Here is a 60,948-nt window from a genome sequence, read left to right as displayed (position 1 = left end):
TAAACGTAAAAAAAAAAGGATGTCCTTCATTCTTGTGTATGGACCATTAAACTTCAAAGAGTGGGGTTATGGTGTTTCCTAAAAAAAAAATTAAAAAAAATCTACTCGCTAATTTGATGAAAACAAAAAGGCCAAACAGATGACACAAAAAAATATATTCTGAATCCAGATTTCCCATTACCTTATAGTGTTAGATATTGAAGAAAACATATTCAACTAATTGAAATAATTTGATTGATAACGACATCGAAAAACTTTTAAAAAAAAACCTAACAACAAAAAAAACAAAAAAAAACATACTACCCCCCCCCCCCCTTTAGGAAGTTTAATGGTTTCTCCATAACTTATTGAAGATTGGTTTTGTAGAAAACTCCCTTTTCTTGTGGGGTTCGTAGTACGTGTACTTGTCAGATAAAGGACCGAGCTAGTCAATTGCGATTCACCTTATCACTGAGTTTCAGTGAGACCATAATTGGGCGCATTTCATTTGCGCCAATTTTTAAAAAATCAAACCTTTCATTTGCGCCACAAGGTTAAATATCATTTGCGCCAAAAAAAAACTTCATTTGCGCCATTTTACAGGTATGACAGGTGATATAACGGAAAAGTTAAATATTATTTACGATTTATTTTGTTTTTTTTTGTTTGTACATAACTCCCCCTGGATACATGTGTGAGTTCATACTCATTTTCTAATACTAGTATTTGAAATAGTGTTTGTGGATGGTACCTTTAAATGCTGTTCAAGATATTTTTTCTAATGTACACACTGCATGGATGTAAAGATGGTAACTATGTGCCGCTAGTATATGCATTGCTTCCTGGAAAAAGTGAAGAATGCTACACAAACATGTGGAACTTTATATTTCAACTTTGTGAACAGAGAAATCTTGTACTAATACCACAGTCTATTCATATAGACTTTGAACAAGCCATGCATAATGTTATTTTGCGAATGTTGCCAGGATCGAAAATCGATTGCTGAAGATTTTCACCTTGGCCAAAATTGGTGGCGGAAAATTCAAGATCTTGGATTAAGTACCGAGTATAAGGAAAAGACCTGCGAAATTGGTAAATGGTTATCATCAATTTTTGGGTTACCATACCTACCGCCTGATCAAATTGAAGACTTCTTCGTAGAGGACATTATGACTGAATCTCCAACTGATAGCAGATGCATAAAAGTTGCTGACTATGTTTTGGAAACTTATATAAGCTCGGAATCTAGATATCCACCGTCATTTTGGGCTGCTATACCCACTGCTAATTTCAAACGAACCAACAATGGACCAAAGTCATTCCATGCACATTTTAATGAACAATTTTATTCAAAACATCAACACGTTTATTTATGTTGACGTTGTAAAGAAGATTCAGGCTACAACATACATCAAAATGAGATATATGGACACACCGGCTGCAGTTCGACGATGGGAGAAAGGGAAAACTGATTATCTTATGGAGAAACATGGCATGCACCTAACATTTTCCTAAGAGAGGAAATTTCAAGGCATGACTACATCAAGACCGTTGCTTATAAATTTTGTGCCAGAACAGACTTGTAACTTTACTATAGTGCTAACAAATGTCTCAATAATGTACTCCAGTGTATAGTGCTTTCTTTTCTGTTTTTATCAATGTTTTAACATTACTTTCATGATTTTACAAAGGTTTTATTCAGGTTTTAACATTACTTATATGATTTTAGCATTACTTGTATGATTTTATCGAGGTTTTAGCATAACTTGTATGATTTTATGATAAGTTGAGTCAACTGATTTCTGAGAAATATGTTTCTTCATTTTTAAAAGACTTTTTGAAAATTTTTATATTTTATACTATTTTACCTGTATTTACCTGTACTTACCTGTAATATTGGCGCAAATGAAAGATTTAGTTTTTGGCGCAAATGAAATATGGTTTGTGGCGCAAATGAAAGATTTTTTTGGCGCAAATGAAATGCCAATTGGCGCAAATGAAAAGCACCGACCATAATTATTATTTTTTCGACAAAACGAAACAAAAATATGAGATTACTTATTTTCTTTATAGAATCAAATTGTGTGCCTAAAACAAACTATCTATTTATAATTAATAATTCAATATTATAGTATTTTCAAATTTGATTGAATATACAAGTGACAAAAAATAATAAAACTGTTATTATTGTTCGTTTTTTTTATTTTTTGGTGAAATTTTAATTCACCTTGTAAACAATTCCCGCGAAAATAAAAAAAAGAGTAAGAAACCGTCAGATAATATATATCCAAAAATGTTTTAAGAATATACTATTTAAAGGTTTGACGTTGTATGTAGTAACTGACCAATTCTATATTTTCCCATAAAAATACATTTAAACACAGATGATGTGTGATTTTGTCCAGACTTGTAGTCCGAGATTACACTGACGTCCGACGGCTGTTTTGCCAGACAAACTGGGGCCGTGGGACAAAACAGCCATCGGACGTCAGAGTAATCTCGGACTACCAGACTTGATGCTGACCTCCCTGCAAATAATTTGAAATTTATAGAATTTTTAGTTTGATCGTTGATGAGCCCTTGTCCTTTGCGAAGCCCAAAATGGATTTTGCCATTTTGGAGACGAAATTATAGAAGCAATTATTTTTATCTCAATACTCGTACTTTGACACCTTCAATCTTGGAATTTTTTCCCCAGGGAGTCGTTTGACACCTTCAATCTTGATATATGATAATCCAAAGAAAGACTATTTTATATATTTTTACTTTGACGTCTGTTGTATGTGTTATATATCAGTATGTATGGTCAGATTATGTTTCTGTATGTGAGAGGGAGTTATTCCCCATTTGTCAGTATTTTGTATTTATGTTTGTGACGTCATCTTTGTCTGATTAAAATGTAGAAATGGAAGCTGATGTGTTTTTATGTGTCCGTATATAATCGCCTCCATCCATGCTACCAGAGCTATTCCCCTAGTCTGTAATATGGTGGAGTGACCTACATGTAAACGATCGTGAATAATGATTTATACATATTTTGGATTTTGTTTTTTAATGGATTTTGGATATTTTTACTTGTGAAATTGACCGACTGTTCCTGATGGATCCTGCCATTGCCGCCATGAAGCTGAAGACTTTTATTGATTTTAAATTTTTATACCCGAACTTTTATTATAATTCCAACATTTAAGTTTATTTTTGGAAAGTAGAACAGACCATGTCTCGTCTTGTATACGTACTGTCTTTGTGATTTGTGATGAATGTCAACTACCTGAGTGTATCCCGTTTTAACCTGAAGCACGTGAGATTTATCTCGTTGCATCATGCATTTTATTTCTGTAACATTTGGATCCTGTTTATACATTTATTATATGCTATTTTCATTTGACATTATTTAAATAATTTGTATCGGTGATAATTGTATCGCCATGCATACTCAAGTTCCGATTTCACCAGAAGCGCCAGTTTTACTGTTTATTGATGTTGACCCAGATTAACCCGTTGAACTACACGTGTGATGTGTATTGCTTAATGTTGACTGTATTGCTGTTGTGTCCATTCCGCCGTTACCTATATTAACTGTTATATTTACCGTATTTTGGTGATAACTGTATCGCCATTGTTTTGAAGAGTTCCAAGAAGACCTATTTTAAAGAAACCCTGATGAATTTATTCTGTACAAGAACATTTTATTTTTAACTATGTTGATTTTATGAATCCAGATACTTTTCATGCTAATTTTGTTTACTTTGAATTTAAGCTGATGTGAATGGGTTTATCATTTAGCGGTGTGATATTTATTATAAATAAAACCTTTTTAAATTTAAGAGTTTAAGGTCTCTGATGATATTATCAAATGAGTATTCAGCTATTTATAATGATATCAGTTTGTCTAGTAGGAAATGCCATTAATATGTGTGTGTGTATGACTGTAATTGTTTGTGTGAGAGTAATGCGTGCATAAGGTCATCCGAGGGAGGAGTCCGAGATGCCAGACTTTCGGTTTTGCAGCGTTGATACGTTTGTTTTAAAATGGTTACTAGAGTGTATAAGATTAACTTTATTGATGTAAACTTTCAATTTTGAAATGATTATAAATTGCATTTTTTTAACACATAAACATATTGACCATTGTAAAAATTTAGTAAATTTTTGTATTGGGGGGCGGGATGTTATATATCAGTATGTATGGTCAGATTATGTTTCTGTATGTGAGAGAGAGTTATTCCGCTTTTGTCAGTATTTTGTATTTATGTTTGTGACGTCATCTTTGTCTGATTAAAATGTAGAAATGGAAGCTGATGTGTTTTTATGTGTCCGTATATAATCGCCTCCATCCATGCTACCAGAGCTATTCCCCTAGTCTGTAATATATGTCTCAGTTGATAATACTAAAAAAAAAGAAACATACATCAAAGGCTATTGCCTCTTGACTCAAGACAAGTTCAGTGTTATTATACCGGCAATCATACCTGCCAACCTTTGAAAACTTTGAGATCACTTCCTCAGCAATGACAGCTGTGTTGGAGATTTTGCGCAAACGACATTTTCAAGTGAAATACATGTACATGTATATGACCTTTTTTTTTTTGTCATTTTTCATTCAGCACCAATAAAGTCCAAATTTTTCTCCCATAAACTCAATGTAAAAATAATTTGTAAAATATAAAAATTCCCTACATGGGTATCCTATTTTTTCAAAGATGTAATAGAAAATAGTTATCAAAGGTACATTGTACCAGGATTATAATTTAGTACGCCAGACGCGCGTTTCGTCTACATAAAACTCATCAGTGATGCTCATATCAAAATATTTATAAAGCCAAACGAGTAAAAGGTTGAAGAGCATTGAGGATTCAAAATTCAAAAAAGTTATGCAAAATATGGCTAAGGTAATCTATGCCTGGGATAAGAAAATCCTTAGTTTGTCGAAAAATTCAATGTTTTGTAAACTGGAAATTTATAAAAATGACCACATTATTGATATTCATGTCAACACCGAAGTGTTGACTGCTGGGCTGGTGATACCCTCGGGGACGAAACGTCCACCAGCAGTGGCAACGACCCAGTGGTGTAAATAGTTATCAAAGGTACCAGGATTATAATTTAGTACGCCAGACACTTTGGGGAAAAAAATACCAGTTTTTTCTGTTTTTATTTGATTATATTAAAAAAAAGATTCAAAATGGAATTAAAATTATAAACAAAAGTGTGACAATAGGAGCAGGTATTATAAAGTGAATAGTACACTGTAAAAAAATTCCTTCAGTTGAAAAAATTACAAATATTTTACATTTCTTCAACATCATTGACCATGTACACCAAAATATATTGTACAAGTTTTTGATTATTGATACCGTACATATTTGTACTTCATATAATTGTGAATAGAAATGGGGAATGTAACAACCTGACTATACAGAAGACAACATCCGGAACTAAAGGCCACCAATGGGTCTTCAGTGCAGCAAGAAACTCCTGCACCTGGAAGCGTCCATCATCTGGCCCATAAACAAATATGTATGCTAGTTAAGTAATAATTTGGACATCATACTAAACTCTGAATTACACACAAGAAACTAAAATTAAAAATCATACAAGAATAACAAAGGCCAGAGGCTCCTGACTTGGGACAGGTGCAAAAATATGGTGGGTTAAACATGTGTTTTGAGATCACAAGTTCTCAACCCTCCCCCTATACCTCATTGCAGTAATTTTTTGACAAGTCAATGTGAGATTTGAAATTATTCATGTCATTTGGCCTGCCCTTTCAATGATATTTATAATATTACAACTTTCTAGGTTACATGTATTAAAAATGATACCATTCAACCCATTAACAACTTATAATGTCTCTATAAAAAATGGAATAAAATATACCATGTGCATTCAGTTACATTGTGTAACTAGGTTTATCTGTATAGTGTATATATATCACAATAATCAATCTCTTTCTTTACTGTGATTGATTATCTACTAAATGAGTATAGAACTCTATTGTGAAAAATTCTTTATTTTCAGGTTCATAATGGTTATGCATGTAGAATTACAGGCTACATGTAGCTCTCTGGGATATATTGAAGGGAACAAGTATGTCAAGGAACCAGACTGCCTAGGTATGAGTTGTACTTTATGGTTACATATGATTGTTTGAAACATTTAGAAATATGATTTGGTATTACCAATGAGACAACTCTCTATAAGGACCAAATTGCACAGAAATTAGCTAATAAAGGTCACCATATGGCCTTCAACAATGAGCAAAGCCTACTTCAGTTTTGTAGTATAGTATTCTTCAAATTTGATTGGACATGTTGAAAAGTACATTTTTGTACATTCAAAGTGAACAATTTTCTAATAAAAAGAATTTCACTTTTTATCAAAGACATTCAGGTTACCAGGTTTCACAGCAAACAGTTTGTCATTAAAGATTACAAGAAATTCAATCTATCTTATTTATGGTTATGTTCTGGAAAATTGCAACTTATGTTTTTCAGCTTACTATACAGTATTAAGTTTGCACATTTGAAGGTTGTAGGGTGACCTTTTGTTGCTATTATCCATGTCCTTTAATAGGTCTCTAGTTGACAAATTGTCTGATAGGTAATCATAAATGTACATCATCTCCTTCCATTTTTGTCTCGCCTTGAAGGAGTCAAAAAGCGAGACATAGGTATGCTGTTTCCGGCGACGGCGATGGCGTCAACAATGTATTAGTTTGTGATTAGCTCAGTTTTATGGGGAACCACTAGTGGTATGTCAATGATAATTGGTATGCAGATGTATTACCATTGCCACATCTCATTGCCATGGAGATTATTTGACTCCGCCCCCTCAGTCATGGTCTATTGACTTTGAATGGTTTTCTTACTTTACATGTATTAGTTTGTGATTAGGTCAGTTTATGGAGATCCACTTGTGGTACGTCAATGATAATTGGTATGCAGATGTATTACCATTGCCACATCTCATTGCAATGAAGATTTTTTGGCTCCGCCCCCTCAGTCATGGTCTATTGACTTTGAATGGTTTGCTTACTTTACATGTATTAGTTTGTGATTAGGTCAGTTTATGGAGATCCACTTGTGGTACGTCAATGATAATTGGTATGCAGATGTATTACCATTGCCACATCTCATTGCCATGGAGATTATTTGACTCCGCCCCCTCAGTCATGGTCTATTGACTTTGAATGGTTTTCTTACTTTACATGTATTAGTTTGTGATTAGGTCAGTTTATGGAGATCCACTTGTGGTACGTCAATGATAATTGGTATGCAGATGTATTACCATTGCCACATCTCATTGCAATGGAGATTTTTTGGCTCCGCCCCCTCAGTCATGGTCTATTGACTTTGAATGGTTTGCTTACTTTACATGTATTACTTTGTGATAAGGTCAGTTTATGGAGATCCACTTGTGGTACTTCAATGATAATTGGTATGCAGATGTATTAGCATTGTCACATCTCATTGCCATGGAGATTATTTGGCTCCGCCGCCTCAGTCATGGTCTATTGACTTTAATTGGTTTGCTTACATTACATGTATTAGTTTGTGATTAAAATTACAAAAAGGCGAGACATATCTCTGTGATAACAGTTTATTTATGCTAGACCTGGTCTGTCCATCTGTCTGTCCCGCTTCAGGTTAAAGTTTTTGGTCAAGGTAGTTTTTGATGAATTTGAAGTCCAATCAACTTGAAACTTAGTACACATGTTCCCTATGATATGCCCTTTTAATTTTTAAAAGTTTTTACCCCAATTTCGAAGTCCACTGATGAACACAGAAAATGATAGTATGAGTTGGTCATCCATATAAACTACAGACACATCAAAATATTCTTGTTAAAATCACGTACATGTAATACATATTTTTCAGAGGCTATCAAGGATCTTATCAGATTTCTGAAACGTGAAGATGATTCATTTGAGATTCGTAGAGAGTTAGGGAATGCTCAGATTGTACAGAATGATTTACTTCATATCATTAAATGGTATTCACATGACGAAAAACTGTTTGATGCTGTTATAAGGTTAGATGCTCTACTGAACAAGAACCAGTTATAGTGCATGTAGTGGGTGATCATTCAAATTAAGGGAAGGCAGTAGATCTAGATTTATAAACAAGGCGATACTATATTACCAATGAGACATCATTCTAACAATAACAAAACATGGACAAGGTCAACTAGCATGAACTATAGTTTTATGGAGCAATATCTAATTTTGGTTTACCTTTTATTTGTTAAAACAGCATTTCTAATGAGACTTTCTATATCTACAAGAACAATTCACATTCTAAGAGGATTTGATATCTACCAGAACTGTTTGGAAACACATGATCATATTTTTCATTACTGTTATCACTGCATTCTTTACACATGATAGCAGTTGGCTATATAAATTATGTTTTTTGTATGTTTTCATGAACTCGTGAAAATTTTAACATTGTAAATCATTTCTTCTTTTTCAGACTTCTTGTTAACTTAACACAACCAGCTATTTTGTGTTTTAACAATACAGTTCCTACTGAGAAAACCATTAGAAATATTTACATAGAAATTGAATCCATTTTACAGAGTTACAAAGAGGTTTGCTTAACAGAGTTTTCAGTGTGAAACAATTTCCATTTTATTTTATTAGATGTATAACAAAAGAAGAAGTGGTATGATTGCCAATGAGACAACTCTCCACAAGAGACCAACATGACACAGAAATTTAAAACTTCAGGTCACTGTACGGCTTTCAATCTTTAAAGTTTTAAAGACAATTTTGTGAAAGAAAGTGTATTTTTTTGTGTGGTTGGGAGTACCCAATTTATTTCTGCAACTCTTCCTAAGCCCTTATTAGAATTTATTGAATTTTCTCAGAATCTTAATCATGGAATGCTATTATTTTCTGTTTTATCAACATTATTTTTGGTAATTTATCAAGCAGATCATCAACTGCCATTGCTTTATTAACTACAACATGTGCATTTTGATTTTATACAGTTTTATAAAGTGATGTATTTTTAATACTTTGTAGGCCTTTGTTGATGAAGAATTGTTTAATGCTTTAACTCAGAAACTTGGAGATTTACTTAAACTGGTAAGTATTAAAAACAGAGAATTGAAATTGGGAATATGTCAAGGAGACAACAATGTGACCAAACAACCCAAGGCCACCAATGGGTCTCCAACACAGTGAGAAAATACTTAATCCAGAGGCTGGCCCTTAATAATAATGTGTACTAGTTCAGTGAAAGTGGACGTCATACTTAACTCCAAACATATAGATGAACTAAATTTTAAAAAACCACCAAAGCTAACAAACTCCAGAGATGACATGATTTATTCATATTTGACCATTAACCTGGGTCAATTTTCTTCTCTGTATGATTGAAATTACGTAACTTCCGTGTCCATTTATTGTTAGAAAAACATAGAAAATATTGGATTTTAGCAAACACACATAGTGGGCATGGCTTAAAATGCATGTTTTGTCCATTACCTTGAAAACCGCTATAGATGGCAAATCTTACCAATGTTTATCACTTTTTAAAGATATAAGAGAGAAAAAAAACTTTCAATATAAAAATCATTTGCACATGGCCCCGGCATGATGTCATACATAATTTTATATTTGTTATATTATAGGATTGGGAATACAGACACTGCTGTATGATGTCATACATATTTTTATAGTTGTCATATTATAGAATTGGGAACACAGACACTGCTGTATGATGTCATACATAGTTTTATATTTGTTATATTATAGGATTGGGAACACAGACACTGCGGTATGATGTCATACATAATTTTATATTTGTTATATTATAGGATTGGGAACACAGACAGGAAGAGGATCGACTTCTTATTGAAAGAATTTTGATATTGATTAGAAATGTACTTCATGTTCCTCCTAATGAAGATCGAGAGCAGGTAGATATTATTGTCAAACTTGAAGAGCCTGTTAGATATGAATATAATACTAAAAAAAACGAGAACAGAAATTGGGAACATGCCAAAAGACACAAAAACCTGAACAAAGAGCAGATAACAGTAGAAGGCCACCAATGGGTCTTCAATGATGCAGCTAGAAAATTCTTTTTTTGTCCTGTTACAGATAAGGGGGCATTTAAAGTGTCTGTACTTCAAAAAATAAGTTACCTTTCTCTAACTTCAGTTTGACTCAACCAAATTTTTTGAAACTTAATCTTTTATTATTCAGAGAACAGATGATGATGCTACTGTTCACGACCAGGTTATATGGGCAATACATTGTACAGGACTGGAAGATCTCTTGTTGTATATAGCCAGTTCTGAAGATGAAAGGAATTTCTCCATGCATATTTTAGAAATTGTCTCATTAATGTTCAGGGAACAGGTAAATTAATGACTATATTTGTATAAAATTTGTAATCATTTTCAATAATACCCTAAATTTTCACACATATTTTTCTAGTCAAACTAGAATTATTCTAACGCAATGCATATGTTTTTAATAAAAGCTCCATATTAAGGATTTTTAGCTCACCTTGCCTATTATAGATAGAGTTAAACTGTAAACAGCAATGATGTTCAGCAAAAAGACCTAAAAATAAGTCAACATGATCAAAATGGTCAACTGACCCCCTAAGGAGTTATTGGTGAGCGACACAGGCTCTTTAGAGCCTCTAGTTAATTAAAGCCGTTAATATTTGATAAGATTTGTCAGACACTAGGCAAATTCATAAATCAAGTTAAAATTCACTAAATCAGATTACATATCAGTAAATGAGATAATTTTTCATATTTCTCTGACACTAAAATATAAGAATGCTTTCATGAATAATAAAGAACTATTTCACTTAATTTTTTTCTTTCAATAATGTGTATGAAATCTACATTCAATGTCCATTTTCAAAGTGTTAGTAGAGAATGAGTGCCAATGAAACAACTCTCCATGTGCCAATGAAACAACTCTCCATCCAAGTCACAATTTCTAAAAGTACGTTTTTCAACACACATCCTTGGCTCAAACCGAACAGCAAAATTTCTAGGGCCCCAAAAATTACTAGTGTAAAACCATTCAAACGGGTAAACCAACTGTCTAATCTATATAAAAAAAAGGAAACAAATAACACTTATGAACCACATCAACAAACGACAACTACTGAACATCATCTATTACAAGGTGAGTATTAAAATTCATGTCTCATAATGTAATACTGTCCTAATAATAGGACACTAATATTTGCTGTAGGCCAATATTTAATTAATTTGTCATAGTATAGATACTGAATGTTCTGCCATGTGGTTAGAACATTCATGGATGGAAGTCAATTGTGTACCTCTTTTAATGTTTCTTACGCTTTTTTATTATAGAACCCAGAAATCTTAGCCAGCGCTGGTGTACAGAGGTCAATGACAGAGAAAGAGAAAGATGAAAGGTAAATAAATGTTATATGTAACGTGCAATCTTTCAATTTATATAGGTACTACATTGCAATTTAAAAAACAGTTTGTTGTACACCAACACTAGACCTAGTTATATACTAAGCAAGTTAGTGCTAGTGCTTAAACTGTAGTTTGTCTTATAAAAGTGGAAAAGGCAAATGTGTTATCACAGTTAAAAGTGCAATTAGTTTTGAATGATAATTTGCATTGGACTTTCACAAATACTTTGGAGGGTTAGATTTTACGTTCTTCCAGTCCATAACTAAGGAAAGCCACTTTCAATATAAAAAAATTAAACATAAAATACAAATTTGTATCTCAAAATCTTAATGTGGCATTAGAATGGAGAACACTGTATTGTATTTTAGGTTTGATCTCTGTATCTGAGATTTTACTGTTATAAATTTAGTTATTCTAGCCACATGTAGCAGAGCAAGGTAAACAGATATCTTTGACAGTAAAATCATGTTTTACAAGGGTCAATTTATAAAACAACACAGTAATCTTTCCATTCTAATGTTACACATAAAAATAAATCCCCTTTTAGTAAACATGTTGACCTCAAAACGACATTGATCAATGAAAAAAAAAATGCAGTCTTCCAAACTCATGGTGTTCTTAATAATTCAACTTGACTTCTACTTTTTGAAGTCCACATTTGAACAACAAGTCAACAAGTTGCACACACATTTTCAGGTGTACAAAAACAGATCTTGACTGTATTTTAAAGTTTGATGTATATTTAACTGGGTTTGATACCTTTAATATTGAATATATGTCAATCTTTTTGAAACTAGTCAAAATTACAACTGTTCTAGTTGAGAATTGTTTGATGACTATTGTATGAATGACCTTGACCTAATCATTTTTGTAAGAATACAAAGTAGATATGTTTTAATTCAATTTAGATATGACGATATTTATAAACTTATATTTATTATATTTTAGAGAGTTAGAGATGGTTAGAGAGCAGGAAAAACTGCAAAAACTAGCAAATGTGAAGAGATTTAGTACAAGGTAGAAATTATATGTAAAATTGAGAATGGTAATAGACAATGTGTCAAAGAGACAACAAGCCGACCAAAGAGCAGAAAACAGCCAAAGGCCAACAATGGGTCGATATCACTGCAAGAAAATCATGCACCTGGAGGCTAGCCATAGCTGGGCTTAAACAAAAATGTGTACTTGTTCAGTGAACAATGGACCTTCTACTAACTCCAAAACATATAAATGAACTAAAATTAAAAAAAATAAAGAATAACAAAGGCCAGAGGCTCATGACTTGGGATAGGCAAAAATTGTAATGGGGTTAAACTTGTTTAGTTAGATCGACCCCTATACCTCTAGCCAATTTAGAAAAAACAAACACACAGCAATACACAATGTAAAATTCAGTTTTAAAGAAGTCTGAGTCTGCTGTCAGGAAAGGTAACAGTAAAGATATTCTGTTTATAAATAGTCTACATAAGCCTTATTTTTGGCATATCATGCACACTAAGAAATAACAGAAGTCTGTTCACAAAGTTAAAGATATATATAGGATACATTGAATAAAATCAGCTTAACCAGACAAGAGAATATGATTAGAAAGTTCATGAAATCAAACCTTCAATAAAATTTTAAAAAAACAAATACAAATCTTATAATAACATTTTTTATCATGTTTCAAATAATTTTTATAGACATTCTCGATTTGGTGGAACCTTTGTTGTACACAACATGAAGTCTATCAGTGACAGGGAAGTTATTTATCACAAACCACTGAAAGATGTAAATGAAATGACATTTGACAGCACTAAAAAACCAAAGAAGAAACCTAAAAATAGACAACCAATCAAAGGACAGGAGGTTAGCAGGAGATCAACATTGAGTATACGTCTTGGATTGAAGGAGTTTTGTGCACAGTTTCTAGACAATTGCTACAACCCTTTGATGTATGCAGTTAAGGTAATCATTATGATTATTTCTTGTAAATACAGATGTTATAAAGATATAAGAAGATGTGGTATGAGTGCCAATGAGACAACTCTCCATCCAAGTCACAATTTATAAATGGTAAACCATAATAGGTCAAAGTACAGCCTTCAACACATAGCTTTTACTTTACTCACTGTTAGATATATGGTAGAAATAGTAGGTTTACGAACATCTTAACTATTACAAGTATAGTGTAACAAATACTACTAAACAGAATTACTTCATATTTTGTCAGCACCTGAAAAGGGGTTAGGTGTTAGACCCCTATTTCCTGTTTACTGTCACTTAGAATTTTGAGTGAGGGTATGCATAAAAACACATTCATTTTTATCACAACTTTTTTTCCATTGATTTCTTTTGAAACCATTATATAAAGTCAGTAGATATATTATCTTCGTCTCTTATGACATCATTAAGTCTTTTTTTTCAGGACATATTAGCAAGAGAGAAAACCCAGGACCATGATGAAACTTATTACCTCTGGGCCATGAGATTCTTTATGGAGTTTTGTCGCCATCATAGTAAACAAGTAGATTTAGTGAGGCAAGTTACTAGAGTTAAAAACTTAAAGCCAATGAGCTAGAATAAGTGTGGAACCCTGAAAAGCCAATGAGCTAGACTAAGTGTGGAACCCTGAAAAGCCAATGCACTAGACTAGACAGGAAATATTAAGATGTTTGTAATCTCATGGGTTTGGACTATTTAAAAGTCCTGGTACCAAGGTTTTGAAAACATATTTTATAAAGGAATACACTAAAGCTAACATTGACTTTTTACTTTCACTTTATAAAAATATGAGTACAATATTTATGTCAATGTTTTATATTGTAAGATACTTTATACTGATATTATTTTAAGACATGTACAGTATCCTCATTATATATATATGAAATGGTTCATTACTTAGGCACAAATCTCTTTATTCAATGGCTAACATTAACTTACAATGTATGTTGCATTGTGGACAATCAGTAACCTCATAATTTCAAAGACATTAACATCCTTGTATTAACTATTTTTCATGATACAATAAATTGAAAGATTTTGTATGTAATAGAAGATGTTATATTTTACCACTACTAACTAAAATTTGAATGTACTGTATTTTCGATTTTCAGTGAGACAATGTCAGTACAGACTTTCCACTACATTCAAGTCCAGTTGTTCCAGTATTATGAGATGATTATGATGGAGAAGAAAGAGGCAGTTATTTGGGCCAAGAGGTGGGATAAATTTATATTTGAATACTATTTGGGTCAAAAGCTGGGATAAAAAGTATATTTGAATACTATTTGTTAAAAGAAGTTATGAGAAATTTCTTTCTATTAATGATTAAATCTCATAAATGAGATTCTTATGGTAGTTTATGCATTATGTAGCCATGATGCACATCTAAAGAATGTTATGTGTTTGGTTTATGATATTTTTTAAATTCTAAATTCAAGAGGCTATAAAAATGGCCTTATCATCATACCTTTCCCACTGTCGTAAAAAAATGTTGTGGCTGTGCCTTGCCAAGGCAAAGGGGGCATTAAGTATGACCTTTGTCTGTAAGTCCGTTCATACATCCTAAAATAGTTGCTATTACTTAATTGTTTGCTCAGCCAAATGATATGAAAATTTTACACAATGTTAAATAACAAAAGACATAGATCCCAGTTCAAATTTTGGTAGTGTCACTTTTACTGTTCTTGAGTCATTTCTTCTTATAACATTATATGCAAGTGGAGCATCATCTGTGTCCCATGTACAAAATCTCTATTTATTTCATAATTTATTGCACTTTAAATTCAGTTTTCAGAATACTTAAAGCTAAATTATCATTGATGAGAATTTTACCGTTATAAAGAAATATGTTACTTCATCACATATATAATGTCAAAAAACAAATTTTTATAAACAGGGTACATTTGGCACTAAAAGCATACCAAGAACTGCTGCATTATTTGGATATGATGGACAGATCTAAAAATACACAATTAATGGAGAGCTCAAAGGTCATTAAAGGTAATTATTACATTGGTTGCAATGAATTACATTGATTTCCCAGTTGAATAAAAACCGATAATTTCACATGTGAAATAATCGTGGTTATTTCACTCTCTGACGTCATACAACAATAGGCGTTGTCAAGACGTCGATAACGTCGGAGCAAAACAAATTGTGAATGCGTAGGAAAATAATATAGTTCCTTACATTTTCTACATTAATTTCATAAAAAAAAAGCCATTAGCCAATGTAATAAAAAGTATAACTAATTGACGTATTTGAATATCAAAAATAAGACAACTTGTGACCGAACGCCGCTATGGATTAAACTCGTGCTGCGCACTCGTTTAATCATGTTAATCCATGCGTCGTTCGGTCACGCGTTGTCTTATTTTAGATATTCAAATACGGCGATTAGTTATACTATAAATATTTTGAAAAATTAAAGGATAGGAATTTTATTTGCAAACTACAAAATATTTTAGACTAAACAAAAAAGCCTAGGATAATAACAACTTTTTCAGGCAAAAAGTATGAGTTTTGTATATTATTGGACATGACATATCTATTTGAACTTAGGAAATGATTGATGACCTAAAGAATTGCCAACAGAATTTTTGCATTACTGTTTGATTTCTGGATAAACTAATCTAATTAAAGTATATATTTTGTATCTTTTATTTGTTAAAGACGCCATTGAAAGAGCCATATATCTCTTCATCTAAGAAAAATATCAGCAGGCCACAGCTTTGAGAAATATTTAATTTAATTTTAAAAGCATTTTTTTTCTCAAGACTAGATTCAATAAGTTGTAGCCAGAGGGATGATTTAGTTCAAACTAATAAATTTATTTGAATTTTTCTTATTTTAGGCAATATATTTTACATGATGGAGTTCCGAGATATATTTCTGACTTTATTGAAGAAATTTGATCAGAGTAAACAGTCCAGGTATTTGTTGGTTTTAGTAGTGTCTTTATTTGTTATAAAAAAAGTAAGCTAACATGGAAGAAGACCTAAAATAATATTTAAGAAACATGAATGCAAATTCAATTTTTCGTTTATATCCATAGATGCCAACCATTACGATTTTTCCATAATTTGTCTGATTTTGCGATCAAAACTACGCTATTGCGGTCAAAGTTGAATTGTTATGGATTCCCAGTCATCGCGGTTCAACTTTTTAAAACACAGATTTTTATCATTGTCTTTTTGGCTTGGTTCGCTATTTAGAAAACACCTTGGTAATGCTTCTGGTTTCTCAGGAGTTATCGACCTATTTTTTGGTAACTAACTGACTTCTGAAGAGGCAATCTTGCATTTGATGAAGTAGCTTTTCCCCTTTCTCTACTTCTCATTGACAAACGAAAATTACGAGTCAAGAACATCTGAACTATTAATGAATGGAAAAATTACTACAGATAACATGTTTAACAAAACATGTTAGTGCACATCACTTTGCAACCACACGTCAGTAATTTCTTTGGTAAATGCACGTTTTTGAATGATTACTGAAAACTTTTCAAAATTACGGAAAATTTGATAGATTGTTACTGATTGGGTCAAAAAGGGGTTGGCATCTTTGTATATCTATACCATAAAATAACGACAACAAATAAAAAAAATCAAATTTATTACTCACTTATAAAGGACAATGGTGTCAATTAAACAATACATGATTCAAAGCCCTTTTTTCCACACATAATCAATATTTTGAAAAATTAATAAGTTCTGGGTCAATCTGATACAGATACCTAAAGTATATGTCACATGTGTTCCCCCTTGAAGTAAGATATGCAGGACAAGTTCAAACTAAAAGATATTTAAAGCAAATAAAATTTAGAATGGAAATGGGGAATTTGTCAAAGAGACAACAACCCGACCAAATAAAAAACAACAGCAGAAGGTCACCAACAGGTCTTCAATGTAGCAAGAAATTCCCCCACCTGGAGGCGTCCTTCAGCTGGCCCCTAAACAAATATATACTAGTCCAGTGATAATGAACGCCATACTAATTTCCAAATTGTACACAAGAAACTAAAATTAAAATAATACAAGACTAACAAAGGCCAGAGGCTCCTGACTTGGGACAGGCGCAAAAATGCGGCGGGCTTAAACATGTTTGTGAGATCTCAACCCTCCCCCTATACCTCTAACCAATGTAGAAAAGTAAACGCATCTCAATACGCACATTAAAATTCAGTTCAAGTTAAGTCCGAGTCTGATGTCAGAAGATGTAACCAAAGAAAATAAACAAAATGACAATAATACAAAATAACAACAGACTACTAGCAGTTAACTGACATGCCAGCTCCAGACTTCAATTAAACTGACTGAAAGATTATGATTTCATCATATGAACATCAGGCACAATCCTTCCCGTTAGGGGTTTAGTATCATACATCATAACATATATGAGAAGAACATAACCCGTGTCATGCCAACAACTGTTTTTAGAATAAATGTGTTTAGTTCTGATGCAAAGACCTTATCAGTGACTCAATATTAACGCCAAAATATGCAATCTTTAATGACTTGACAACAGTATTGTAATTATATCCCTTCTTAATAAGTCTATTCAAAGGTTTTGTAAGTTTCTGAGGTGAATACTGACACCTTTGTGCTTTATAAAGAATATTTCCATAAAAAATTGGATGTGAAATACCTGAAGGTATTAGAAGTCTGCATGTTGAGCTATATTTACAAATGATGTCTTTATACTGATGATAAAATTTAGTAAATGTTTTGACTAGTTTGTGATATCGAAAAACCCTGGTGTAATAATTTTTCAGTAATACATAAATTTCTCTCGTTAAAATCTAAAACATTGTTACATTTAGAGCGAATCGTACAAATTGAGATATATAAACACTGTAAGATGGTGACAAGGGAACGTCACCATCTAAAAACGGATAATTAACGATAGGAAATGAAAAATCATCCCTTTTATCATAAATTTTAGTATTCAGCTTTCCGTTAGTGATATAGAAAAGAGCAGTGATCATTGTTAGTATTTGCTTTATTTAAAGTAAGTTAACAGGATACTTTACACCTTATAACCCCTATGACTTCTTCCGATGACAAAAAGAATACCAAAAACTCTGACTAGAAATAAGGTGTATGTTATTTTAATTCAGTCACGGACCAGTGATATTGCAGGTGTGTTCTAATACTTTGATTTCATTTATTTTCTTTGGGCCTCAATTTTTGTGGATAGAGGAAAACTTTCTTTTTGTGGATATTTGATTTCATGGTACTGCCATACAAAGCCTATAGAAAATTTGTAATTGGTTGAACATTTGAATTTGGGGATCACCTGTATCCACAAAATCCATGAAAGTTGGTATCCAACGAGTAATAATGAATCTACAGTATATATGAATAAAAGGAGACAGCAATCATACCTATCATACAATAAAAAGACCTTTTTACATGAACTTTCTGGTTCATCTGCACTGCTACAACATTGAAAATTTGTTATTGTTTTTTTTTTAATTTTTATTCTAAGTTTGTCTATAGTAATTAATGTTCAATTCTTATAATCAATTACTTGATATCACTTATTCATTTTGAACAATAATACTTTCCAGGGCATTTTTGAAAGACTTGATTGAAACAACACACTTATTTTTGAAAATGTTAGAAAATGCCACAAAGACAAATTCCCATCTTGTTGTACAGAAGAAAAAGACAAAGAAAGGAAAGAAAAAGAAGAAACCAACAGCACAAGGTTCTTTAATCATAATTTTATTATACAACTGATATACTTACTATTTCATTGTATTTGCAGGTATGCATCAAAGATAATCCCATCAAAGATTAGTTCTATAATGCTCTATTTTGGTAGTGAGTTCCTAGATAGTCTATTAGCTGTTATAAAATGTGATGGATTTTGGCAGGATTTATGAGACTTTGACTATTTTTACCATGTTGAAGTGTAATAACCCCTTGTGAATGCTACTATCTCACGATCTTGATTTGAAAATTTGGGATATAGTTATAGAACTTTTTTTGGCTTATTAAGGTGTAGTAATTCTGAATCTGTTATACTTTCTGCCCACAAGCATTCAAATTGGAAGAATCTTTGCTCATGATCTGTAATTAACCATACTTTACATACATATATAGACATCCATAACATACTTCCATACAACTCAATATATATACCCTTGCTAAATACTTTTATTCTTATGCCAAACATTTAAACATTTAGACAAATATTCTAGTGAGCATTACATGCTCTTATGAGCCTCTGAATGACAAGTTTTGGTTTATTTGTATCCAAATAATTTCTATGAAGTGTAACTTAATCCTAGATTGAAATTTTACATGTTGTTGCTAATGTACCACATTTAGATCTATCATAACCAGCAATTACTTACTACCAGCACCTTACATCTGTCTTGTTTATCTGTTGTATTGAGAAAATAAATAGTTTTATGATTATTTACACTCCATCTAACATTAATTAGTGTTTGTCTCTATTATATGCCAGTAGAATATTTATGTAAAAGTAAAACCAGAGGAATATCTCTTTTACTTGTGTAAAGCAAAGCGAATGTCCTTGGTGCTTCTCTTGAAGAAAAGTATCAGCTATAAATCTACATATAAAAGAAAAAACCTAGCATAATCTAAACACAGGTCAAAAAGGCTCACTGGAATATATTTTGTATTTAAAGTGTATACTCATGTTAGTCTTTTCTTTAATTCTGCAGCATCAGAACCTGTTTCTGACCTTACTCAGACAGAACTTGATGACAAATGGGATGAAGTATCAGAAGAGTTGTCTGCCTTGTTCCAAGGGAGAGGAGAAATTCCTACTGATATATCACCATTTGATGCTGCTTCTGAAGTTCAGGAAGATCAACAAAGGTAAGAATTATGTAACAATCAATACAAGACTGAAGTACCATGAATGTGATAGGGTCCTCCTTTCTAAGGAGCACTCTATAATGGTAGTTGTCCCCTATGCCTTGAAAATAGAATATGGAAATACTGGGCATCCCTCCAGTCTTGTATGTGCTCTCACTTCTATAATTCTTCCCAGCTTTTTTGGAAATTGAAATCATAGGTTTATATTTGTGATGTCTCTTGACAAGTTCCAAATCAGTGAGAATCTACTATTTTTAAATAGTTATGCCCCTTGGAAATATAAATTCTTTTAGAAATTGCATATTTAAGAGTTCTCAGGCCTTCATTTCTTGAAGGATTGTTATGAAACTAATATTGAATGTTTCTAAAGCAAATCTGGGATGAGTTGGAAAAATCATTGCTGATCAATTATTTTTTCAGGAGTTTATTATGTCCCTTAGACATGTTAATTCTATAGAAATTGCATTGTAAGAGCTGTCAATTGTAGAATTAATGATATTTTGTCAAACATTCATATCATCAATGTCTTCATCAAGTTTACAATTTTTAATGTCCAAATCTTGATCCTGAACTAAATTCATGATACAGTGATCTTCAAATCAATAATTTTGCCATCAAAGGAGGGTTTATGTGGGTTTTTTTTGCCCTTTGAATATTTTTTTTAATAAGACTACTGGAAACCAATGATTTGATGTGTAGGAAAGGATTTGGAAACCAAAACTTATTTGAATAAATAAAAATATAGAATATATGCCGTGTATCAGTGGGTTGATAATGTAACAGCATACTAATATAGAATATATTATTTGAATAAATAGTTTAATTTGATTTAAGGAATATTTCTATTACAGAATTGATGCAATGATTAAGATTCAGGATGCATTAAGAGAGAACAAACCAGGGGAAGCTATTGCTCTTATTAGATCTGCCAGGTAAGAATTTAAAAAAAAATGAAGGCAACCCTATTGCTCTTATTAGATCTGCCAGGTAAGAATTAAAAAATGAAGGCAACCCCAGTGCTCTTATTTACTCTGCCAGTTAGGAAATGAAGGCAACCCTATTGCTCTTTACAATAGATCTACCAAGTAAGATTTGAAAAATTCAGGCAACCCTTTTGCTCTTATTATTATCATTGGCTAAGTAAGAACAATAATCAAGGGGAGGCTGTTGCTATATATCATTATAGTTACTAGTGATATTAAAAACAATAATAAAAAAAATGTTAAACTTGAAATCAACACTGTTAGTTTGATCATTACTTCAACTAGATATGAAGTATTTAATGCTTAATATTTTTACAACCCATATTTTGAACCATTTTGTTGCCTTCAGTTCAGGATTTATACACCCCACTGCTGTGGGTGCAAATACTAACAGTCATTTTCATAATGCTGTGAGTTGACTGTGGATCCTTCATGGGGGGTCTCAATGGAAGGGTTCTGATCCTGGATCTTGCTTACTGTTTTGTCAGATTCCTATATCCCCCTTACAATATGTACCTATTAAAGCAATTCTTATTTTTTTGTAATTTCCCGTGTCCCGCTAGGCTTCATTTTCCGTTTTCATGGCACGATAATTTTACTTTCACGTGTCCGACTTAAAAAATATCAGCAATCCCTCATCACCCTTAAACCCCAATGAGACCCATTTCATGCTGCTGGAAGTTTGTGTCTTGTAACATTTAAATCTTCTGATGGTATTATATCAGAATTATGTTTGATGACAGCAAACTATTATTCTTCAGACACATTTCTTCATAATGTGTCTTATTTCGAGTAATTTATGGAAGCCAGGTGAGTGATACAACTTCTACAAAACCTAAATGTAGATGTAAATTCAAAACCAACATCAATGCTATGGAAATTACATCAGCTGTATAGCCATTGTTGGCACACTATCATTAACAAAACTATTATTCATGCTTTTACAGGGTTGTCCAGATTCTATAGATTTATAACTTTGTATCTGCTTGTATTATGAGCAACATGGCAGTTTGCCACTAAAGGAGCAGTATCTGCATTACCTTCTATGGCGCATGATATCAACCCTAGTCTTTGATGGGGTTGATGTTGCTCTAAATAGTTTTCTCTATAGTGATTTCAGAGTGTTGATCTTGTTTTGTTTTTTTGCCATAGTGTTTTAAGTTTGTCTTCATCTTATTAGTTTTGAATATCTCTTTTGTATCATCTAACTCATGTGTATGTGAATATATGTATATTACAGGGAGATTTGGCCTGAACGTGATGATTTTGGATCAGAAGATATATCACCAGAAGAAGAGTTCATGGCACTGAGGGAAATATTCATGGCAAATCTACCAAGTAAGTGTCACTGATAATCAATTTGACATATATATATGTAACACTCCCAAACGTGTCCTTCCCCCCAAACGTGTCCAATTCCCCCAAACGTGTCATTTCTCCCTAAACGTGTCCGAAATGTACAATATTCCCCAAACGTGTCCGAATTCATAACCCCCAAACGTGTCCGATAAATGTTATCCGCCAAAACGTGTCCAATATTTAAGGCCAGAACGTCTCATGTCTTTTAGCGTTAATAAATGTATCTCCTAAAAAAAATTGCTGATAACGTTTATGGCAACTTTATGATGGGGACACAGGTGACAAACTTTCATTTATTACTAGCTTTAGTTAATTAAGTGTAGGTTTTTAATGAATATCATAATTCAAAATTCAATCTGTAATTGTTAATTATTTTTTTACAAAAATTGCTAATTGTGCAGTTGCAAGTATTTCAAACTCATTTAGAGCGAACCTGCACATAACTATAGAGTTGAATTAATCGGTGACTTTGTAAATTATTTTTTACTTATAAACTCAGATGATGCTTTTTTTTTTTATATATTTGTGCTAATATTGCCTGGCGGGCGTTAAACAGCATCTTTTTTTAAAACTTTTGTTATTAATTCTCTAGCTCAATTTGTGTGTATTTTAAAAACACATCAAATCATAAACTAGTTATCCGTTTTTTTTTATATAAAGTTTAGGTTTCCATCATCACTATAGACACACGATCAAGAGACATAACGTCCAGTGCCAAATATTTCATGCATTGGTTTTATAGATTCTTTTTTTTTAATATGAATTTTATGTGATCAACGCCGATTATTAGTGGTTACCGTAATTGCAAACTTAATTTGTACTGTATAAATTTACTTTCTAGACTGTTGATAGCGTATTGTCCAGTTGCAAGTACTCTGCATATTTAGAGCGAAATAGTTTTATATTTGCTGTATAAATTAACTTTAGACTGTTGATAGCGCATTTCCAGTTGCAAGTATTTTATGCATATTTAAAGAACATTCATGTTTTAATGATTTTACTGTTTTCTATATACTGTTTAAATTATCTTTAAACTGATGATTGTGTATTGTCCAGTTGCAAGTATTTCATATATATTTAGAGAGAACATAGGTTACAAGTTTTTATTTTTTTCATTTGTACTGATACATTTATATTTAGACTGTTGATCGTCCAGTTGTCGGTGTTTCACAATGTTTAGAGATAACATACAAATTTTAATGTGCAGAGAAAGGGACACTTTCATCCGTTAGCTGTACAGTTTAACTAAACATGTCTGCTTACAATTTACATATGACATAGCCGAAATGACGCCCCCACTTTTACCCAGTTTTTTCGGCCGGTTTAAAAAAGTACCTTATCTATATTTTTAATGAAATGGTAAAATTAATATACGTTAATAGAATAGACAATAGCCAAATAACACTTGATATGGACAAGTTTTTGGGATTGGACACGTTTGGGGGTTTGTTGAGTAATGGACACGTTTGGGCGTTTATACAAACTGCACGCTTTGACGATGTTTATAACTAGACATGTTTTGCAGTTCAGTGACGTCAATGTGGCCACGTTTGGGGGAATCGGACACGTTTGGGGGGAAGGACACGTTTCTGAGTGTTATATATATATATACATACAATGACATATTAACTTTCAAAAACTTCAATTGTGAAATGGCATCTATCCATTCTATTTTATTAGCTAACCAATATGGCTACAAACAGGAAACATTGCCTTTGCCTGTCAGTCAACTGAAGGTTCTTTGTGTGTCACCATTTTGGACTTTTAACTATGGTTCAATTTGTGAAATGATCTGGCCCCTTTTTTTCAGTCCATTTTTACATTCAAGCTGTATGTAAACTAAACATTAAGTTGTTTTTTTCTATGGTCCGACAAGTTGTTGTCTCTTTGACACATTCCTCATTTCCATACTCAATTTTATTAGAAAATAAAACTATTTTACTTCAAGACCATGAGATTCCTGAACATCTTAGAACTTGACTGCTATATATGTGATTGACAAAGGCTTATGGGAGTCACTATATCAGATCCTCCTCCGCAGAATCATGTTGAGGGTAATTGAATGTGTTGTAATAAGATTCAGTTTCAACCATAAAAATGCAGGCACTATTTAAAGCTACCGTCTATAAGGTACTATTATCAAAGATACTTTTTTTCACTGGTATGTGACAATGCAGTTTATAGAATGTCTGTTTTGCAGATGCATTCCAAAGGGTGAAATGATATGTGTATCGTGTAAATTTTCATTAATAGATAAATTAACTGATTGTTGGTCTGCAACACCACTTTCAGTACTTTGGACAAAATTATGATATTAAGTATTGTGCAATAGCAAGACATTTTCAATTGCACAGAACTCAGCAATAACAACAAATCTTCAATTGCACAGTATTGTGCAATAGCAAGAAATTTTCAATTGCACAGTAATGCGCAATAGCAAGAAATCTTCAATTGCACAGTATTGTGCAATAGCAAGTATTTTCAATTGCACAGTATTGGGCAATAGCAAGAAATATCTAATTGCACAATATTGTGCAATAGCAAGAAATTTCAATTGGAGTTATCTTTCTTTGTCCAGAATAGTAGTTGAATCAACTTAAATCAATGTTTTATACAATATACAATGTATATTCACTTTTACTACCAGCTGATAAATTAAAACAATCTTTACCATTCAGTAATATTAAACAAGCACTTTTTTTACATTTTGATATTTTATGATGTATTTAAATGAGTGATTATTGTTGCAAACTCCATTAGAAATTTGAATTGAGATCGGTTTTGGAATAAAGGATAGGGGGATGTGAAAAAAAAATTGGGGAGGGGGGGGTAAATTTTCCTCATTTGAAATTTCATAAATAAAAAGAAAATTTTTCAAACATTTTTTTGAGAGGATTAATATTCAACAGCATAGTGAATTGCTCAAAGGCAAAACAAAAATTTTAAGTTCATTAGACCACATTCATTCTGTGTCAGAAACCTATGCTGTGTCAACTATTTAATCACAATCCAAATTTAGAGCTGAATCCAGCTTGAATGTTGTGTCCATACTTGCCCCAACCGTTCAGGGTTCAACCTCTGCAGTGGTATAAAGCTGCGCCCTGCGGAGCATCTGGTTGTTCTTGTAACTATTTCAGTTTCTCAGTTACTATAAATAATTCAACTGTTTTCAGTTTATGATACAGTTTTTACTAGTATTTGGTATTTTGTGCATGTCATCTGAACTTTTACATAGTTTCATTGTTCTTTGGTCCATGGTAATATTGCCTGATTAGGTAAGTCTGTTGCATTTTTCTGTTTGTGATGTTGAGGGATCTGGGATATTTTGTAAATAATGTTTTGTCCAGATTTTTTGCAGTAAAAAAAACAATTTTTGACCTTGGTTTAAAATTAATCAAGTGTTTGATGTACAATCCCATTTGTATTGTATGTTCATCCTCTTCTTGTCCTGTTTTAGTAACATCTATGAATATTGAACCTCAACTTAAATTTCACTTTAATTATAAACTTTAGTTTGATCTGATCCCTAGGGTGTCCTTTATTATACAGGTTTTGTTTGCACCTGTCCTTAGTCAGGAACCTGATGTTCAGTGGTTGTCATCTGTTGATGTGGTTTATTAGTGTTTCTTGTTTCTAATGTTTTATACATATTAGACCATTGTTTTTCCTGTTTCAATGGTTTTACATTTGTCAATGTTCTGGCCCTAAATAGATTGCTGTTTAGTGTGAGACAAGGCTCCCTGTTGAAGGCTGTACTTGTACCTATAATGGTTTACTTCTACAAATTTTGACTTGGATGGAGAGTTGTCTCATCGGCACTCATACCACATCTTCTTATATCTATCCACTGTATTCGAAAATAAATTGTTTTTGGAATTGAATATCTACCTACACAAAAGTGATTATGATTGTTCTTTATAGTAATGCTAATCAGAACTAATTGGGTCTGATGCAAACAAAAATCCCCATTTTTAGGAATTGGGTCCCCAATAGGTTGTTATGTTATGTATATTTATAAAGTTTAATCATTACTGATATTATAATGAATATTGAAATACTATATATATATATTGCCATTTTCAGTTTATATTCAGTGGAGGATTAACTTTTTTTACTGCATAAAATGGAAAGAAATACTCCCTTTTCACATTTTATTTTTGTCTTTTGAGTTTTCACATTTACATTTAAGACCAATCCAGTGATTTGAATTAAAATAGTTGTAAATTGTTTCTCCTGTTTTATTTGAACATTATGAACTGTCATTGTCAATGATAAAGACATTGTCATTAGTAATGTCACGGGTTGAACTCACAGATCCTCTGTCTTTCCTTGTGGTGTTTGGAGGCGGTAGTGGGGGTGCTTCATCACTTATAACGTAAAAAGTTACATCATTGTCTGGGAAGGTATCGGTACGATTATAAGAGTCCTTCTTTCTGTTGCATTTTAGACAGGATACAGTTGTCACAATGACTGCAAATAACACGACAGCTAGAGTAGTCACCACAGTTATAATTAGAATTTTGTTTATTTTATCTTCATAATCTTTGTCTTGTTGATTTTGAGAACGTACTAAATCTTTTTGATTTGGAACATATCCTGGCGGAAGAGATGAGCTATCTAAATTTTCATTAACAGTATCATTTATCATTTCAAAGGTTAAAGTTTCATTTCCTAGATTGGTAGAATTTAATATAACGTGTGGAGATTTAGTTGTTTTTGACATTACCTGTCCTTTTGTTGATAACACAACTTGTTTAAGCGTTGTTGGAACAAATTGGTCGAATTTTAAACTCAAAAATGTGCTTCCTCGTAGCTGAGGAGGAGAAAAACATTGAAGGGAGTCAGCATTTTCAAATTTATATTTTTGCATATCAATCCATTTCCATAACCATCGCAGACGGAGATCACAGTGAAATTGGTTTCCTTCAAATCGAATAGTATGTAGTCTTGGTAAATACTTCATTATATTTGAATTCACAGTTTTTATTTCATTATCCATTAAATTTATATCCTCAACTGTAAATAAAGATTTCATCATATCCTCAGATTCTAAAACATGGCTGGCAAGTTCAGGACTATCTTGTAGGTCTAAAATTCTAAGGTTAGATAGATGTTTGAAAATATTTCCTTGTAAAGCATTTTCACCAATCATTACAAAAGACATTATCAGCTTATCTAAGTTATTAAGTTTATTGAACACATCTTTTCCTATGTAATCAAAATCCATTCCAGTCAGACCGAGATCCTTTAGAAGGAGCAGTGGTTTAAATGCATTATCTGGTAACACAGTTATACTGTTTCCACCCAAGTATAAACTCAGAAGATTTGTCAGATTTTCAAATGTTTCTGCGTTAATAACAGATATTTGATTATTCTTAATAGATAATGTCTCCAGTTTAGACCCAAATTGAAAATCATTTTTCCGAACATGTGCTATGTTGTTATTGTCTATATGTAACTTTTTAGCTTCTAAAGGTGGTATTGGTACTTCATTTATTTGATTAAAATTGATCCATAATTCCTGTAAACCTCTTAACCCTGCAAATGCATCTCTTTCAATGAACTGGATTTGATTCTCAGAGATGAAAAGGTTAACTAAACTTTCAACTGGTTCAATTTCTTTCTTTGTTATAGACGTGATATTGTTCTGATCTAGGTACAAAAATCTGGTCATACGTGGTAATCCTTTAGGAAAAGTTTTCAGCGAACAGTTGGTCAGTTCTATAAAAGACAACACATTGTTTTTGATGAATAGACCATCAACATCGATGACAGGGTTCCCAGTTAGTGAAATAAATGAGATCAAGTTATTATCGTTAAAGGCTTTAACCTCAATAGATGTTATTCTATTTGATCCAAGCAACAAATAGCGAAGGTTTGTCATGTTTTTGAAAGATTCGCTAGATATCTTGTCTATTTGATTATTTGACAGATCCAAACGTACCATCCCATTCATATAAGTAAATATTCCATCAATATTTGTTAGTTCGTTACCCCGCAGCACAATGTCACTGATTTTATCCAAATTCCTAAAAGAATTTTTATGAATTGTATTTATCCTATTAAAACTTAAGTCAAGTGTTCTTAGATTCACTAATCCATTAAAATCGTTGTATCTTATCTGGGTGAGCGAGTTAAATCCAAGATTCAGTATCCGCAATAATTGAAGTTTTGAAAACGGGTTGGACGATAAATCTGCTATTTGATTTTTCTGTAGATCTAATGATTTGGCTGCATTAGATATCCCTGATGGTATTACAGATAAATCTTTATCTGAGCAGTCAAAATTTCTCCCAGTACACAGACAGTCATCTGGACACACAATTTGTTTAACAGCGCTGCCATGGCAGCAAATTATTAAAATCAAACAAGCTAGAAGACACCTGTACATTTTCTCGAGCTATTGTTAAATGTCAATGTACATGTAGATTGACAAAACATTTATTGTACTTCTAATGAGAAATGAGAAGCCATTTCCTGGTGTTAATTAAGAGTGTTTCTTAAGAGGTTTAAGATGTTCATGACCATTTGAAGAAGGTACTTGACAATTTTGAAGCTATTATTTTTAGGTTTTATTTTACTGAATCAGAAGTTTTCAGTTTCATTATTGATTCTTATTTAGTTCATAAAGAGAATTTGATCTAGCATTTTATATTTTTATATATTTTAAAACCTAGGAATAATTATGAAGTTTACAACCAAGACTAATTTGACTGTTAAACAGTACATATGAAGTTGTAGGTCAAAATGTTTTTACTACTCGTTATTACTGAAACCACAGGGCTAATGAATGTTTAAAGGATCATCTTTCAAAGTTGTTTTGACGACACCTCCCAACAATGCCAAAATCACAAGAACTATAAGGAAACACTTACATTATCAATAACATTTACTGTGAAATCGTGACATAGGTCTACATTAATCATATTTCTGAATTATATAATGCATACTAGACAAGGTGGCTCTCATGCTAGTACAAGTTAGTACATTTGTACATGTGTTAAGTCTCACAGTGATTACTTGTAAGGTTTTGTCTAAAAGTCCAACCTAGCTTCTGTCAGTCTCTATACATATACAGAATAAATATGGAAAATATAAATTACTTTGATTGAATGGAAATTCTAGTTCAACTAAGATTGAAAAAATGTATCTTCTAGGCAACAATTTATCCTTAACCATACTTTATATTAATATTGATAGAAATAACAGCACTTAGATCATGCAAAAATTATAAATTCCACTTAATTTTAGGACCAGCAAGAGAAGATAATATTCCAGAGAATGTTGTTGAAGAGTATGAAGAAGGAGGTGCTGAAGGTAAAATCTATCTTTTATGTAAACATTTTTGTAGTCAATTGTAAAGAAGTACATCTATTTGGATTGTCCTATTTATTTTTGTCTCGCCTTGACAGAGTCAAAAAGCGAGACATAGGTATGCTGTTTCTGGCGTCAGCATCAACATTGTATAGTTTGTGATAAGGTCTAGTTTATGGTGAACCACAAGTGGTAGGTCAATCATATTTGGTATGCAGTTGTATAAGCATTGGCATATCTCATTTCGATGGAGATTGTTTGGCCCTGCCCCCTCAGTCATGGTCTATGTGATTGATTAGGTCAGTTTATGGGGAACCACAAGTGGTAGGTCAACGATATTTGGTATGCAGTTGTATAAGCACTGGCTCATCATGGAGATAATTTGGCTCCCCCCCCTTAGTCATGGTCTATTGACTTTGAAAATTTTGCTAAGTTATCATGTATTAGTTTGTGATTAGGTCAGGACAAGGGGAACCTTTAGTGGTAGGCAAATGTTAATTGGTATTCAGTTGTATAAGCATTGGCACATCATATTTCCATGGAGAATATTTGGCCTAGCTCCCTCAGTCATGGTCTATCTACTTTGAAACTTATCTTGTAAACTTGTATTCATAGCAAGATTGTTTTGACATGCTTTTTCCTGTGGCAGCATTTATAATGTTAAAAAATGATTGTCCTTTTACACCTTATGTTGACAATAGACTTTATTTAAAAATCATTTCATCAGAAAAAAAATCCTGTTTGCCAATTTTGGACAACTTACAGTAAACTAAAGTGGCAAACTTGTTCAATTGATGAGAACATTTTTTTCTTTTCTTATATTGGTATAGATTGTCTTCTACATATTCTCCATGCGGCACCTTTTTAATTTTTTTTTTGTATTATTGTTCATCATTTAAAACATATTTTAGAGTTGTTTTAAATTTATTCATATTTGTTTATGAAAATATTGAAATACATGTACATATGATACTGGGAAGTTTTGATTTTTGTTTTCTCAAAAACGGTTATATATATTTATATACATGTATGTCTCAGTAGTAAATTACATCACTTGACCTCCTTTTCATTCTTCTTAAAATGTGATTCTCATTTCCTTTACAAAGTGTCTTGGCAATATATCTATACTTGCAGCTAACACTAATTAGAAAAGTGCATTGTAACTTTTTTTTAAAATTGGCTATTTGAATTTGTATAAATTATTTATAGAATGCTTCAAATGTATTCTATGTCATAATTGTTATGTTGTAGTAACATTAAGCCAGAGGTCAATGGTATTTCACAACTTCAAAATTCAGCTGTATAGATAATTTCAAAACAAATTTCAAAAAAATTGTCTTGAAGTTATATCTTGTTTGATTTGAATGAAATTTTTACAATTTTAAATTACAGAAGATGCTGCAGTTTCTTACAATCATTTTGAAATGTTTCTTTCAATTATATGTTTTAAAGGAAATAACTTAATTTGTATCCCAGTAATGCTTCACCTTTAAAAAGTTTACCGTAGAAAACTGCAATTCACCGTTTCAGAATCTAATGCATCCTGGGTAATATTTTCAAAAGCGTACACCAAAGCGTTTTGATTAGTTTAAAACGTTATAAACAATGGATATTCAACTAATGACGTAAAGTTATTTTCACTTTGGGGTACGAATAATGAAATTACCCATGATGCTTTAGATTCTGAAACGGCCAATTACTGTTTATGAGTTTGAAAGTAACAATCGACTGAAATATGTTTTATATGAACTTTAACGTGGAATTTTCTAATGGTTAGATCTGACTACACTTAGTTGATGACTTTTTAGAGATAAATACATGTAGAAACTGTTACATCTGATGTTCCATTCCATCCTTTTAAAATTCACAACAATTTCTTACAACAATGTATTCTGATAAGTCATTAACATTTCTTTAAAATTTAAACCATTTTTAGTTGTAAGATTTTTTTGTGCAACCTTAGCCACCGGTGTTATAAATGTGATATAGCACTTGACTCAGATTTTGCCAATTATAACTATTGACATTGAATCATGTTCCTAAAACATAGAATATAAGTCTGACTCCTCTGATACTTGTCCTAGTTTTACCATCTTTATAGTACTATGTAGTAGATTTGGATATTACAAATTCTATCAATACCAAGCTGACATCTTAGTAGTATAAAATATAAACTTTTATTTATTTTTGTTTCAGCTGAAGAGGAAGAGATGGAATCAGTTGCTACAGCTGAGCAAGAATTTGATTTTAAAGTTTTCGTCAACAAGTAAATTTTAACTTTATATAATTATAGAATCCACTGATATTTTTATTTAAAGAGTCTTCTGTAATCTAAATATTATCTCAGCCCACCTTTTCTAAGGAAAAGTTGAATTAGTCATTTTTGGATGACGTGATGAAATAACTTTGCAATGATAGTGCATATAATACACAACAGAAAATAATGTTTCAAAGGATAATTATTTAAAGTATTGATTGTTAGAAATTTGTTAGCATACATGTCTCAAGTGCGTTCAGTATACTGTGGATTCATTATTATTCGTTGCCTACCAATTTTCGTTTATTTCGTGGGTACAGTTAAACCAATGAAATGAAATGTTCAGCGAATGATGAATTTTCTATAGGTTTTTATGCAGACTTCCTCAAAACCATGAAATTAAAAATCCACAAATATGCAAGTTGTTCTTAGTCCACAAAAAATTGGTACCCATGAAAATAAATGAATCCACAGTATGGAAATAAGTTTGATACATTCCCCATTTCCATTCTCAATTTTATCTTATAAAATTTCCCACTACATTTTTTGTACTTTCAGTACACGCTGGGACCACCCCCTTCTCCACCCAACTAAACAACATGAAAAAGTCATCTAGAGCATGTATAGATTTCAAAGTTTATTCTCAACTAAAAAATTTAAAAGCATTTACTGTGGTTTCATTCATTCTCATGGTTACCAACTTTCATGGATTAAGGGATAATTTGTAGTTTCATGGTTATTTGATTTTGTGGTTTTGTCCATTATTTCAGCATAAAAGCCAATACAAAATTTGTGCTTCATTGATTATTTATATTGGTAGTCCAGTCAATGTTTACCCAGGAAATCCTTAAAATTTTGGTATCCCAGGAATACTTATGAATCCACAGTAAGAGAATCAAAAATTCCTGAGATGAATTAATATTTTTTTTTATCAATGACAGATTCTATTAGAAATTGTTTTATGCATGTGAATTCCAGTAATAATTACTTTTCAATTTGTTCTAGATTTTGTAAAGGTGATGTTCTAAAAGCTTATGTACTGTTGTTAGCTGACTTCCAGAAGAACTCTACACATACCAATCATTGTATTATCAAAATGTTACATAGAATCTCTATAGACTTAGGATATATGGGAATGGTTTTCCAGGCTTCACTCTTCAGAGTGTTTCAGAAAATACTGTTATCACCTCTGGCTAAGGCAGCACGCTATAAGGTAATGAAAGAATGTATGATAGATACCAAGATAGAAAAAAAAATCATGAAAAACTTATTTTGGAATATATGTAGAAATATAGGGATAAATATCGGCTTTGAAAGCAACCATTTTGATTTAGATTTATTTCATTATCAGTGGGTATAACTGATGATTTGAGAAAAGCTGCCTCATTTTCCATTTGACTCTCAGCTCAAGCTTTTTCTCTTTTGGTTTTCTGTAATTTTTATTTTTGCATAGTACATTTTTAGCTCACCTGGCCCAAAGGGCCAAGTGAGCTTTTCCCATCACTTGGCGTCCGGCGTCTGTCGTCTGTCATTAACTTTTACAAAAATATTCTCCTCTGAAACTACTGGGCCAAATAAAATCAAACTTGGCCACAATCATCTTTGAGGTATCTAGTTTAAAAATTGTGTCCGGTGACCCGGCCGACCTACCAAGATGGCTGCCATGGCTGCCATGGCTAAAAATAGAACATAGGGGTAAAATGCAGTTTTTGGCTTATAAATCAAAAACCGAGGCATTCAGAGCAAATCTGGGTAAAATTGTTTATCAGGTTAAGATCTATCAAATTTTCAGATGAATTGGACAACTGGTTGTTGGGTTGCTGCCCCTGAATTGGTAATTTTAAGGAAATTTTGCTGTTTTTGGTTGTTATCTTGAATATTATTATAGATAGAGATAAACTGTAAACTGAAAAAATGTTCAGCAAAGTAAGATTTACAAATAAGTCAACAGGACCAAAATGGTCAGTTGACCCCTTTAGGAGTTATTGCCCTTTAAAGTCAATTTTTAACCATTTTTCGTAAATCTTTGTAATCTTTTACAAAAAACTTCTCCTCTGAAACTACTGGGCCAAATAAAATCAAACTTGGCCATAATCATCATTGGGGTATCTAGTTAAAAAATTGTGTCCGGTGACCTGCCAAATCAACCAAGATTGAGCCATACCAGTAGAGTTTATAGTCCACTGGTCCGGCTGGCCAGTACACAAAAAAGCTTAAATATGACCCCTGATAACATCTATTTTATATAAAAGATTTGAAATGTCATTGATTGTTGTAGGAAATAGTGAAGTTTGGCCACTTTGTAATTGGGAAATTTGTACAATGTGCTGAGAACAATAAGAAGATTTTTATGGAGATGCTGTTCTGGAAGGGAGGAAAAGAATCTGTTGAATGTATAGATGGCTATGGATCTTATGACAGGTACATGTATTAAATGATCGTTTATTTGACATTTACATGTGTCATAAGTTACTTATATGATAGGTTCTTGGGTTTATAAGATATTGTTATGACAGGTACATCAACTGGTCGTTTTACTAAGTGATAAAGATAGAGTTTCAATATCATCCAAAGCATCTTACAGAGGATGGTTCCCGTACAGATTATTTGATGTATTAGATGCTTAAAACCAGGCTATAAAGTTTGTTTACAGCTAATTTCCTAATGCATGTAAAACAAAACTTTGGTAAGCTTAATTGCTTTGTTTATATATTGTGCAATCATTAAGATAACACCCAATTAAATTCAAATATGATATAAACAGGTTAAACCATGCCTATATAAATTGTTTTAAGATGTTAATATTATTTACAAAGCTTGTATAAACAATTATACAAACAAAGTAAGCAAGCGAACCAAAGTATTGCTTTACATGCATTAGGAAATCAGCTGTAAACATAAACAAACTTAAGTCTGAACCCTTTCCTTATAAAAAAAAAACCTTGTTATACTAATTTCAGGAGCAAATAATCATTGCTCTGTCTGTCAATATGTCTGAAACAGATGTATGTTAAATGCAAAATTGGAACTTATTTCTGTTAAGTAATCTGCACTGATTTTGAAAAAAAATTATTTAAATTGTTTTCTGCATTTTAGATTTAAAATAAAAGTACTCAAATCTCTTAAAGGTCAAATGTTTTATTCAGTAATTGAAAAAATAATATGAAACAAGAAACTGAAGAACTTTTTTTATTTATAGCAAGGGTCCATCATCATGGACAGAAGATCAAGAGACAGAAGTCAGAAGTCTGTATGAGGAATATAGTCAGTTAGAAGATAATGGTAGGTGTAATTAACATATTAAAGGAATTTTGATGTTCTGTGGCTTAACCTTATGTCAAAGTAAAATGGCATTTTTTGTGGGGATTTTTTTATTAAGACGAGATCATATTCATGTTGGTAGACACCTATCTTTTCTGTAAATTTATCTTTTTTAAGTTGAGAGTTGAAATCCTTCCACTCAAAGTATTGTTTGAGATTCATAGTTAGAAATTTAAAACACAAACTGATTTATATGAAAAATACATTACAGAAAAAGACATAGCTGAATGTATCATGGAACGTCTATCCGACGGCAGTAAAACCAGAGGACAGATTATTCGAGAGTTAAAGAAACAAAATTTGATTAGTAGTGCTAAAGAACTGAAGAGGAAACAACCAGGGTAAGGGGTTAGAAGTCAATATCTAAGCCTCAACATCATTTCATACATACTTATGATATATATCTAGGAATATTTCACAAAAATTAATTAAGTCCCCTTTTCTAAGAAAGTTTGTTAAACTAAAATGCTAGTTACATAAATTAAGCTAATGTGTCATTTATCAAAAGCAAGCTGGCATATTCTTGACTGGTTTTTGTGTCCGTCAGTTCTTTCATTTCGATCAATGTAAAGCAAATGTAAAGTAGACACAAAAAGATGTGGTATGAGTGCAAACAAGACAACTCTACATCCAAGTCACAATTTGTAAAAGTAAACCATTATAGGTCAAAGTATGGTCTTCAACACGGAGCCATGGCTCACATCAAAACAGCAAGCTACAAATTCAGAGTAACAGATATTGGATGTAATTTTTTTAGGAGAAAACATGCAGGACCATGGACAGAAGAAGATGAGGAAGAACTTACAAATATGTTTCAGGAGTTTAAATCATCAGCAGGTAAGCATGATAGAGATTTTTATTTAAAATAGTTATTCGTATTCAGAGCAATAGAAAAATAATGAGATACAGTATGATTGCCTATGAGACAACTATGACAACTATTTATCAGAGCTAAACTGTGGTGGATATATGCAATAAAAGGTCACTGTATGCTTTAAAAAAAAGGCAAAAGCCATACTGTACAGTTTGCTATAGAAGGCTCTAACATGGACAGACATGAACTTATATCAACCATAGTCAGAAGTTACTCATTACGGTACCTACTAAGTACAGATCAGTGTATGATTCAAATGCACACATTTACAGCTAAATACTTGATAATGTATGATATAACATTGTACATAAAAAATAAAATCCTAGCCTTGCAGTCATAAAACTTTCGAGCACGATTTTTGTACTCAGACTCAAGAATCAACCAATCAAAATGCTGGATTTCATGTTTTCGAGCATGATTTTGTGCTCCGAGCACTGAACAAAGTTTTATGACTTCAACCCCTGAATCTGTTGTCTTTTATGTATATTATAACTGAACAACTGGATGAGAAAAGGATCTTGTTAAGATTTTATTTGTTTACTGAATGCAAATTGAACTTTTTTTATTCCAACTGAGTGTTGTTTCAATAGTTTTTGAAAATTCCTTCCCAAAAAATATTTCTATGCAATTTCATAACATAGCTACTAGTTGAAAGCAATTTAAATAAAAAATGAAACATTTGCTGTTTTTTGACTAATTGACTAAGTATAATGTAGAAGAAATATATATTTTTAGCTCACCTGGCCCAAAGGGCCAAGTGAGCTTTTCTCATCACTTGGCGTCCGGCGTCCGGCTTCGTTAACTTTTACAAAAAACTTCTCCTCTGAAACTGCTGGGCCAAATTAATCCAAACTTGGCCATAATCATCATTGGGGTATCTAGTTTAAAAATTGTGTGGCGTGACCCCTCCAACCAACCAAAATGGCCGCCATAGCTAAAAATAGAACATAGGGGTAAAATGCAGTTTTTGGCTTATAACTCACAAACCAAAGCATTCGGAGCAAATCTGTCATGGTGGTTAAAATGTTCATCAGGTCAAGATCTATCTGCCCTGAAATTTTCAGATGAATCAGACAACCCGTTGTTAGGTTGCTGCCCCTAAATTGGTAATTTTAAGGAAATTTTGCTGTTTTTGGTTATTATCTTGAATATTATTATAGATAGAGATAAACTGTAAACAGCAGTAATGTTCAGCAAAGTAAGATCTACAAATAAGTTAACACGACCGAAATGGTCAGTTGACCCCTTTAGGAGTTATTGCCCTTTATAGTCAATTTTTAACAATTTTTTGTAAATCTTAGTTTTCTTTTACAAAAATCTTCTCCTCTGATACTCCTCTGATACTACGTGGCCAAATTAAACCAAACTTGGCCACAATCATCATTTGGGTATCTAGTTTTAAAAATGTGTGGCCTGACCCGGTCAACTAACCATGATGGCCACCATGGTTAAAAATAGAACATAGGGGTAAAATTCAGTTTTTGGCTTATAACTCAAAAACCAAAGCATTTAAAGCAAATCTGACATGAAGTAAAATTGTTTATTAAGTTAAAATATATCTTCACTGAAATTTTCAGATGAATCAGACAACCCGTTGTTAGGTTGCTGCCCCTAAATTGGTAATTTTAAGGAAATTTTGCTGTTTTTGGTTATTATCTTGAATATTATTATAGATAGAGATAAACTGTAAACAGCAGTAATGTTCAGCAAAGTAAGATCTACAAATAAGTCAACATGACCAAAATGGTCAGTTGACCCCTTTAGGAGTTATTGCCCTTTATAGTCAATTTTTAACAATTTTTTGTAAATCTTAGTTTTCTTTTACAAAAATCTTCTCCTCTGATTCTCCTCTGATACTACGTGGCCAAATTAAACCAAACTTGGCCACAATCATCATTTGGGTATCTAGTTTTAAAAATGTGTGGCCTGACCCGGTCAACTAACCATGATGGCCGCCACGGTTAAAAATAGAACATAGGGGTAAAATTCAGTTTTTGGCTTATAACTCAAAAACCAAAGCATTTAAAGCAAATCTGACATGAAGTATGTTGTTTATTAAGTAAAAATATATCTTCCCTGAAATTTTCAGATGAATCAGACAACCCGTTGTTAGGTTGCTGCCCCTAAATTGGTAATTTTAAGGAAATTTTGCTGTTTTTGGTTATTATCTTGAATATTATTATAGATAGAGATAAACTGTAAACAGCAGTAACGTTCAGCAAAGTAAGATCTACAAATAAGTTAACACGACCGAAATGGTCAGTTGACCCCTTTAGGAGTTATTGCCCTTTATAGTCAATTTTTAACAATTTTTTGTAAATCTTAGTTTTCTTTTACAAAAATCTTCTCCTCTGATACTCCTCTGATACTACGTGGCCAAATTAAACCAAACTTGGCCACAATCATCATTTGGGTATCTAGTTTTAAAAATGTGTGGCCTGACCCGGTCAACTAACCATGATGGCCACCATGGTTAAAAATAGAACATAGGGGTAAAATTCAGTTTTTGGCTTATAACTCAAAAACCAAAGCATTTAAAGCAAATCTGACATGAAGTAAAATTGTTTATTAAGTTAAAATATATCTTCACTGAAATTTTCAGATGAATCAGACAACCCGTTGTTAGGTTGCTGCCCCTAAATTGGTAATTTTAAGGAAATTTTGCTGTTTTTGGTTATTATCTTGAATATTATTATAGATAGAGATAAACTGTAAACAGCAGTAATGTTCAGCAAAGTAAGATCTACAAATAAGTCAACATGACCAAAATGGTCAGTTGACCCCTTTAGGAGTTATTGCCCTTTATAGTCAATTTTTAACAATTTTTTGTAAATCTTAGTTTTCTTTTACAAAAATCTTCTCCTCTGATTCTCCTCTGATACTACGTGGCCAAATTAAACCAAACTTGGCCACAATCATCATTTGGGTATCTAGTTTTAAAAATGTGTGGCCTGACCCGGTCAACTAACCATGATGGCCTCCACGGTTAAAAATAGAACATAGGGGTAAAATTCAGTTTTTGGCTTATAACTCAAAAACCAAAGCATTTAAAGCAAATCTGACATGAAGTATGTTGTTTATTAAGTAAAAATATATCTTCCCTGAAATTTTCAGATGAATCAGACAACCCGTTGTTAGGTTGCTGCCCCTAAATTGGTAATTTTAAGGAAATTTTGCTGTTTTTGGTTATTATCTTGAATATTATTATAGATAGAGATAAACTGTAAACAGCAGTAACGTTCAGCAAAGTAAGATCTACAAATAAGTTAACACGACCGAAATGGTCAGTTGACCCCTTTAGGAGTTATTGCCCTTTATAGTCAATTTTTAACAATTTTTTGTAAATCTTAGTTTTCTTTTACAAAAATCTTCTCCTCTGATACTCCTCTGATATTACGTGGCCAAATTAAACCAAACTTGGCCACAATCATCATTTGGGTATCTAGTTTTAAAAATGTGTGGCCTGACCCGGTCAACTAACCATGATGGCCACCATGGTTAAAAATAGAACATAGGGGTAAAATTCAGTTTTTGGCTTATAACTCAAAAACCAAAGCATTTAAAGCAAATCTGACATGAAGTAAAATTGTTTATTAAGTTAAAATATATCTTCACTGAAATTTTCAGATGAATCAGACAACCCGTTGTTAGGTTGCTGCCCCTAAATTGGTAATTTTAAGGAAATTTTGCTGTTTTTGGTTATTATCTTGAATATTATTATAGATAGAGATAAACTGTAAACAGCAGTAATGTTCAGCAAAGTAAGATCTACAAATAAGTCAACATGACCAAAATGGTCAGTTGACCCCTTTAGGAGTTATTGCCCTTTATAGTCAATTTTTAACAATTTTTTGTAAATCTTAGTTTTCTTTTACAAAAATCTTCTCCTCTGATTCTCCTCTGATACTACGTGGCCAAATTAAACCAAACTTGGCCACAATCATCATTTGGGTATCTAGTTTTAAAAATGTGTGGCCTGACCCGGTCAACTAACCATGATGGCCGCCACGGTTAAAAATAGAACATAGGGGTAAAATTCAGTTTTTGGCTTATAACTCAAAAACCAAAGCATTTAAAGCAAATCTGACATGAAGTATGTTGTTTATTAAGTAAAAATATATCTTCCCTGAAATTTTCAGATGAATCAGACAACCCGTTGTTAGGTTGCTGCCCCTAAATTGGTAATTTTAAGGAAATTTTGCTGTTTTTGGTTATTATCTTGAATATTATTATAGATAGAGATAAACTGTAAACAGCAGTAACGTTCAGCAAAGTAAGATCTACAAATAAGTTAACACGACCGAAATGGTCAGTTGACCCCTTTAGGAGTTATTGCCCTTTATAGTCAATTTTTAACAATTTTTTGTAAATCTTAGTTTTCTTTTACAAAAATCTTCTCCTCTGATACTCCTCTGATATTACGTGGCCAAATTAAACCAAACTTGGCCACAATCATCATTTGGGTATCTAGTTTTAAAAATGTGTGGCCTGACCCGGTCAACTAACCATGATGGCCACCACGGTTAAAAATAGAACATAGGGGTAAAATTCAGTTTTTGGCTTATAACTCAAAAACCAAAGCATTTAAAGCAAATCTGACATGAAGTAAAATTGTTTATTAAGTAAAAATATATCTTCCCTGAAATTTTCAGATGAATCAGACAACCCGTTGTTAGGTTGCTGCCCCTAAATTGGTAATTTTAAGGAAATTTTGCTGTTTTTGGTTATTATCTTGAATATTATTATAGATAGAGATAAACTGTAAACAGCAGTAATGTTCAGCAAAGTAAGATCTACAAATAAGTTAACACGACCGAAATGGTCAATTGACCCCTTTAGGAGTTATTGCCCTTTATAGTCAATTTTTAACAATTTTTTGTAAATCTTAGTTTTCTTTTACAAAAATCTTCTCCTCTGATACTCCTCTGATACTACGTGGCCAAATTAAACCAAACTTGGCCACAATCATCATTTGGATATCTAGTTTTAAAAATGTGTGGCCTGACCCGGTCAACTAACCATGATGGCCGCCACGGTTAAAAATAGAACATAGGGGTAAAATTCAGTTTTTGGCTTATAACTCAAAAACCAAAGCATTTAAAGCAAATCTGACATGAAGTAAAATTGTTTATTAAGTAAAAATATATCTTCCCTGAAATTTTCAGATGAATCAGACAACCCGTTGTTAGGTTGCTGCCCCTAAATTGGTAATTTTAAGGAAATTTTGCTGTTTTTGGTTATTATCTTGAATATTATTATAGATAGAGGTAAACTGTAAACAGCAGTAATGTTCAGCAAAGTAAGATCTACAAATAAGTTAACACGACCGAAATGGTCAGTTGACCCCTTTAGGAGTTATTGCCCTTTATAGTCAATTTTTAACAATTTTTTGTAAATCTTAGTTTTCTTTTACAAAAATCTTCTCCTCTGATACTCCTCTGATACTACTTGGCCAAATTAAACCAAACTTGGCCACAATCATCATTTGGGTATCTTGTTTTACAAATGTGTGGCCTGACCCGGTCAACTAACCATGATGGCCCCCACGGTGAAAAATAGAACATAGGGGTAAAATTCAGTTTTTGGCTTATAACTCAAAAACCAAAGCATTTAAAGCAAATCTGACATGAAGTAAAATTGTTTATTAAGTAAAAATATATCTTTCCTGAAATTTTCAGATGAATCAGACAACCTGTTGTTGGGTTGCTGCCCCTGAACTGGTAATTTTAAGGAAATTTTGCTGTTTTCGGTTATTATCTTGAATGTTATTATAGATAGAGATAAACTTTAAAATACAATAAATGTTGGCAAAGTAAGATCTATAAATAAGTCAGCATGACCGAAATTGTCAGTTGACCCCTTTAAGAGTTATTGCCCTTTATAGTCAAGTTTTAACCATTTTTCGTAAATCTTAGTAATCTTTTACAAAAATCTTCTCTGAAACTACTGGGCCAAGTTAATTATAGATAGAGATAATCGTAAGCAGCTAGAATGTTCAGTAAAGTAAGATGAACAAACACATCACCATCACCAAAACACAATTTTGTCATGAATCCATCTACGTCCTTTGTTTAATATTCGCAAAAACCATGGTGAGCGACACAGGCTCTTTTGAGCCTCTAGTTTTTATCAAGTCTGAAAAGAATAGCCACATTACTGTCTTATTCACATAACAGTTGATAATCAAATTGTACAGTTAACTTTTGTTTTAGATCCATTAGGAAATATTATGTCAGCCATGACAGTTCATCGTTCTAAACAGCGTGTTATTGAGAAACTGTTAGGTTTAGGACTTGTGAATGACCGTAGTGAGTTATATAAGAAACGTGGGAAGAAATCTAAGAAGGACGACTATGACAGTGATTCTGGAGATGGTTACGAGGAAGATGGAGGTTTTGTTGTCAGTCAGAGAAATGTTGATACCAGTGGTACGTCCCAATATATTAAAAAATTACCAAGAGCTGCCTTTCAACTTTCATATTTCAGGAAAAAGCATCTGTAAAATTTCACACAATTTGACTGATTTTGAGATGACTTGTAAGTCCTTTTTTCACACTCTCAATTTATACTAGAATTCAACACTAAGGGAGTTGTATGGACGGTTCCACTGCATTTCCTTCATTACTTTTTATGCAGTTTTTCTGAAAGGTTTCAAACACAATTTTTGGGATGAAGCAGTTTAGTATTGAATTATTTTATTAACTAAATTTATCAGGAATCAAACACAGCTTTCTATTGTGAGAATCAAAATATATAAAGCTGGAAGTTTCAATTTATTTATAAGTTTTATTCGTGATTCCAGATTTGCGAAAGTTCAATTGATAAAATGACAGGAAATCATTATATTTTTAAATTTCATTAAATTTCATTACCTGTGAAAGTGTTTGAAAGTTACTGATAATTGTTTCACTCATTCAGTTAAGAAGAAAATCATTTTACATTTTACAAATTAGTGTTTAATTTGGTGAAGACAAATGAATGTATGCATATTCCAGTAAATAAAGCACAAGTTTGAATCTGACATGAAAAATTACTTTTCTACATAATTTCATAAAAGTTTGATTTAAAAAAATCTGAATTGGCAAATGACTTTGTTGAAAAGTTTTTATAAGTCCTACAAATACATGTATACAATATAACAGACATATGTAATAGTGCGGTGACAAAAGTGTAAAAAGTCGTCTAGATCGCGAGTTTAATCTCCCCAAATAACACACGGCTAAAAATGGTCTTAACTTAAAGATAAATATGTCTTCTTTAGTTTTTGCCCTGTCGTCAGAATTTCGTACGGTCACATTTTTCTAAAAAGTCGTTTTAATGCCTATTAGTATATTGGAGAGTTTCAACCCCCCTTTTTCAAAATGGAAAATTGTGTATGTTTGCTTATATTTAACTGAAATAGTTTTTCCTGAAGCTATGTTTATATGTCAAAATATTCTATTCAATATTTCATTTTCTTAAATTGTATAAAATTTGCAAAGTTTAGACTGTTTAAAATTGAGGTAATTTTAATTGCAAATTCAGACACAAACTTTAGTTTTTTCTTCATAGCAGTAATAAAAATGATCCCATAATATTCTAAGCATATAGTATTTCATAAAATTAATCAGTGATAAAAATTTCGGAACCAAAATATGAAAAAAACCTTAAGAAATGAATGGAAAAAGAATGGAATAAAAAACTTCAATTTCAACACGGAACTTAATCACTTGCTTTCCGTCCCATTTTGTGTATTAGTCAATAATTTGCTCTCAACTGATATATGATATTACTACCTTTTCGCTGTTATATACACATATTTTCAATTAAATTGCACTGATATATGATACATACTTTATTCGTATGTGTTTATATTCTATGTTTTTTGTTATAAAACATCAAATATACTTTGTCAGAAAAGTCTTATTGTAAAATCAAAATGATTGACGGATAGGTTCAGTACATATTCCGTAATATGTCAAGTCCGTTGCAACTGGCTCCATTAAGTCCAAAGAAAAGACAAAAGTTGTTTAATTTTTTTCAGTGCTTTTTTTAAAATATGCCACGAAAAGAAAAAAAACTCGACGGAAATTTTGAGTCAATTTACCAGTATAGGGAAGTCGATTTTTGTATCTGCATTGAATAAAAGATTAGATGAGGTGAACATTAAGATATTTCATGCGATAGAAGTTAATTTGCAGAAGTCCGTGCAGGCAGTTTATCATCTTTCGTGCTACAAAAGTTATACAAGTAAACATATTTGTTCCCCCTTTTAGAACGAGGAAGCTTCCAATTTGATATTAAATGACGCCATACAATTATCGGACTGTTGTCCCTCAGTTTCGGGTATGTGTAAGCGTTCTAAAATGCAGTCGTTCAACTGAAGCGCTTGTATATTTTGTTGCAACAAAACATTTTTAGAAAGATCAAAAACTCCTCAAGTTTGATTCAGATGAGCGTAATATTAAGAATGTTTTAACCGTGTCAGATAAAGTTTAAGTTGAAATAGTTTCCCGTCCATCTTTTAAACTTCAAGCACTGTCATTTTGTTTGCGATACAAATTATTTGCCAAAAACGAAAAAAAAAATCGTGGAAGCAGGTATCTTAGATCACGATACTGCTTTTACTAATTTTATTTTGGCTATTGCCAACGATTTAATGGCCATTCCTCATGACACCGTTACTAGATAAATATAGATCTTTTCTTCCAGCTGATTCTAATTTAAAATATTCTACTCGTAAAATGCAGTCTAAATTCATTGATTTCTATAGAAATTAATTTGTCAAACAACTTCAACAAGTTCAAGGCAAATATAACAGTATTTTGTAGCAAAATAATGTGTTTGATTTGTAGCAAAAAAACTATTTGAGAAGCCATATCAGCTGCTAGTCAATTGAAAACTGGCCTCAAAATCTTAATGTTAAACGTAAAAGACACAAATAACAGACAGATATTTCATTCCGCTGCAAGTATACAATAGAAAAGACTTCTCTACAAACTCTACAGAAGTTTACCCAACTTCGGAAGAGTTGTCTCTTTCTTCTCCAATTCAGCCAATGCCTTCTTCTTTATTGTAATTCATTTTATGGTAACTCGATGAAACTGCATACAGCCAAGACTATTCTCAGGAAATGACACCAGAGAAATTGCGTAAATGCTAAGCAATTGTTGAGTCAACCGTTTGTGTGGCCATTTTTTTTTTAACTCCTTTTCATTTAGAATTGGCTTTACAAATGTACCATGAGTTTGGTTCGAAACAAATTGTTGAAACATTGAAAGCCAATGGATTTTATGTTTCTCAAAGTAAAGTGCAACGCTATCTAATGTGTTGCAAACCATGACATTGAGCAAATTTAAGATAGTGTGTACGTCTCATGCATAGTGTTTCCCCATCATCTTTGCAGACAAGCATATGGATGTCATCTTAACCCCATTTTAGATCTATGTTGAATCTTGGGTGAATTGAAAGGAATGGTTTGAAGCTGGTATTTGTTTTAGGAACAAATGTCTTCGGACTTCCTACAATACCTTGTCTGTACTTGAAAAGACAAACTCATAATAACGTGTTTGATTTGAGCAGAACCTGTCATGTTCAGACCTGTGGCCATGAGTGAAATGTGTAGAAATATTTAAACATGTCTTGTAACGGTTGATGAAAATGAAGATGATGGAGATAACGGTTGATTAGGTGTAAAGCTTGTTGCACTGATACACTCGGTCCCAGTCCCCGGGTAAGGGTAGTGATGGCGAGCCCTTAAAAAAGTTAAACCCCGCCACATTCTGTTTGTGTCTGTTTCAAGTCACGAGACGGTAATGCAGTGTTTGTCGTTTGTTTCTATATTTTATATTTGTTTGTTTCTTCACGATTTATTTTGTACCATAATCAGGTTGATAGATTTTTTGTTTATTTTACATTATTCATTTCGGAAATTGAAGACTATGCAGTAATCATTTTACTCATTGTTGAAGCCCTTACGGGACGTATTGGTAATTTATGCATCATTTGGAATCATATCACATCTTCTTTTTTATATGGAATACTTTTAAAGTTTGTGGTGTGTTGCAAGAAAAAAAGGGGGGATATAGGTACAAAACTTATAATATAATAGATATTAACCAGAGTAAAATACACAACAACAGATAATGCTATATGGAAGCAGTAATAATTGTGGAAAAAAACAAAAGCAACGAGTAGTCTATAATAAAACCTGAAGTATCCGCAATTCAATTTGAGGTCATATTTGACCGTAGTGTTCTATTGCTTTGATTTGATACCTCACCCAATATGATAGTTTAAGAAATAATTTAAAAGTATTGTCTTGCATGACACTCGATTTATACTTGAAATTGTAATTTTTCATAAGGTTAAGGTGCTCTAAACATTTTATAGGTCGAAAAGTTAATTTTTGAAGTTTTGTTTATAAAACGTCGTTTTAAGATATTTTTGATAAAATAAATCTTAATGATTAAGGTTTATGTATAATAACAAACATTAATAAAGCCAAAACAGTATCATTTGTATTTATGTAGAGTTACGAAATAGAAAAAAATGTCAAAATTGAAACCCTCCCAAATTTTTACAGATTTTTACATATGACCTTTGACCTCAATTTAGAAAAATTGTGACCATATTAAGTCTTGACGACAGGCATATTATTATAGTACACGATTTCCCCTTTCCAATGATATATTATATAGGTGTGTGTTCGGTGGGGAGATTAAATTCAAAAAAATCTACCTTCAGTCACCGCACTATAAGACACTTTTGTATTTTAGCTTTTAGTGTTAATGAACAAAGGGAAATAATTCAAGCTAGACTTTGATTCATTGTTTTCTAGATTCTAGTTCAGATGAGGGAGAAGATTCAGATTCAAATGTGAGTGACAAAGAAATGGACAGTGATAAAGAAAATGACAGTGCTCCTCTAGATTCTCCAGACATGACTGCTGTTATGCAAAATCTTATTCAAAAAGGTGAAAATACTTTTACTTTTCTTTTTTTTTTTTTGGGGGGGGGGTTATAAAACCATGATTATAGTTACAATAAAAACCAACCTTATTTTGACAAGATATTCTGCCTTTGGTATACTGAACTTTTCCTTTAATAATTCAATCAAACTTTACACAGTATATTTCTACTGAAGTAAAAATGTAATCTTTTATTATAATGTGGATTTATGTATGGCCAAATACAAGTTTATTCTTGAGTTGAGAAACTTCCTGTCTTAAAAAAAAGGTTGGAAGGTAGGTAGGACTTTGGACAGAAAAAATCGCCAATTCTGATGCAAATTAACACTTCAAACACATAACATGTGCAAATACAATGAAACATTTGTGATTTTCAGTGCTACAAGTCCTTCATTTGATTTTGCTAAATTTTATAAAAAAAAAAAATGGTTATTAAAGTCATTAAAAACGTATCATAGTCTTCTCTCGCAAAACAAATTGATATTTTTTATTTATACAGTTTTTATACGCTGTCTTTTAGACGGGACATATTATGGTATACCGTTGGTTGTCCGTCTGTCCGTCGTCCACACTTCGGTAAATAACTCAAAAACACTTTCACCAATTTCCATGAAACTTAAGTGAATTGTTTATATCTATTGACTTAAGCTCCCTTTCGTTTTTTTTTAATTTCATATTTTAAGTTTTGGATTTATGGGGCTTTATTCATAAAAAAGGGGGGATTTTCAACACTTCGGACAACAACTCAAAAACGCTTTCACCAATGTCCATGAAACTTTAGTGAATTGTTTATATCTATTGATGTAAGCTCCCTTTCAATTTTTATAAATTTCAGATTTTAAGTTTTGGATATATGGGGCTTTATTCATAAAAAAAGGGGGATTTTTAACACTTCGGACAATAACTCAAAAAGGCTTTCACCAATGTTCATGAAACTTTGGTGAATTGTTTATATCTATTGATGTAAGCTCCCTTTCAATTTAAAAAAAAATCAGAATTTACATTTCTGTGTTATGAATTTTTATGCTTAAAAAAGGGGGGATTTTCCAATTTTGGCACAAGTTAAAAGAGCAACGGGTGTATCATGCGCTAAAGCACAGCCCTTTATTTAGCCAGGCAACCTAATAATGATAATTAATGTTCATCGGCTAATACATAGGGTATGACCAGGAGGCAAGAAATAGACATAATTTGTTTGCCTCATAACAATTTGTATTTATAGGGTACTTCTGAATAAATAGTTGTATTTTATCTATTATACAACCAATAAAATCATTGTTGAATACTTATGCTAGTTTTCAAAATTATAATAATGCCTTTTCATTTATTACATTGAAACAACAATTTATCAAATGCAGAAATGTTTTATCAAATAAATTTTTGAGTTAATAAATTTCTATAAATTATGACATAATACAAAGTTTTCTTATTATTTTGTTCGTTATTTTAGGCTATAGCTCCCAAATACAGTGGATACAGAGAGCCATGAAACGAGTATTAGAAAGTAGAAGTAAGTTCATGAGTAATTTATATCATGCTCCTCTCTATGTAGTATATTATTTGTATAACCCATTCTAGGAGTACTGTTGTAGGTTATATTACATTCATCTTGTACATGTTGTACAGTTTGTTGTATGTCTGTTCTTCCTACAAAAATATTTGTCACATTTTTCTAGAGGAACTACATACGCAACAAAAAGATTTTGTGTTAGGTCATCACCTTGAATTAGTGATATTGAAAAAGCTTTTTTAAAAGTGACTGATATTGATATAACAGATTGCTGATACAGCATTATAACCATTGACTGTACTACAAATACAATTACATTATACTACAAAACCGTGGAACAATTGGACAAATGTTAACACCAATCAACTTCTCATTGTTTTTATTTTTTCATGTGTTTAGTGGACAGTACATGGACTGAGCATGCTTGAAAGTGTATTAGATACGAATTAATAATGGTCTCTGAATTTTGATATTTGCTCAAAATTGGTGTTTACTGTGGAAGAAAGGATTTGTTTGATCAAAAGTACATTTAAATGTCATATCACAAATATTTCCGACATTGAATGGTTTCAGAGGGGTTGCATCTCAATGAAATTGGTCTCTTCCCTTAGTGGTATAGATTATAATTTTAAAAAAGTGTCTTGCTGCATCGTATTAATAAAGATTTGCACTTTTCCTTCTTTCCTTCTGTTTAGCATCAGAAGTGTCTGTACCAATTGTACCATTATCAGAAGAGAATGAAACAGCTATGGAAGATCAAATGTTTTTGTCATTTCTACAACAAATTGGTATTTCACCTCCTTCAAATGCACAGGTTTGTTCATTCATGCATATTGAAAATATTTACTTTTTAATTTATTGAGGTACAATCATTCATTCACAAGTTTATTGCAAAGTATATTATTTATGCTTGGCTAACACAGAAACCAGCAAGAGTTTGCAAGACAGTGGGTTTTCATTTCAATTTTATTCCTTTTCCCTATGATTTTTACCAATAAATAATGTCCTTAATGGAATTTTCAGATGTATAGAAATTAAGAGTATATCCAAATAAGCTGTGTTCATGATTAATCATGAATATATAACAGAACTTGATAGCTCCTATTTTGTTTATTGTCCGGTAAATGAAGAACCTATTAATTGATTTGAAATAAGAGCTTCTAGTTATTACACGGTAATCACAACTGTTTTCTCAATTGGTGGCCGAGTGATCTATGTATTTGATTACTATATAAATAGCCTGTCAACATAGGTAATGAGTTCAAATCTCATACATGGCATGTGTTCTTACTCCAATCTTAATTGACAAAGATTGTCAGTTTTCCTACCAAAGGTAGGTAGGTAGTTCTTTCAGGGCACTCCACCTTCCTCCACCAAGAAAAACAGTTTGCAATGAAATAGCACATTAGTGCTCAAAACACCAATCAATCAATGTTTTCTCAATATTTGTATAATTATGTAGGAAGCATTTTGGAGAATACCTGCAGAATTAAATGGTCAGGAGTTACAAGAAGTTATTGATGGCATAACTATTAATGATAATGGTGAGGCAATCAATGCTCACATGATTAAAGCTAAAAAGCAACAAAAGAAGGAAAAGAAAAAGACTAAAAAGAAAGATAAGAAAAAGAAGAAACATGATAAGGTTCAGAAAAATGAAAGTCGAAAAGAAGAGAAACAGAAAAAGTCAAAGAAAAAGAATGATATGCTTAAGGCTTTGGCAGAGAAAAGAAAGACCAAACGTGGTGGAGAAAGAAGGTTAATTAAAACACTCGTTTATACATCTATTAAAGGCTTTTCTTAAATGTTATTCCGGGAAACAGAATATAACATTGTTAAACTATAACACATTAACAGACTGTTTATGAATAAGTTGATTATTTTTCCACTGTCATTGAGTCACATCAAGGGTCGAAGATGTTGATACATCAGATTTGTACAAAGCATACAAAGAACAAAAAAGTTTAATGCTAAGTACCGATTATGGGTACCCACAATAACTATAAAGATCAAGTTAAAATCCCATTTTTAGGACCCACCTACGATAGTAGAGGGGCATTATGGTTTCTGGTCTGTGGGTCCGTTACTCCGTTCTCCCATCTGTCCCGCTTTAGGTTACAGTTTTTGGTCAAGGTAGTTTTTAATGAAGTTGAAGTCCTATCAACTTGAAACTTAGTATACATGTACCCTATGATATGATCTTTCTAATTTAAATGCCAAATTAGAGTTTTTACCCCAATTTCAGGGTCCACTAAACATAGAAAATGATAGAGCGAGTGGGGCATCCATGTACTATGGACACATTCTTGTTAACTAATGAACAAACCATGTTTTCCACGATTGTAACAAATATCTCCTATTGCTTAAAAAATTTCTTCATATTTTTTTGTTTATATTTAAATAGGAAAGTTAAGATGCAGTCAGAACAATCTGATGATGAAAATGAAGAAATTGTTCCTCTAGAAAATGATGAAAATGTTCCAGTAGATAATGAAGCAAATGTAACAATGGAAATAGAGGTCCCTCAGTCACCTGTTGCAACCACACCAAATACAGAAATGGCCAAAAAGTCTAGTAATTCTTCGTCAAAAAAGAAAAGGAGGATCAAACGTTTAATTGACTCAGATAGTGACGACAGGTACAATTCAAACAGTTTGGTTGAGTTCATTATAACCCCACTTTGTAAAAGTGACAGTTTACTGTTTTACCTCTGTCTCTCTGCCCGTCCGTCCATCAGTCAGTCCGTTACATGAATATTTTCTGCATTTTTCTCAGGACCTACACCATAAGGTATTCTGAAATTTGGATTTATATAAGTGAGCTATATAAGTGTGATGCATTTTCAGATTCATCTTTCAACAACTTCCTGTTTACCCAAATATTTGGGCAGGGGTATCATCAGTGAGCAGTAGTTTGCAGTTTCACTTGTTTCTTTATTAATAGAACAATTCAATCATTGTCAGATGACTGAAATTTGCATTCATACTCTTTCACAAAGTAGTGTCCACCATCAGGGACTTTTTCACCTGCACAAAACATTACCAAATTCCCTTATGTTAAAAACTTATCTTTAAAAAAAAAAAATTGATAGAATCATAGTCCGCTTTATAATTAATTGGTTTAAATAGTTTTGTCTGACAATTAGTCTATGCAAATATCCATGCTTGACTGATTTTGGAAAATAAAATTTCAAGTTCTCTTATGTCATGGAAAAAAACTTCAAGTACTCTGCTCATAACATGGAATCCAATAATATCAACATATATCTTTGATTCCACAGTGATAATGATAAACATCTACCAGTGATATCACTGGACAATACAGAGAATAAAGATTCTGATGTTGAGGAAGAATCACAATCACAGAAACGCCCCCTGGTGTTTGGAGATAGTAGTGACGAAGAAGTACAACCAACCAAACGTCAGAAGATATCAGATGGGGAGGAAAGTGATGATGATGATACACCTCTGGCTACAATCAAACAATCAGGTAGGGACTAAAGTATAGGGATGTGTAACTATACTGCAAATAAAACATGTAAACAACAGTTATTTTATATTGTCTGTACTGTAAAACAGGTTTTCAATACCAGACAATTTTAAACAATTTTGTCACATGTGATACTACAAGAGGATAATAATAACATACTGTTTTTTATACCGCTGCTATAAAAAAAGTGGGGTAAACTGTTTTACCTCTGTCTGTCCAACCATCCATCCATCAGTCTGTTGTCGTCCATGAATATTTTCGTCGCATTTTTATCAGGAACTTCTTAACAAGGATATCTGAAATTTGGTTTCAGGGTTTATATAAGTCAATTATACCGTTTGATGTGTTTTCAGATTTATCTTTCAATAACTTCCTTATTACCAAACACTTGTATCATTTTACACACAGTAGCCAAGTTGAAAATTTTCGTCTTATACCCCCGCTTTTAAAGGGGGGTATACTGTTTTACCTCTGTCTGTCCATCCATTCATCCATCTGTCAGTCCATCCGTCAGTCAGTCTGTCTGTCCCATGAAAATGGTATTTGGGGCAGGGAGTAGTATATTTAAGTCAGGTCTTTCTTGCTTTGACTTTTATTCCTTTGATTGTAAAAATTGACTGATTTGTGTTCAGTGCATAACTTTAGTACCACATAACTAAGATTGACAAGACTTTATAAGCAGAAGCATCATAGGATTAGGGTGTGTAAAATATCTAAATCAGGTTACTTTGTCCTGGACCTTAACCCCAATGATAAATCATTTGTGTGAGAGCATAACTAATCTCTGAGAACAAAAGGAATGACTGAAAGCCAAAATCTCAAAATATCATTGCCTTAAATTCTGAATTTCACAGCAGCAACTGTAATATTCATGTACAAGGGGTTTTTGTACTGCTCTATATATGTGACAGGCTCTAGTTTATTATGAACAAAGTTTAGATTCTATTGTTAAGAGTTAGAGTGTTGCTTATACCACAGTCAATAATCAAAATTTTTAAACATTGCAACTTGCTGCTGGTGATTTGTAAGAGGGTTTATAAGGCTGTTTAAGTTCAATTTGCTTTCTTGAAGAATATTAAGTACCGTTTCGGAGCAAGTCAGAATTCTCAAGAACACTTGCAATTATTCTTGTTCAGTGATATCCAGTGTTAGTGATAATTATTTACAGCTTCATCTGATTTGGTGTTGGGATGAATTTATGCCATGTTGGTTGGCAGATGGTATCATTGGACAAATTTTTAAAACTAGTTGCACTAAGTTTAGCCCAGGAAATGATTTTTATAAAAGTTAGTCAACTACTCTTATTATTGTCATTAGCCATTTTAAATTCATATCTTGATATTGTAAAATTAATTACCAGTATTAATATTGATAACAAAGTAAAAACATTTGGTCTTCTTTCAGAGTCCTTCCCAGCTACACTATACAGTCAAGGTCCATTAGACTCAGATGATTCTGAAGAAGATGATCATGTTCCATTACGTAGAGTTCTTCAGAAGAAAAACATTATTGAAAGTGATGAGGAAGACTGATAAGATGAAGAAAGCCATAGCCAAAACTTATGGTAGAAAAAAATTGTGTGCAATTTCTTGTTAAATAGAAAAAAAACAAATGACTTAATGAATCTAAGATGATGAGGAATAAATCATGTATTCATATGAAATAACAAGGATGATATAGGAATTATTAATTTCTGAATATATAACTATTTGTATAATCATTATAAATGATTCTTTTTGAAATTGCTGAACAGAGTGCTATTGTTGCATTGATTCTAATGTGTGTGTCAGCAATGTTTACTTGAAAGTATGAGAGATTTACTAGCTAGAAACTGCATGAGTCTGATGAGTTTGATTTCTTAAAAATCTAGTTTATGTCTGCATGTATTGTAATCCTATTTGCTTACTCCCAATGGCAGAAGGTAATGAAAACAAAACCAAAAACAGATTTTTCCAGGATTGTTTGCTATCCTATGTAATTCCATGTAGAACGAAATGATTCTGTATAAAATGTTACAAAAGATAATAGATGGAATATTTTTGGAATGAATAAAGTTATTCTCCTTTTAAGAAATAGTAATCCATATATAATTCATTTCAAATAACAATTAAGAGTGGTTGTGTTATAGCCTTAATCTTTTTATGCATTACTTTTAAATGTATATCAAAATTACCTTAAAACACTGTTATATTCATAATATTGATTTTCAATTGAGTGAAAGTGCATTTTAAGTCAATTAAAAAGTGCTTTGTAAACATTGAAAATGCACTTATTTATTTGAAAATGCTATCATTTATCATATTTAAAGTAAATATACCTGCATATTGTTACTATGTATAGATAGAATATGTAATGTGCAATTTGATTATAAATTAAACTGCTTAATAAGGAAGCTGTAAAATTTTATTTATCTTGTATCCAAAGCCACAGATAAATCTGAGATGATTCTGTTTTATGTTCCTATTTGTATGAATAAAATGAGGCTTGTGGTATCTGTCAATGAGATAATTCTGTCTACAACTATAGACTGGGTTTATTCAATATGTCAAACCCAAATTAGCTCAACACGAGTAAAGTTGTGAACAAAGTTAAGATATATAGATTATCAATTGTAAATTTAACTATCTTGAGAGGATGACTCTGTTTATCATAGTTTGAATTGGGTCTTACAAGACTGTTAAAATGCTGATATCAGTTGATTGGTTAGTTAAAGCAATATAAGAAGTTTTCATTTGAATAGACAAGTTTCAGTAGAAAAATGGTTGTCCAGCTGACTATTTCTCATATACATTTTGAATTACAATGTATATAATTGCCTCTTTCTTTATATCACAATGGACTTAGCATATACAATCTTTGCTTTTAAACAAATAACAGACAGTGACTTGGTTCCACTTCTATTAACTATAAATACATACTTGTTTAAATATATACATTCTGAAAATAAATGTTTGTTCATCACCTGGATATTATATCTTAATCTAAATAAAAGCTTAGAACTGAGGATCTAATAAACAAAACACTTCAAACATATCCCATGTAGTAATATTGGCGGTAAGACCATTTATGGTTGTGGGTCACTTGACTGCTAGAGAACTATATAAAAAGTACAGAAAAGCTAGATCTAACCTTATTAGTTTTTACATTAAAATTCCCCAAACAGATTTTTTCAGGAAACTGTAAAGACTTTTTAAATAATAAAATTAACCTAACTACAAAAATTGTTTCAGCTTTAAATTGTCCATTAAGTAAGGATTAAGCAGTTATGAACTACAAAAATATAGATTTAACTTTTCTTTACATTGATGCATTCATAATTTTATACTACATGTAGCTTCTTGTGCAGTGGCATATATTTGAACTCTTTTCAGTCTCAGTAAAACGATCATATTGAATATGATGAAACGGTAACACATTTCCCCATCAAGCAAAGGTATCTCAGGAAATACACTATGTAATAGTTTATAAATTTATCTCATTTTTGTCACAATCAGGGCTTTCATATAATGTGACCATGAGGCTCTCATGGTACAATAAGGATGTACCTCATCAACTACCTGCAAATGAATTTACCAATTTTACTGTTACTCCTCTTATGAACAAAAGAGTGAAAGGAAGGGGCTACCACACCATTCTTTAAGTTCTGAAAAATATACGTTTATGTGTTTACTGTGACCCAGTTGTCTAAGTAGTAGCCAGTCAACACTGAGGTTGTGAGTTTGACCCTGCTCATGCAGGTGCCCTCGACTCCAATCTCAATCTTACTAGGATTGTCAGTTATCTTATCAAAGGTTAGTGGTTCTCTCTTGGCACTCTTGCTAATAAAAACTAGCCACCAGAATAAAGCCAAAAAGCAGTGCTTAAAAGTGGCATTAAAACACAAAATATAAATAAATATGAATAATTTACTGTGAGTAGAATTGTATGTGGCTCTTCCTTCATTCTCTCTTAATAAGTCTTGTACTTTATTTTGACAATTCTACCAATTGATTTCCTGTGACTGTTCCATTCTGGAAACTCATTGTTATTGAAGTAAAAACAATCTTGCACCCTTTATTTCTCATGCGTTTCTCAAAATTTGATATAGCATCTTGTATATTTTCCAAATATAGATATGATTCTTTATATTTTCATTCATAATATGCATCAAAGAACATATATCAGTACAATAAAAAGCACTTTTTTTTTTAAAGATTAATGATATTATGAAGTCGCTATTTAGCCAATTATACAATTTACTAACATTTCTACCAGAAATACTGTTAAGCTACTGACAATCTACAAATGAATACTAGATGACACATGCATTTGCACTGTGGCCTATATTTGAAATTGTGTAGAGACCTATATTTGAACTTTTGCAGTGACCTACATTTAAAATTGCTTAGTGTCCTACATTTGAAATTGTGCAGTGATATGTATTTGAACTGTCATCAGTATCTGGCAAACTTCATAGTGAATATGATGAAACAGGGAGTGAAATAAGAATAAATAAACTGATGAATAACAAAACACAATAACTAAATATACCAATGCATTTATCCATCTGAGTTTATACTAAAACATAAACATGTCAAGTTTTATCTAGGAATTTAGAACTTCTCAGAAAAATTTGTAAAACTCAAATGTTTTATGAGAATTGGAATGAACTTTTCCCTTTTGTTAATTTATCTGTTCAGAAGCCTGGTGTTTTATTCTGATGTGTACATTTTATGCTTTGTCCTTGTGTGTACATTTTATGCTTTGTCCTGGTGTGTATGTTTTATGCTTTGTCCTGGTGTGTATGTTTTATGCTTTGTCTGGTTTGTACATGTTATGCTTTGTTATGGTGAGTACATTTTATACTTTGACCTGGTGTGTATATTTAATGCTTTCTTCTGATGTGTACATTTTATACTTTGTCTTGGCGTGTACATTTTATACTTTTTCCTGGCGTGTATATGTTATGCTTTGTTCTGGTGTGTACATTTTATGCTTTGTTCTGGTGTGTACATGATATGCTTCGTCTGGTTTGTACATGTAACAGTATGTATATTTTATACTTTGTCCTGGTGTGTACATTTTATGCTATGTCCTGGTGTGTACATTTTATGCTTTGTCCTGGTGTGTACATTTTATGTTTTGTCCTGGTGTGTACATTTTATGCTTTGTCTGGTTTCACATGTTGTGCTTTGTTACGGTGTGTATATTTTATACTTTGTCCTGGCATGTATATTTTATGCTTTGTGCTGGTGTGTACACTTTATGCTTTGTCCTGATGTGTACATTTTATGCTTTGTCCTGGTGTGTACATTTTATGCTTTGTCTGGTTTTACATGTTATGCTTTGTTACGGTGGGAATATTTTATACTTTGTCTGGTTTGTACATTTTATGCTTTGTTCTGATGTGTATATTTTATGCTTTGTCTGGTTTGTACATGTTTATGCTTTGTTATGGTGTGTATATTTTATACTTTGTCCTGGTGAGCACATTTTATGCTTTATGCTGGTGTGTACATCTTATGCTTTGTTCTGGTGTGTACATTTTATGCTTTGTCCTGGTGTGGACATTTTATGCTTTGTCTGGTTTGTACATGTTATGCTTTGTTGTGGTGTGTATATATTATACTTTGTCCTGGCGTGTACATTTTATACTTTGTCTTTGTCCTGGCGTGTACATTATATGCTTTGTTCTGGTGTTTACATTTTATGCTTTGTCTGGTTTGTACATGTCATGCTTTGTTACGGTGTGTTTATTTTATACTTTGTCCTGGCGTGTACATTTTATACTTTGTCCTGGTGTGTATGTTTTATGCTTTGTCCTGGTGTGTATGTTTTATGCTTTGTCTGGTTTGTACATGTTATGCCTTGTTATGGTGAGTACATTTTATTCTTTGTCCTGGTGTGTATATTTAATGCTTTCTTCTGATGTGTACATTTTATGCTTTCTCTGGTTTGCACATGTAATGCATTGTTATGGTGTGAATATTTTATACTTTGTCTTGGCGTGTACATTTTATACTTTTTCCTGGCGTGTATATTTTATGCTTTGTCTGGTTTGTACATGTAACGGTGTGTATATTTTATACTTTGTCCTGGCGTGTTCATTTTATGCTATGTCCTGGTGTGTACATTTTATGCTTTGTCCTGGTGTGTACATTTTATGTTTTGTCCTGGTGTGTACATTTTATGCTTTGTCTGGTTTCACATGTTGTGTTTGTTACGGTGTGTATATTTTATACTTTGTCCTGGCATGTATATTTTATGCTTTTTGCTGGTGTGTACACTTTATGCTTTGTCCTGATGTGTACATTTTATGCTTTGTCCTGGTGTGTACATTTTATGCTTTGTCCTGGTGTGTACATTTTATGTTTTGTCCTGGTGTGTACATTTTATGCTTTGTCTGGTTTCACATGTTGTGCTTTGTTATGGTGTGTATATTTTATACTTTGTCCTGGCATGTATATTTTATGCTTTGTGCTGGTGTGTACACTTTATGCTTTGTCCTGGTGTGTACATTTTATGCTTTGTCTGGTTTTACATGTTATGCTTTGTTACGGTGGGAATATTTTATACTTTGTCTGGTTTGTACATGTTATGCTTTGTTCTGGTGTGTACATTTTATGCTTTGCTCTGATGTGTATATTTTATGCTTTGTCTGGTTTGTACATGGTTATGCTTTGTTATGGTGTGTATATTTTATACTTTGTCCTGGTGAGTACATTTTATGCTTTATGCTGGTGTGGACATTTTATGCTTTGTCTGGTTTGTACATGTTATGCTTTGTTGTGGTGTGTATATATTATACTTTGTCCTGGCGTGTACATTTTATACTTTGTCTTTGTCCTTGCGTGTACATTTTATGCTTTGTTCTGGTGTGTACATTTTATGCTTTGTCTGGTTTGTACATGTCATGCTTTGTTACGGTGTGTATATTTTATACTTTGTCCTGGCGTGTACATTTTATGTTATGTTCTCGTGTACATTTTGTACTTTGTCCTGGCGTGTAAAGTTTATGCTTTGTCCTGTTGTGTACATTTAATGCTTTGTGCTGGTGTGTACATTTTATGCTTTGTCTGGTTTGTACATGTTATGCTTTGTTATGGTGTGTACATTTTATACTTTGTCCTGGCGTGTACATTTAATGCTTTGTTCTGGTGTGTACACTTTATCCTTTTTCCTGATGTGTACATTTTATGCTTTTTCTTGTTTGTAAATGTTATGCTTTGTTACAGTGTGTACATTGTATACTTTGTCCTAGCGTGTACATTTAATGCTTTGTCCTGGTGTGTTCATTTTATGCTTTGTCTGGTGTGTACATGTTATGCTTTGTGTTACTGTGTGTACATTTTATACTTTGTCCTGGCGTGTACATTTAATGCTTTGTTCTTGTACATTTTTTGCTTTCTCTGGTTTGTACATGTTATGCTTTGTTATTGTGTGTATATTTAATACTTTGTCCTGGCGTGTACATTTTATACTTTGTCCTGGTGTGTATATTTTATACTGTGTCCTGGCGTGTATATTTTATGCTTTGTCCTGGTGTGTACATTTTATGCTTTATCTGATTTGTACATGTTATGCTTTGTTATGGTTTGTACATTTAATGCTTTTTTCTGGTGTGTACATTTTATGATTAGTCCAGGTGAGTACATTTTATGCTTTGTCTGCCAGTCTGGTTTGTATATGGTACACCATGGAAGTATTATATTGACAATATATTACTTCCTTGGTGTACCATATGATCCATCTTCGCTAGCCAAGGGTTACGTTTAGTCCATTCGTTTTAAGGGGACTGGATCTTATACTTTGCTAGCAAAGATGCATATTATCTTGATGAATATATGTTCAATTTTCAGACCTCTGTATGGAGTACTTGTTTAAATTCGACTTATTTAATTTTATAATATGTGTACAGAAAATATTATGCAAATTTGTTTATTTTCTAATAGAATGTTCAGCTACAAGAGCAGTGATTAAAATATATTATTACATTGTTTGCAATGAATTACATTGATTTCCCAGTTAGATAAATCCGATAATTTCACATGTGAAATAAACGTGGTTATTTCACTCTCTGACGTCATACAACAATAGGCGTTGTCAAGACGCCGATAACGTCGAAACAAAACATGCGTAGGAAAACATATAGTTCCTTACATTTTCTACAATAATTTCAGAAAAAAAAGCAATTTGACAATGTAATAAAAAGTATAACTAATCGCCGTATTTGAATATCAAAAATAGGACAACTTGTGACCGAACGCCGCTTTGGATTAAACTCGTGCTTGCGCACTCGTTTAATCCATGCGTCGTTCGGTCACGCGTTGTCTTATTTTCTGATATTCAAATACGGCGATTAGTTATACTATAAATATATACAATATAACAGCTAATTCAATGGGATTGGTTGTTCGGAAATTGATCGTTTTTAAAAAAAAACTAGATTGTCTTTAAATTATTCATAATAGTAATGGGATTTAATTTCTTAACCAAGGTCATTAAAGAATAAGGTAGAAGTAATAACACTACAGCTTTCATTCCGAATTAGAGATGAAAGATATGGATGGTTTCTGATCGTAACAGTTGCTCTATTTAATCGTTTAATTTTAGATTGTGTATACTAAATTGGTCTTATTTTTAATGAATGATCATCTTGTCACAAACATCAAAT

At 32.1% G+C, this 60,948-nt stretch overlaps 2 protein-coding genes across 6 annotated transcripts; one reads left to right on the top strand and one right to left on the bottom strand.

Moving 5' to 3' along the window:
• Positions 1–2,191: 2,191 nt before the first annotated feature.
• On the top strand, positions 2,192–54,635 carry LOC134707455 (protein timeless homolog). Of its 5 annotated transcripts, none has more exons than XM_063567207.1 (33): positions 2,192–2,240; positions 6,001–6,095; positions 7,860–8,013; positions 8,454–8,571; positions 9,008–9,070; positions 9,805–9,906; positions 10,196–10,351; positions 11,332–11,396; positions 12,352–12,420; positions 13,086–13,350; positions 13,811–13,923; positions 14,499–14,603; positions 15,284–15,387; positions 16,241–16,319; positions 18,959–19,098; positions 20,084–20,240; positions 21,092–21,172; positions 22,464–22,561; positions 29,834–29,899; positions 32,093–32,162; positions 33,159–33,366; positions 34,432–34,574; positions 35,353–35,435; positions 35,686–35,815; positions 36,235–36,311; positions 42,561–42,776; positions 47,168–47,302; positions 48,747–48,806; positions 49,502–49,620; positions 50,269–50,564; positions 51,211–51,444; positions 52,087–52,295; positions 53,700–54,635. In XM_063567207.1, the coding sequence occupies exons 2-33, from the start codon at positions 6,008–6,010 to the stop codon at positions 53,825–53,827; spliced, it is 4,131 nt and encodes a 1,376-aa protein (XP_063423277.1). In that variant the 5' UTR covers positions 2,192–2,240; positions 6,001–6,007; the 3' UTR covers positions 53,828–54,635. The 5 variants fall into 5 exon arrangements, with proteins under 5 accessions (XP_063423277.1, XP_063423273.1, XP_063423276.1 ...); XM_063567203.1 differs by having other exon boundaries at positions 36,232–36,311; positions 53,700–54,634; XM_063567206.1 differs by having other exon boundaries at positions 13,811–13,927; positions 14,503–14,603; positions 36,232–36,311; positions 53,700–54,634.
• On the bottom strand, positions 26,720–29,134 carry LOC134707457 (insulin-like growth factor-binding protein complex acid labile subunit). The gene has a single exon (XM_063567208.1). It carries the CDS (start codon positions 28,971–28,973, stop codon positions 26,832–26,834), a length of 2,142 nt encoding a protein of 713 aa, XP_063423278.1. The 5' UTR covers positions 28,974–29,134; the 3' UTR covers positions 26,720–26,831.
• Positions 54,636–60,948: the final 6,313 nt, after the last annotated feature.

Source organism: Mytilus trossulus, chromosome 2 (genome assembly GCF_036588685.1).
Source record: "Mytilus trossulus isolate FHL-02 chromosome 2, PNRI_Mtr1.1.1.hap1, whole genome shotgun sequence".
Classification (NCBI taxonomy): domain Eukaryota; kingdom Metazoa; phylum Mollusca; class Bivalvia; order Mytilida; family Mytilidae; genus Mytilus; species Mytilus trossulus.
The sequence above is the reverse complement of the archived record's forward strand: the minus strand, read 5'-3'. Positions and strand labels throughout refer to the sequence as shown.

Bases quoted from the DNA above. Each gene is read 5' to 3' on its own strand.
- LOC134707455 (XM_063567203.1), top strand. From the start codon at position 6,008: ATGGTTATGCATGTAGAATTACAGGCTACATGTAGCTCTCTGGGATAT. The intron at 6,096-7,859 runs GTATGAGTTGTA...CATATTTTTCAG, and splicing joins CAAGGAACCAGACTGCCTAG to AGGCTATCAAGGATCTTATC. The intron at 20,241-21,091 runs GTAAGAATTATG...TTTCTATTACAG, and splicing joins GTTCAGGAAGATCAACAAAG to AATTGATGCAATGATTAAGA.
- LOC134707457 (XM_063567208.1), bottom strand. From the start codon at position 28,973: ATGTACAGGTGTCTTCTAGCTTGTTTGATTTTAATAATTTGCTGCCAT.